A 72,089-nucleotide genomic window follows, 5' to 3' on the forward strand; every position below is an offset into this window, starting at 1 on the left:
ACAAGCAACCACAAGCAATCAAAATCCTCCAAAAGCACTACTCGTCACAAACAACTTTGACAATGGCTGGTACCCTTACTCTGGAGCCTCTCATCATCTCACATTTGACCAGATGAACCTACTCAATAGCTCAGAATACCAAGGACCTGAACAAGTGTTTAGAGGTAATGAAAAAGGTATGATTATTGCTAATATTGGAAGGTCTATCATGCATGCATCTATGTCAAATGAATTTTTCAAACTCCAGAATTTGCTTTATGTACCTACCATTTCAAAGAATTTAGTTAGTGTCTCCAAATTTGCACTAGATAATGGTGTGTTCTTTGAGTTTTGGCCTTATGTATGTGTTGTTAAATGCCAAGAGTCCAAGAGGATTCTGTTCCAAGGCAAATTTAAAAATAGACTGTATAGGTTCACTGACATTCAGATACCAAGTCAAATATGGAAGTCAAATAAAGCACTAGCTTCACAGGCTTTTGATGCTGAACAGAAAAAGAAAATAAATGCAAACACTATCACTATGTACAGAAAAGCACAAAATGAAAATGAAAAAGTAGCAAGCAACAATAATGTGACAAGAAAAAGTGAAAAAGAGAAAGGAACAAAAAGAGAAATACCAAAATACAGCAGCACATACCAAGTTATAAATACAAGTGACTTGTGTAATACAATTAGCAATGTTGATGATACAAATGCTAATGCATATAATTTGTGTAATAAAGTAGAGAATTACGATGTATCTGTACCATTTAATGCAGTGCATTTTGATGCAAATGTACCATTCACTCCCATTTCTTCAAATAAATATGTTGTTGTTGTTGTTTCCTGTCATAGTCCTGCTCACTCTAATATTTCTTTTGCTTGTGTTTCTTCTAACAAATCTATTGCTATTATTGTAACTACAAATTATTATGTCAACCCTGTCACTGACAAACCTACTCTTTCTAATTGTGCCACTAAAAATAAGTTTGCTGCATTTCTCACAAACTCCATTGCTAATGATGTTACCAATAGCCCTCCTCCCAACCTGCTGCATCCTTACACCACAGCTGATTCCATGACCTTAACACACGAACTCCAACCAACACCCTTAGCTCCTTTGACCTATGGTACAAGAGACTTGGTCACCCTTTCCAAAGAATCACTAAAACCATACTAACCAAGCACAACATTCCTTTTTCTCTTACCAACAGCACCCCTGCCTTTTGTGAGTCGTGCACCATCAACAAAATCCACCAACTCCCCTTTCCACAATCCCATTCCTAATACACTAAACACCTAGAGTTGGTTTGGTTTTTTCTGATCTTTGGGACCCTCTCCTCATCTAAGCAAATCCATGTTCAAATACTATGCATAATTTATTGATGCCTTCAGCAGTAGATACACATGCACCTTTCTTCTACAAACTAAAACTCAAACATTCACAGCCTTTCTTCAATACAAAACCCTCATTGAAAATAAAATAGGACACAATATTAAGGCATTCCAAACTAACAATGGAGAAGAATACATGTCAAACACCTTTAGCCAATACCTCAAAAATCAAGGCATACAACACATACTTACCTGCCCTCACACACATCAACAAAGTGGTTGTGTGGAGAGGAAACACAGACACTTGACAGAAATCTCCCTCACCCTCTTGTCACAAGCATCCTTACCTCTCTCCTTTTGGGATGAAGCTGTCTTCACTGCAACCTATCTCATAAATAGATTACCAACCCCCAACCTTAAACCTCAAATTCCCTTTGAAAACTCTGTTTAACACCACACTAGATTACCAATCCCTAAAAGTCTTTGACTGTGCCTGCTACCCCTAGCTTAAACTATACCACAAACACAAATTAGATAATAGGTCCACCAAGTGTATCTTCATAGGTTACAACCCTGACCACAAAGGGTACAAATGCTTATTTCCATCAGGAAGAATCTATATGGCAAGGAACGTTATCTTTAATGAGGTTGAATTTCCCTTTCCATCATTATTCAACTCCCAACACTCCTTCAACAAACCAAAAACACCCAAAAGCATACCATCAAGTACCTACATTTTTCAACCACCCTGCATAGATATTCATGATGCATCTCCCACTAATACCAATACTTTATCTGATTCATTACAAACTATACAAATTTATGTCATTGACTCTGAATCTGAAACTAATCTTGTTGGAAGTGCAGATTCCTTTAAAACTGTCCCTTTGCAGGTGAAAACTGGCCCTCGTGTGCAACCTACAGCTGACACCACTGCACCAGTTCCTCAGCTGAGACCCAACACTCATTCCAACAGTACTTTGCAGAACACACACCACATGCAAGCCAGAAGCAAAAGTGGTATCACTAAGTCAAGAGTGCTCACTGCCACACTCTCAAGCACAGACTCAATCAACAGTCTTTCAAAGTCCATCACTCAGGCCCTTGCCACCCCACATTGGAGAGAAGCCATGGAAGAAGAGTACTTAGCACAAATGAAAAATAGCACATGGAGACTTGTTAATCCACCTCCCCACTCAGTACCCATAAGTTGCAAATGGGTATTTCGAGTAAAAAAGAACCCTGATGGCACAATACAAGGTAAGGCTTGTAGCAAAGGGATTTCACCAAAAGCAAGAAGTTGATTATGACCAAATCTTCAGTCCTGTGGTCAGACCTACAATCGTTCGAGTCATGCTGAACATTGCGCTTGCAAAAGGCTAGAAAATATGCCAATTCGACTTCAACAATGCATTCCTCAATGGTGACCTCAGTAAAGATGTATACATACAACAACCAGAGGGCTTTGCCTCTTCAAACTCGTATCAAGTATGCAAATTGCAACGTTCTTTTTATGGCCTCAAACAGGCTCGAAAGGCCTGGTTCACTAAACTCAGCTCTACCTTCCTCAAATTTGGCTTTGTAAACACCAGATCAGATGTGTCTCTCTTTACCAGATTCACCTCTTCTTCAGCAGTTTACATCCTAGTTTATGTGGATGACATTTCGGTAACTAGCAACTTAGAGTCAAAGATCAACTCCATCATGACTCAGCTACACAACACCTTTTCTCTCAAAGTCCTAGGTGAAATGAACTACTTTCTTGGCATTGAAGTCAAACATAGCAACAACGGGATAGTAACCTTAAAGTAAACAAAGCACATTTAGGATCTCCTAGAAAGAGCTTAAATGAGCAATGCCAAATCTGTGCCCACTCCTATGACCTCTTTTCTTATGCTGTCAGCCTTTAATGATGGCAGTTTTAATAATCCTACACTTTACAGATCGATAGTTGGAGGCTTGCAGTATGCTACAATCACAAGATCGAAAATTTCCTTTTCAGTTAACAAAATTGCACAATTTCTTCACAATCCTCTTGACTCACACTGGAAAACAGTAAAGAGGATCATCCGATATCTCTCAGGTACAACTCAGTATAGTCTGAGGTTCAGCAAGTGCACAAATTTCAGAGTCTATGATTTCTATGATTCAGACTGGGCCAGTGATATCGATGACAGAAAGTCCACCAACGAGTATAGAATCTACCTAGGTCCCAACCTAGTATCTTGGACAAGTAGAAAATAATCTGCAGTCTCAAGAATTAGTACAGAAATAGAGTTCAGAGGTATTGCAGATATAGTAACCGAGATAGTCTAGTTGCAAAACTTGTTTACTGAGATTAGAATGCCATGCTCTGCCAAGCTTGTGGTATACGTGATAATTAAAGTGTTGTTCTTCTGTCTGTCAATCCGATTCTACACAATAAATCAAAGCACTTCGCTCTAAATCAATATTTTGTAAGAGACTTTGTCACAAAAAAGGAGCTTTTTATTCAGCATATCCCAACACAAGACCAACTCACAGACACACTCACCAAGCCCCTCTCAGCAGCAACATTCCTTAAGTTTCAAAACTTGATCAGAGTGTTCGAAGTAGATCTCTAGAAAACCCTTGGTTTGAAGGGGGCATGTTAGTGTACACAGTACAAAACCTTCCACAACCTTCAAACTCAGCCTCAGTTGCAAAATCAGTTATGACAGCTTAGCACAATTCTATTACACTCTGGATTTAGTGCCTAACTAACTTGTAATCACATACCTAATTTCCACTAACAATGTATAAAATTCACTATAAAAAACTGAGACACTTTAATCTTTTACTTCTCTAATACTGAATTCCTGATTTTAATCACCTCTGCTCTCTCATCTCAATTTTTTTGTAAATTTTTTTTCAAAACTTCTGGTACCTTTCAGTTCAATAAATCATTAAACAAATTATTCTATACAGAACTTTTTGACATTATAGGAACTCTTCAATAATATTTAATTCGTATTTGCTTCCAATAATTCTTTAGTGGAAATTAAAAAATTAAAATACCAATGTACTACTATGTATATGCTACTATAATGTATTTTTTAAAGTTGTATATGATAATTATATTATTATAACAAGAAGTAATTAATCAACTTACTTAACAACATACACCAATAAGATGTAAAGTTAATGGATGTCATTATTATTGTAGATAATAGAATCACCTTTACTTCTCTGGGACTTACTTTAGAATTATTGTGGAAATCAATAATATAATGAGACAAAGTTTGTGGACCTTAGCTTATTGAATTAATCCTCACCAGTCTGATCCATTGAGCACAAGTTGGTGTCACCAAAATAGTGGAAGTAACGTTTGGAGTGCAAATTAAGATCAATGAAAATTGAAAAGGAAAAACTTTGGTTTCTGTCTCTGATTGGAAGAGATATTGGTATTCGTGTGGAATGCACACTCCCTCCCATTATTTATTTAAATTATCTAATTTTCTATTCCAAATTTCCAATCATGCAATTGTTTTTTTTTTCTTTTTTCCTCACAATGCTTTTAGTGCTTTCCTCTTCAGCACTCCATATAAATCTTGCTTAGCTATTGGGCGCTTTTCCCCCTTCATTAATTAATTACTTCTATTTTTCAAGTTAGATTAGGTTTTGATGGGCCATTAAAATAATTTAAACAACTTATATCAAGTTTGACGGCACTATAAGAAAATTTCACTTGCTCTTCCTATATAGACTGTAATCATTATGAATATATATGTAGATGTGAAACGAGAAAGATTTTTTTTCTTTTTGTAATTTTAATTTTAAGGTGAAGAATATTTGTTATAAATTTATAAATATTTTAGATATATATTAAAATTAATTATTAATATAAAATATATTTTAAAATATATAGTGACTGATTATATATTATATATATACTAAAAATTATATATTTTTATTAAATATATAGTGACTGATTTAATATTATATATATACTAAAAATTAATTATTAAATTATTTTATATTTATGTATAAATATATAAGCTAATTAATTTATTGTTAATATTTATATTATATTTTAATATATATTTTATACATTCATAATAAGTATTAACAATATCCACTCATAATAAGTATTAATACCAGTATATATTTTAATATAATACCCAGTGACAGATCCAGAAATAGTATCATGGAGGGCCAATAATATATATAATATTAAGAAATTATGCAAAAAAATTATATAATGTAAAATGTATTACAAAAATATATTGATAGAGAATATATTTTAAAGTACAAAAGATATATATGTACTTTTTATTAACGAAGTGGTCGATTTTTCATTTTATAAAATTCATCAATAATAGAATTTGTGTCAAATTTTTTAGCAATTTTCTTTTCAATATAATTAAAAGATAATTAGCAAAAAAATTATCTTTCATTTTGTTTCTGAATTATTCTTCACAATATTCATAGCTAAAAAAGAACTCTCAGTTATAGTAGTTGAAATAGAGAAAATTAATACCAAATGAATCAAAGACACTCACAAGAAGAAAAAAAAATCTATTTTATGGGATTTGAAAAATTTTATTTAATTAAAAAATATTAGTAATAATATCTTTTCATATTTTTTTAATATTGTTACTTATTTTTTAGATATTAGAAATCATTAATATTTAGATTAGACTAGACTTTTATTTATATTAGACTAAATATTAAATAAATTTTTAAAAAATTAAATCGTACTTAATAACTTATTACTATTAATCTTTTTTAAAAAAATCTGGGGGACCGAGGCCTCCACTCACCCCCCGTAAGTCCGGGAAGACCAGGATAATACCACAAAAATAGAGCTAAACCGGGAAGACTTCGGGAAGGAATCAAATGAGAGAACATAAGATGAGAAGACACCACATCAAACTTTAAAACCTTAAGGTGTCAAGTTAATGGGTCTCTCGTCTTATAAACTCCTCACTCTTCCTTGCTTTCTTTGATGTGGAACTAACTTCAACACTCCTCACACTTACAATACTAACATAACTCACCTCAGCCACTTTAACTATTCATGAACTTAGATACTTAGATACTTGCATTTAGGTTTTTTCTCTATATAAAAAAAAAAAAACCCAAAAATCCAACATTAATATCTATATTATTGACGGAATTTTTATAATTTTTAATATCTATTTATGAGACAATATTAGGTGCATATGCACGATTACAATATCTAAAACTAATTCTAACAACAAATATAATCTGATAGATATTATTACACTATCAAATTGGTACAAGTCACAAATCATCATCAGCTCTTAGTAGTGGTTCAAGATATGATTGGGTTGATCACCCTCTCGGTTTTCTTCAAATAAAATATCTTCAACTTGAAACACACTAAGAGTATAAGAGTTGAATAGTAACCAACCATTATCTAATAAAATATCGATTGATCAATATCAAATAATTTTACAGCTAAGTATCGATATATAATTCGAAAAATCATACAGAGATATCAAACTGTAAACTTTACCTACATATATCAATACTATAATGTCTAATAGATTGTCTAAATATTTTTCTTAAAGTCTTTTCCCCTTATCGTAAAAATATAATTATCTTTTCTTGCACTATTTTATGTTCTTTCTATTATTCCTTATCAACCGAAGTAGCTAGATTCCAAGCCTGCTATGGTCAATATTAATGAGTGTAGTGCTACGTGCTACGTATTAATTTATTGCAGATCAAAATTTTATTTAAAAATTTATTATTGATCAATAAAATAAATGCACAAAATTTAAAATTTTAATATTTAATTAAACAAATTAATAAATTAATTACTAGATCAATCTAAATTGATTATTCACTGAGCACATATTAAATGAGTAGTATTGTTATATTTTTTATTATCCCTTATAAATAATCATCATTTAAATAAGAACATTCCGGTAAGATTTTTGTTTGAATATTATTCTCATAAATATTTGAATTAAGTTGTAGACCATAATTTGAAAGCTAATAATAAGGACTCATCATGAAAAGAATATTTATATATCAATTAGCATGTTCCTATAAATAATAAAAATTTTAATAGAAAAAATCATCTTTTCTTATTAAGAGAGTTTAGTATTTCTTAAAAAATAAATAAACATTAAAATTTTAATAAATGGATTATTCCAAAAATTAACTACCGTACTTATCGATGGATACCCCAAAAAGATTTGATAATGGCAAATTAAAGTATGTACTATATTCCACTATGTGTTATCATGATGAAAATATTACATGGTAACTCATCAACAAATGCATATATATATATATATATAATCCAACAATAATATAAGCCCAAGAATCATTTCCAAAATTTCAGCAATATATTATTATGAGTGAATCATTATTCATCGTGACATAAATCGTTATAATAGGATATTACACGTTACATACATACATACCCTTTTATATGCTTAAGATTCGTTGCTTTCAACCGACCCATAAATTATATATATTAGGAACAAAAACAAGCATTACTTTACACCTTAACTAAATAGGAATCACATGATTTTTGCTTTATTTACAAATGCAACACGAAATCCTGTTGTTCTTGCTGTATTGTAACTGAAGAAACAAGGATAATGCACCTTTTTTTTTATTCCCTTGTGTTAAGTTGCATTTGCATATGACATTATATGTATCAATATCATCAATATCTTTGTCCCTTGTGTGGTTCATGCCTTCTTTGTGACTCATCTCATGAACTTTGGGTTTGGTAAAACTTACCTTAATTAATTTTATTTGGAGATAAATTAGATGACGTATATAGTTTGATCTCTATTAATTCTCTTCTCTCTATGGCTACTATTTGTCTCTAGTTGAATTATTATTCTATATACTCTTTTTATTTATTTAGTCCTTCCCAATTGGAATGTATATAAATATAGCATATGTTATGTACTAAAACTATGTTTAATAGTGCTTTGTTTTCTCTTCATCATTCTCTCACTAAATAAAATTATTGAATTGTTTCTGGGATTCAATATACTATTGATTGGTGTGTAAAGTTTTTTATCTGATCAACAGTGCCTCCCATTTATGATTTGTAACTTTAAAAAAGAGGTACTATACTACTCTTCTTTCTTTTTTTTTTTTTAGTGAACAAAAGCATTATTGATATATAGTGATTTTGACCTTTTTTTTTTTTGGTTCCCTGTTATGAATTACATGCCTAAAGTTATTTTAGGGTTTAATTTGCAGTAAACTAAACGCAGTTTCAGTAAATAAATTACCTCATCATCACATTCATATCCATTAATAATAACTATGTTAATACATGAGTAATAAATTTTGCCTTAAATCTTCAGTGTAGCTTTTTCAATTCTTTAGTAAGTGAGGCAACATTTACTATATTATATACCAATTTTAGAATTATAGTTGGATTAGTTGTGTTTGAAAAATATATTTAATTAGTTTGTATTGCTTTTTGATCTATTTTAAAGTGTACTTTTTTTTTTTAAAATAATGCATTTTTATTATATTTGGTTTTTTTTAACGAGATGTGTTCTTTGCACCCTTTTTTAGTACACTTTTTATATCTTCCTTTCTAATTAGACGTAGAAATGAATATAATAGAAAGAATAAAAAAGTAATAAATATATATTATTTTAGAAGAAAAAGTATAAACTTTAATTTGTCTAAAAAAATAGTAAAATTAAGGACAAAAAAGATTTTTTATCTTAAATTTTATATTTTAATATATATAAAGAGTTAATTTTTTTTTACATATAGCATAATTATTTTTTTTTCATTGCATTTATTATTATATTTAAAAATAAATTGCACATAAATATCATTTAACGATCATTTTAGAAAAGACAATATCTAAAGTTATTTTATATAACATAATATTTATAATTTCATATATATAATATTCGTATTTATATATTTATTATATCTAAAATTACATAATTATTTTAATAATAATAAATACTAAATAAAATAATTTTTAACTATTTAAACTGATTTTATTATTATTATTATTATTGATGATTTAAATACCAATTAAGAAATGATGGTATGGAAAATGTTTTTGGCTTTTGATGAGTGGGTTTGTCCCACATTTGGCTGCAACATAGACAAAATTTTCTTCCATAAATACCCTTCTTCATAGCGTGTGTCAACCACACTACTCTCTCCACACAGACACTCTTCATCTTCTTCTTCTTCTTCGTTCATTATTTTCTATATTCATCAAGAGTTTAATTTCTTATTACTCTTTTCCATTTTCATGGCATCAAATCAGGCTTCCCTCAATCACACCAACAAACAAGTCTTTCATAGCAACAACAACAATGACCTTGAGCAACAAGCAACAACAACAACACCACTTGAGATCATTGAAACCAAGAAGGAGGAAGAAGAAGAAGAAGATTTCTTTGACTACTCAAGAAGATCTCAATGGCTACGTGCTGCGGTTCTTGGAGCCAATGATGGGTTGGTCTCAACAGCATCACTAATGATGGGTGTTGGAGCAGTGAAACAAGACATCAAAGCCATGATCCTCACCGGTTTTGCAGGCTTAGTTGCCGGCGCTTGCAGCATGGCCATAGGTGAGTTTGTGTCTGTCTACTCGCAACTCGACGTTGAACTCGCTCAAATGAAGAGGGACAAAGAAAGAGGAAACAATAACAACAACAATTCTGACGAAGAAGAAGAAGAAGAAAGATTGCCAAACCCTTTACAAGCAGCAGCAGCATCAGCTTTGGCATTTTCTATTGGTGCAATGGTGCCATTGCTTTCTGCTTCTTTCATAAGAGAATATAAGGTGAGGCTTGGTGTGGTTGTGGCTGCTGTAACCTTTGCTTTGGTTCTGTTTGGTTGGTTAGGTGCTGTTCTTGGTAAGGTTCCTGTTTTTAGGTCTTCTTTAAGGGTTCTTCTTGGTGGTTGGATGGCCATGGCTATTACTTTTGCTCTTACCAAGTTGATAGGATCAAGTGCTCTTTAATTATTACTTTGTCATATTATGTTAATTATTCTATAAACACCCTTTGTTATTTACTACCTATTTGATATATATGTTATTTTGAAATTTTAAGATATTCTTAAATCAACAATGTATTAAAGGAAGGCACTCATGCATTTCCTTGTCTTTTTACTAGAAATGATTAGATGAGAGCATATAAGTTGAAGAAAATTAAAGTTGTCTTGTTACTTAGCATAAAATGAGGGTAAGGGTTTGTAGTGTTTCAAAGCCTTTTGTAATTGGTAAAGACTCAACTGCAGTCGACTTTACGTGAAGTTGATAGTTGAGAGGTGTTAGATGAAAATTTAATCAAATCAATCAAATCATCTAACAACTCTCAATTATCAACTTCACCTGAATTCGACTGTAACCGAGTTTCCACCTTTGTAATTTGTATACAAGAAGTGCTTCTTTTCATGTATGATAATTATATTGGTAATGAACTAAAGCTTATTATTATTATTATTATTATTATTATTATTATTATTATTATTATTATTATTATTATTTAAAAGGTATGTACTTAGGTGACTACATAAAATTATTTTTAAATAAAATTAATAATTTAATAAAAATATTAAATTATCTAAATATTTGTAATGATCATATTCACGTAAAGACTTTTATGTGAGTTGTTTCCATACACTAATAAATTAAAGCAACATCACAAAAGGGAGAAAGTTCCAATAGGAAGAACATGCCAATATATGCTATGGTCACTGGCCATGTTGAATTGCTTTGCATGTTGATAATGATACAACCTTTTCTGGCATATGCTATTTTCTTGAGAAATTATGTTTGCACACTTTTTTATATATATCTTTTCTGTACATTTTCTTTTCATTGTATACGGAACAAAGTTTATATTTTCTCTCGTTTCTTATCAATCACTTTTAATATCACAATTAAAAAATATAAAAGAGAAATATATACAGACATAATACAAATAATATTTTTCTTTCTTATTATGTTTAGAATACCGAACATGTGGATTCGGACAGGATAGGTGTTGAGTCAACTTTTTTCTCCAATTTTGGTTCAAGATATATATATTTAACTTGAAATATAAAAGGACAACGGATGTAACTTTAGTTGTTAAGGTTTTGACAATAATCTTCTTATGTCATTGGACAATATAAGAGGAATTTTTTTCAAACCCATGATGTAGACGCCATATTCTTGTATCGATATATAAATAATTGAAACTTATGATAAAGAAGTTAAATCTTGGATGCAATATCATCTTACTAGATTTGCAAATAAGATATATTAAATCTCTCATTAAACACGGTTTCCCTTTCAAAGTTGCAATTATTTGTGCTTCATCCCCTAAACTGTCTCAACAGTATTAAAAGGCCACTATTCAAATAAGAGTATTGATTGTACGAAGATGAGAGGAGAGGTGAAAACACTCACAATCCATTACTGTATAGAGGTTCACTAACTACATAATAAGCCATTCTATTTTTGTTTGTTTCGAATTCTGAAGTTTGTACAGCAAGCCAATAAGGGGTATTTGATTTTTGGAATGAATTGGGAATAAAATTTCATCGTTTTCAATGAAATTTCCACCGACTTTTTACCGTTATCTAGATACACCCTAATAGTTGAATGGTGTGGCCTTGAGAGTTCAATTAGCACCAGAGAATGCTACAACAACGAGACCCTGACAAAACAAGCATTGCTTGATATACATATCATATATGCAAGCATTTTTAGTATAATACAAATATGAATATTAATATTCCCCTATTCATAAGCCAATAACGATAAAAATTTATAAAGAAAAAAATTAATATTACAACAACTTCAACGGTAACAAAGAGATACTCAAGTTTATTCAATAACCCCCCAAGAACTAAATTCTTTCTAACTGAGACGGCCAAGTGTGCATTAAAAGGGACTTTACAACTTGGCTTAAACAACAAATATAACACCACTCTTCCTTCTAAACTTTTGAATGACATGACAAAATCTAAGGTTCTTGTCGGATACACTGCTCCACATTGAACAAGGGCCTTGCACATATTGGAGAAAATTTAAGATACCCGAACCAAATTAGGTGCCTTCAAGTGCGACACCAAAGTAAATGATGAAAACCTCAACTCTTTCTTTTCAATCTTGCGGCATAGCAGGTGTTGAACCATGTTTTTCTTACCCTCTTCTGCTTCTACAAAACCACAGGAAAACGGCCCCATATAAACCCCTCAGACTATACTAGGAGGATCCCCTGACCAACTGCATACGGCACGCGGCCAGCGAGTCCTTATGCAATCTACCAAAGGTGCATGCTGAGAAGGCTCGGGTTTTGATACTTCAGTGTCTTTCCCAGAAGATTCAGTTGCTGCGGAAGAAGATGAAACTGGCACATCTGCCATGTATTCCTCAGGCGTCCATCTTGGAGGAACCGAAACTCTCAATTTCGTGAGTCTGGGTCTTTGTAATGGAGTTTCACCCCTAAAGTTTAATTGACCGCCATTTAGATCTGACTTAGCAATCCCATTAAAATGGTAGAGATAAAAAACCTTCTTACCCATCAGTCCCGATGAATCCTTCAAACCTCCCAAACTCTTGTCAAGATCCAAAATTACTTGCCAAAACTCACTCCATACAATGAAGCCTGTACCACAAAGGTGCTCAAGCTTCTCTTGTGGGAGTTTGATATTTGTTTCTCTGAGAACTTGATGGAAACCCTCCACACTAATGAAACCACCACCTCCACTCTGATCTTGGGCATCAAATGCTTTGCGTATCTGTGATTCCCTCTCTTCTAGTTCATTCTCGTTTTGAACACTTGTGTCAAGGGCAAACAGTACTGTGTAGTGGGATTCACTCCCAACAACCCATATAGGCCACTTTGGGCATTTCAAATACTGACCCACCTTGCAGAAATTAAGGGATTCTAGCAGTGTGAGAAATCCAACTTCTACACACTGGGATATACCTTTAAGAAACATTCCTCCACCTAAATCCATCCTGCCATCAAAGACATTAGGGACAGCCTGTCCACACAGCAGTAAATTCACAATTTCCTACAACAAAAAATTGGACCAAAAAGAACAACCTTAAAATATGCTATATCAGAGAATTTCGAAAACACAGTAGTACAAAGGATAGCAGCATTTTTCAATTGCCTGTCTGCAAATACCTGTGACGCATGCCCAAAAGGAGCAGTAACTAGAGGTAGGCTAGGATCATCCCTGTCAGCTTGAACCAAGTCCTACAAGAAAGGAAAATATTGCAAGCGTTAACCCGTACACATTTTAAAAAAAATAACAAATGCAAATTCTCAGTTATTATTCAATGGCATTTAATCACTTGATTGGCCACCATATTCCCCAAATCTGTAAGAAGTGTAAGCTCATCCTTTTTTTCTTTTTTCTGAAACTCTAAAAAATAAGAATTAAAAATTATTTAAGCATGAAGATTTCCTATGCATAGCTTTGAATATTCAAAGCTTTTAATTACAATCCCATTCAACACTACAATTAGCCAAGTCATGGAATTCTTAAGATGCAATTGCAACTAAAAGAACATACCAGTCCCCGGGAAAGTAAAGCAGATATCAGGAAAAGCAGTGCCCCCATACGGCTTTGGAATGATGGAATCATTGCTTCAAGTCTCTTCAATGCAGTTGCTTGCGACGTGTATGTTTCAATTCTAAGAACTTTTTGCAGATCCAAGCCGGATTCTATGGAAAGACCTTCGAGTGCTTTTGCAATTACCTATTCATCAAACAAGACCTGACTTAGCAATAAGAACATCGTAGCAGGAGTATAGAACTGCAAAAGACTATTGCATCATGCTGTTGCACTACCAATATCAACAGAAAATTCAAGCTACCTCATCCCTAGAAAGATTTTCAGAATGTTGAATGTCACTCCCTAGAATGCTCAGAGTTGCAACCACAGCCCTTTCATTATTTCCACACATGAACAATATTTCACTCATGCTTCTTACAAGGGCACTGTTAAAAAAAATATTAAATAATTAATAAAACAATTAATGAAGAAAGCGCATGTTACCATTAAAGGGTATACCTGTCAACATCAAAAACTAAAAAGCAATGAAGCATGTAGAAAGACATTTGATTTTCATAACCAATGCTCAATGAGATTAATAGATGAAACGAAATGGAAGGAAAAACAAAACTTATTTGAGGACACCTTATGGTAATCTTTGTTTGATGCTTATTTAATATGCCAATGTATAAAGGTCAACAAATAAATATTTTTTTTATGAATTATATATAATGGAAGGTATTTTAGGAAATACCAAACCCCCCTCATATCCCCATTAAAACCATTACATATAAAAGATATTGACATAATTTAGTACAAAGGACAAGAACTAGATCTCTAAAATTAATGCATTTACCTAGTTAACAAAAATGACTGATCAGGAATAAGTTAATCACCTTACTTTTAGATCTTCAGTAAGTGAAGAAAAAACATTTGATGGAACAGATTGACTTTTAGAAGACGATCCCCTCAAGACCCGGTTCTGTGGCATGAATAATGCATCTTTCAACTCATTACGGAAGAAAAGAATGTATTTGAGCGCAAATGCCTGCAAAGTTAAAAGGAAAAACATGTTACATCAGCACAAAAGAAAATGCTTCTAGAAATTATGAGTATCAGTAGAAGAAACAAATGAAGAGGAAAGAGAAAAAAAAATAATGCACATTAGCACATCTCAATACATGCTCACACAGACCAAGCAAAATAAAACTGATATTAATTTATTGGTTGGATGATTTGGGTCAAAGATCAAGAAACCGAGAATAAGCAAAGCAGGGCATAATTAAAATCCATTTATTTAAACCTAAAATATATACACAGGGAACACAGAATTCATGAAAAAAGGGCAGCCCAGTACACAAGCATCCCGCATTAACGCAGAATATGGGGAAGGGTCACACCCAAAAGGTGTAATGTATGCAGCCTAACCTTGAGGTCACATGGAGATAACTCAACCGTTACTCCAAGGATCCCATTCTAGTGGTGTACAACAAAATTAAAACAATAACAGGAGTAGTACCCATCATATTCAAGTTACCAAACTTCAAACTTATTATCTGAGAATGTTGAACATTGTGATATTTGGGGTATTACATATTACAATTTCAGAATGACGACACACACACACACACACACACACACACAAATGATGTTTGTAGCACTGGATATTAATAGGACTCGGCTTTCAATAGATGGAAGACTGGATGTCAAAACGATATTGAACAGTTACAAACAGAATTCAACAGCTTCCCAAAAAAAAAAAAAAAAAAAACTAAAAAGCGGGGACCATTACTTGTATAGCTGCCAAAACGCCACATGGCCCACCTTCATGCTGCACTAGTCCCATTGATGTTTCTGGATCAGAGCTAAACCTATAGGAAAGTTTACATGGTAATAGCATCAAGAAGTAGGCAGATAAACGTATTATAATTTAAAAGTACATGAAAGAAAGAATTCAAAACCCTTCTAGAAAAGGATGACATGCATGGTATAATTTTTTTAGACAATTAAAAAAGTAATCTATTAATGAATTATACACCACGGTGAAATTACTTGCATTCATGTCATCATGTGGCGTTTCTCTATCTGCACATTGGTGGCATATATGCAAAGATCCTATTGCAGTCATTAGTTCATGTTGTTTTTCAGTGAATTTAGTTGGAAAATCATGATGAGGCTATTTTAAATTTATATAGTAATGAAGCTTCTCCTTTTTGTTTTTTCTTTTTTTTCCCCAGTATGCTGCATTTGTATTTTGTCTCACAGGGAAAACACAAAAAGGGTGTAAATAACAAGCCGTATAAATGAATTCCCCTTCACTTTTCTTCATTGACAGCTTAAAGAACAGACTAGTTCCCTTACCTTTCTTCCATGAAAATTCACAAACAAAGGGGGCAACATTATCCTTTCCATTTTGTTGAATTCAGTAAAACCACATGCAACAGATGATTTGATACATCAAAACATCCAACATCAAGCTTTCATAAACCAAATAACCATCTCAAAATAACTTTCCTCGCACAATTTTGGACTAAAGTCATATTTTGAACTTTAGATATACACATTGTTCAACATAGAACAAAATTCAAATTAAGCATAAGAATGAGTCTTTCAATTATTCAACCTCACCATTGAACAATAAATAAGAACTTAATTCGTGATATAAGATTGGAATTTAAATCAATTCACATTTTCAGTAACCACAATGCAAATTAACTACAAAATTTCCATATTGGAGGAAAATGTAAATAAATATTATCAACAAAACTTTAAAATAAAGAATTCACCACAGAATTTAGCCATGAGAATACCTTATTCCCTGATTGCACCATTGCGCTAGAATCCCCTTTGAGACCTCACTCCCAAACACAAGAGCAAACAACTCATTCGCTTCTTCTGCAGACAGCTCCTTACTCATCAACCTCTCACTCCCACCTTCCGAACGCACGGCTTTCCCCTTTTCCTCTGTCATCACCACATCACCACCGCCCTTCCCGCCTTTACCCGCTGCCGTTGCCGTCGGCAAATCGCTCTTATTCACCGTCGCCGTCGACGTCGCAGCCATCGCCATCATCCGCTTCTCAGCGGCCGCGGCCATGAGCTCCCGTTGCATCCGTCGGCTCTTTGCCTCCGGCGACTCCTCCGGCAAACCCGATACGGCCCCTGCGACGGCGTCCCTCGGCTTGCTCCGCTTCGGCTCTGGCGGCGAGTGCTGCTGCATGCTCATCCGAATCGCCATTTGCAAATCCTCTTCCTCGCGATCCGCCATTAAATCCTCAAAAGAATTCCCAAATCGAACGAAAAACCCTAATGATCGAAATCGAAGGTTTTTCGCTTTTTCAGGGTTTGTGGAATCGAATTTGAAAGCCCCGGGAAAGGGCAATTATGGAAATCGAATGGTGAGACGGTTCTCGGCGGCGCCGTTGGCCGGTGGCGAGGAGCTAATGCTGGTTGAAACGATGTCGTTGTGGAGAATAATCTGCAGCGTTGGTTTTTTGTAGAGGAACTTGGATGTGAATTGACTATGTAACCCTGAGCTAAAGGGAATAGTGCAGCGGCTGTGAAGTAGGTGAATTAAGGAAGAATGTGAGGGTATTTTGGAGAATTCGCTGTGGCTGGTTTTGATTTTTGCAGATTTTGTATGTTGAGTGCTTCTACCGGGACGGGATATGGATTCTTCCCATTAATGCAGAGAGAAGCGTTTCATGCTTCTGTCCTCCGTTTATAGGAAACAAATTTTGCACATTAATCTAATTAAATTTATAGGTAATTTTTAAAATAATTTATTTGAAAATTTATTTATGTATGTGTATTTGTGAAAAAAATAATAAATTTGACTAAATTAATCATTAAATAATTTAATATATTTGACTAAATTATTATTTAACGACTCTCATTATCAACTTTATATAAAATTAATTTATTTAAATTTTTACCATATATAAATAGATAGTAATTAATTTAGTAATTTATTTTTTATGTATATATAGTATTTTTATATAGAAAAAAATCTTTTAAAATGAAAAGAATTATAAATATAAAGTAAGTAATTAATTAATACTAAATTTATAATTTCTATCATATGTAAATTAAATTATCTTAATTTAAAAATAATTAATTTTTATTTTTTTATTTATCTAATTTTTCCACCTTAGAAGTACTCGATCATTTTGTTTAAATATTATCTTGGTTTGTCATGGCTACTTAATTGACAATATTGTGTCTGATATTGTTTGATAGAATTTAATTAAATCAAACTCGATAGATATCAATTAAATTACATGAATCAACTTTGAAATACGTGGATCATATTGACCGTAATTAAAAGTATAGTAGACATTTAAATTAATTTTTAAAAGTTTAATCTTTTGATAAATATTTTATTGGACAAATTATTTTTTATTATTTTTAATTAAATTTTTAGAGTAAAGTATATTTAAAAGTTAAAGAACATATAAATTCATTCATTTAATTTTTGTTGACCAAAATAAATATTATCTGTAAATAAAAATGAGAATAATAGATTTAACCATTTTTAAATTTTAATTAATAATATCACTTTTTTATTATATTTTTTACATGAATAAAGTAAAAGAAAAAAGATAGGGAAGACAAATAATACACAACATTACACGTGCTTAATTATGAATATATCTAAAAAGTTAGGATTTTAATTTAACTCATACAATTATAAATATTATAATTTTAATTAAATCAACTAGTTATGATTATTTTATAAAATCATACGATTTTACTAATTATCTTATGATTTTATATTTCACGTTTTTAATTACTACTCTAATTTTATATAAAATTTTCATTCCAACTATATAACTTGCTAATAGTGATAAATGGAGGTAGTTGCTTTTGGGGGCACTTGTCAAATTGGGCAAGCAATGTCGTAGGTTTCTTGATCCATCTTACACGACAGCAGATCATGGTAATGCATCCTCTTTTTTTAACCATGGATGGAGTAAAATATAATTTTTTATATTAAATTTTATAAATAAGACAAAAATAAATATGAAAAAAATATAAAGAGTTAAAAATTATATTTTAAATTTTTAATTTTTTTAATAATTGAGAGAATCTATTCCCAGGCATATATATATAGGCAATTTTTTTTTTATAAGCATAGTTGCCATAACCAAATTAGTGATCGAACCAATCAAACTATTAGTTTACTGATTTATTGGTTTAATCGATAAATTACTGGTTAAATCGGTAAAATCAGTCTCATATAAATAAAAAATATAAAATAATTAAAAACTTAAAACTAAAATTTAAAACACATATCTTCACTAATATTTTATAAAAAAATCAAGTCTCAATTGCTAAAAATAATTAATATAAAAAACCCATAAAATTTATCAATAATACTACAAGAGTATCTTAATTTGACACAATAAAAATAACAATTAATTCAAAAGGCCTATCATCTAATTATAATATTAGTAAATTTTAACACTAATATCAAAATAAATAATTTTAATTACAATACTAGCATTGAAATAGATCAAGCAGATTAATAAATATTTAGTAAAATTTATATTTATATTAATAATAATATATAATTAAAATATAATTAATTTAAAAAATAAAGAATACAAAATTAAATTAAATTATATATTTATAAAATTATGTAATTAAATGTATACTATATAATTAATATTTGTCACATACAATGTTAAGAAACATAATGGTTGAGTGACAAGTGAAAACTGAAAACTGGTGGAGACATTTTAAAATTTTTTTTCAAACAGATTATTTCGGTTAGACCGATTTATATCGATTTTCGTCGATTTTTATTGGTTTATTCTGATTTTTATCGGTTTATGTTGGTTCTTTTTTTTATACGGTTTAAAAAATAAACCGAAATAACTTAAGATTCAGTTCATTTATTTTTCAGTCGAATCGATCAGTCTGGTTTGATTTTTATAACTATGCTTATGAATTTGGTGTTAAATTTGTCGAACTTATTTTTTATAATAAATTTTAAATATTTAAAAATTATTATTTTTTATATTTTTTTAAATTAAGTTTTTTTTTTTTCTTTGGTAAGTCAGGCAACTATGTATAGACATCATAGCAAACCCCATCTATGTATAGCTAGTTTTGGGAACATAGAAGGGCACTGAGTTGATAGATACCTATCTTGCTTGCACCACTCATGAATAATGAAAGCTACAAAATTAGTATTTTTAATTTGTAGCAACCATCACATTAGCACTTCATAGTATTAGAAGTTTAGAACTCATTTTAAGATTATTATAATGGCGAGCATCCATTGATAGCTAGGTTTAATGGATATTATATGTTTGAATTATAGAGGTTAAATTAGAGATATTTTAATAAATTATTATATATTTTATATTATACATAAAGACTATATGTTATAAAAAAATAGAAATGAAACAGGAAAAAATTTATGAAATAAATTTTAAAATGTAATTATTAACTGATGAGATTAAAATTAATAAATAAGTATACTATTAATATTTAAATAAAAATATAAAATAATTTGAAATCATGACTCATTAGCACATATACATGTGAGGTAATTTAAAGAATACATCATTTTGAATTGAGTAATATTAATTGTAAAAACACATTAATTATGAAAATTATATATATGAAATTATGAATGTTATGAGTATGAAATTATAAATGTTTATGTGTGTAGAATTAAATGTTAAGTTAAAGATATTTTTACAAATTTTACTGTGCAACTTATATTTTTATAAACTGACTTTTATAAATATAAAATAGAATATAAAATATAGAAAATATGAATCAATTTTTAAATAAGATGGTCAAATTCAAATGCTATAATATAGAAAAAATTAATAGGATGGTTGATACTTGACAAAGATTGTGATAAACGGAAAAAAATTTAAAAATATAAAATAATAAATAAAAAACTAAGGCAATGCTTATAAAAAAGTCTTATACAGTGAATAAGGATTGAACATTTACAAAATTGAGATGAGTGAAAATTTTTCCATTAAAAAAAAATGCTTTGTGCTCTTTGGGAGTTTTAATGTTAAAAATTATTTTGGAGAAAACATGAAGAGTGAGCAAATTATATACTATAAAATAAAATCAACATATACAATAAGTCAATAAATATGGATATGATTTTATTACTGTTAATGTAAATTATTTACCCAATATAGAAATAAATGTATGATAGTTCTTAAAGAAAAATAAAATATTATTAATACTAATTAAATGATATTGATCCAGTAGTTTTCAAGGCAATTATGATATTGATATTCATCCAATTAATGAAATTAAGGTTGTATATGCGTGTAAGGTATATGTATATTATATTATTATATATAATAATGTTAATGTACGCCAGGTGTAAAGTTTTTTTTTATGCAATAAAAAATATATCTTTGAAAAAAAAAAGTGATATAAATAAAGTAGTTTTAGGCTAAAAATTCGTGTCTCCTAAACATTTTCGTATTTTTTATACGTTAGATAGTAACTTAGTAAGCGTGTTATTTACTTCCTAAAAAGCATAATCAATAAGTTGACTAAATTAATGATATTTATAAAATATGTTTTGATTTGAATTGAATCGGACGAGACTAAATAAAGTTAGAAAAGTATATGTAGAATTCTATTTAAATTTAATTCATCCTAATACTTGTTGTTGCTATTGAAATCTTTCACGTTAGTAATGAACTTTTGCAAGGATTTAACCTAATTAGCATGGAAAAATTAGTGTGCGACTTTTTTTTTTTTTTTTTTTACAAATTCTAGTGATGGATAAAATGTTTTATTAAAAATTTCATCACTGTATCCTCCTCGTACCAATAAGCGAGAACTTTAATGATCGAAAATTTAATGGCGGATTTTATAGAAGTTGCTAATTGGCTGAAACTAAATGTTGCATTCCACTGATAATTAATTGTCAACGAATTTTAGATATATTTACTGACGGTTAGAATACCACTTCTATCGTCGGATATTATTCGACCCAAAAAATTTATGTTAGGGAACAAAAATAATATACATTACATTTAAAAAAATATTAATTTAAATTTTAAAAAATAAAAGTATACATTAATTATTTGAATACAAGAAAAACCAAAAATTACATATAATAAAATAAGACGAAACATATTTTTTAAAATATTTTTCATATTATTTCTAAAAATAAAAAAGTATATATTCTAAATTAGTAAATTGATCAATTGATTTTAGAATTTTATATGCAACATAATTACATATAATAAAATAGAACAAAAGATAAACAAATAAATAATAAGGATCAGTAAATTAAGAATAAAATAAAATATATAAATTTATGAAGAGAATAAAAAATTAGATTAATACCTAAATTATAATTGCTTGAATTAAAATTTACAATTGAAAATATCAAAAAGAAAAATAATAAAATTAAAAGATACATAGAGTCATAAAAAATTATATAAAAAATATATAAAATTTATTTTTTGATGAAAAAAATGACTATTAAAAAATGAATAGAAAAAAAAGGTTGAAAAGTAAGAAAAAGGTTTAACATAATAAAGGAGTAGTGACGGCTGAAATTTGAAAATAAAAGAAGATTAAATTTGATTAGATTATTTAATAGTCAAGATAAATAAATTTAAAAATTTAAATAATTGGATTTAATTTATTTATAATAGAATTATTTAAAATTTAAAATAAAAATATTATATATATATATATATATATATATATATATATATATATTTTAACAGAAATTGAAATCGGAGTGGGGGCAAGTGCCCTCCTGTCATAGCACGTAGGTCCGTGCCTGTTCGTCGCTAATAATAGTATATATTAATTTGGTATAATTAAGTGTTTTTTAAATATTATTTTTTATTAAATTTAAAAAAAGAAATAATATTTTTAATGTTTTGAACAATTAAGATATAAAAGTGGATATTAAAATTAATTAAATAATAATAACTCTTAAAAAAAAAGACCAAAAATTAAAATTTAAAAAATGCGTAGTATTTTTCATATTAGTAACCTATTTCGTCGAAAAAATTTGTCGCTAATAATGTGAAAGATAGTTAAATTAGAGAAAAAATTTGATTGAATTATTTTAGATTTAATATCTCTGTTCAGGTACTATAATATATTTGTGTGTAAGAGGAGGAAAATATTTGAAGGGATCATGTCTGGATTTGTATACAAAAAGTGCCATTGAAAATACCAACACGTTTACCTCTATATCTTTCAATTCTTTCTTTAATATCTTTTATTACATCAAATAGTGTGAGTTTTGTTTTTCCTCTTAATATGTTTGGTTGAATTGGCCAATTTTCAAGAAGGAACCTAGCATTAGCAGAGAATTATACTCAGAATAAAAGAATGCACACCATCTTATTATAATAGAAACTTAATAGTATAGATACGCACACAAATAAATAATATTTAATTAAAATAATTAAATATATTTCACCATTATATATCAAACTTGTATGCTAATAATAAAGATAAGGCAAACATGCCTAGATCCAAAAGTACAAATAAAAAGTCCAGAAAAAAAAAAAAGATTAAGCTAGGGTAATATCCAAATAGGAGAACAAAAAAAATTAAGAGCTGATAATATTCTTTTACAGCTACCATCTTCCAAATTGAATATGCCAATGTCATGATGCCAAACACCATCCGAATTCGATGGATTTAATCCATTATCATTAAAATAGATTTTATTTCCTTTGCAATTGCTTGCCAATATCTGAATCGAAGAATTGAGTCCAACTATTAATACGTAATTCTCTAAGTTATATATTTTTGACCATACTTTTGCATTTTTATTCAATTTATAAATATCGAATCCGATAGTCTCCATATTCAGACGCAATGTTCGCTTCCTAGAAACAATATGTCGTACGAGCATCAATAATCTTCCATCATCACAACCAATCAAATATTTATAATGGAAAATTAAGGGCTCATAGCCATGACGAGGTGTCCCTTCATAAATTCTTCTCACTGGCTCTAATTTTTCCTTTATATCAAATTCATATATCTGGAAGTCATAGCCCACTGCATATATCTTCTCTTGAAAAAACATGACATCTACAATACACCTATGATTTGTTGGAAACTTGATCCATCTCGGATTATTGGGCTTGTAAAAGGCCAATTTTATACCACATCCGTATATGATCACGGCCATAAAATCATTGTAACGATCATTGTTAGGTGCTGAATTCGTAATAACCTTCCAAACATTCATTTTATGCATTGAAATCGTATCTAGAGTGCCAACCCTATTCTCAAAATTAAAAGTGCATTTGTCACCATGAATATCAATTACATTGGGAAGAGTTGAAATTGGAGGAAGATCGAAGCTAACCTTTGTAAATGGATTTAACATTTGTATGGTGCCTTCGTATATTAATACGATTATTATCCATCCATGACAAGATCCACAAATTTTGTTGTATTGCAGCTCTGGCATTGTAAGATAGTAAATCTCCTCCTCTTCAAAGATACGGGTTCGTCTCTCAGTTAATTTTGAAATGGTACCTTCGTATATCTTAGGTTTTTTGGAAGATCTCTTAGCAGCAGCAGTAGCAATAGGCAATAGCAGCCACGGAACTTTGTTGCCACTGGGGTTCTGTGGAAGATTGAAGTTCCATTGCTTGCAGATGAATCGAAATTGAAGGTATTCATCGTATGAATAGAACCGCTTTGTAATTTGGTTCAACAAATCTTGATGTATGCTTGCCCATTGATCAACTCCACCCATATCTCAGCAATGCTAAATTCAGAATCTGGTTGTGTATACGGGAATGGGACTGGAATGACACTCTAGCCTCCAAATCAGAGTTTTTAGACTTTTAGTAGGGTTAAATGAGTGTGTTACTCTCCTTTTTATAAAAAATATCAGGATCGTGCAGGGATTTAGATTTAAATTCGAAATGTCGTTACAACCGTTTTTTGTTTTTAAATTAAATTCAAATTTCTAACTTTAATATTATATAATTGACTAAATCTCTATAGTGTCCCCAATTCAGCTCGTGCATCAATTTAGTCCTTGAAATTCTAATTGCCTATTTATGTCCTCCGCGTTTCATGTTACATAACGGTTCTTCACTGGAATTCTGACGTGATTCAGCCACGGCCTTGCTTGTGTGGCATAGCCACTGCTACGTAGGACCTCTGAAACGACGTCGTTTCATGGTGAAACGTTTGAAAGCATAAACGTCGTCGTTTTGATTCCAGTGAATGTAATGGTTGCTTGGGTAAAGAGTTTGATATTCGTTACGTCTTTTTCATAATTTCTCATCTCTCTCAACGTTTGGTCTCCTCCTCCATAACCAGAGACAATGGCGATAGCCTAAGGCATTGCTGCTTGCTCACTGCTTTCTTACCATTGTTGCACTGAACTTGGCGGAAGGTCTGTGGAAAGCAATTGAAGCAAAGATTGAGGAACCCTTTAATCTAGCTTCAAGGTCAGTTTTTTTTTTTTACAATTTTTTGGATCATTTTTCATTCTTCGGACAAGCAATTGTTTAAGTTACTCTTACATGATGCATTCAGAATTTGTTGAAATTCATATGTTATTAGGGTTTTACTTGTTGATATGTTTCAACAAGGTCGCTGCAGCTGCAAAGGCTGCTAAAGACACTAAGAACGCTACTGCCCAGGTCACTGCAACCGCTATTTCGTCCACACCTGCTGCTATTACTACTGCCCAGGTCACTGTAACTGCTATTGTTACTGGTACAGCTACTGCTACTGTTACAAACAATATTCTGATTGCAACCAATTCTATTCCTATTGATCAAGCTTCAAAGATTGAACTGTCACAGTCAAGTTGTTTTGAACCAGACGATTCTCAAAAAGTTTAACATTAATTCTTTAATATATTTTTTTATTAATTCTTCACTAATAACTCTGAAAAAAGTTTAGTAGATGATAAGTTTGGATTTTCATTTGTTGTTTGTGTTTTGTGTAGTTCACTGAACTAAATGCTGAACCAGCCACAAGACCTACAAAATTACCTGCTAGAAGAAGATCACCATCGCCAACTTTCTCTACAACACTGGACCCAATGAAGGGTGCAAGTTCAGCCATTGCCTTACGATTCACAATTTTTTTTAAAATTTGTATCGACTTCTGGATTTAAGCACCCACGGAAGAAGTGAAACTTAACACTAGCACATTGCCATGTTCTCAACCCTTTAATAGCACCATTGCTATAAAAACGACAACTACCAACAACCCAAACTCAAGAACTTGAGTAATGAATTTTAGATTTCTAATGTCTGCTTCAATCTTGCCCACCCGCCATGCAAAGTTCATTTTTTTTCACCAACATCATCTTCTGGAACAGCTTTTTCAAGCAGCTCCTCTTGCACATAATCTGTCCAGACGAATAAATCATACCATTTTTTTCCACTTATCTGCAAATATCCCTCCACATATTAATGTCACACAAAAAAATCAAGGCATTGGATTACAAATTAGTTACCTTCACTTACATTATAGTTGGGGCAACCAAAGAAGGGCTTGTTAGAGTGTGTCTCCGTCGCTGACCACCTAAGCACCAAGCGACAACCACAGCTGCACCAATCCGAAATCCGCCCATGCCTGCATTGCGTTGTGCTTCTTGTCCAGTTTTTCGTCAACGATGACCGATTCGAGCTTTCTGCAACGTGGCTTCCAGTTTCTCTCATTGGGGACGACTATTGGTGTAGACAAGAGATAAAAAAGGAGACGTTGATGGAGAGAATCAGATTGAGGGGACGCAGACGAAATTTTAAGATTTAAAAAGAGGACATGAACTAAATTGAAAAATTTCAAAAAACTATCCACGTCATCCGTCCACAATGAGATCCTACGTGGCAGTAATTGTGCCACATAAACAAGGCCGTCGCTGAGTCACACTGGAATTTCAGTAAAGGATCGTTATGTAGTTCGGAACACAATCTAAAAGATATAAATAGTGCAATTAAAATTCTAGGAACTAAATTAGTGCATGAACCGAATCCGGAAGACCACTATAAAGATTTAGTCTTATATAATCTTATAAGAATAAAATAAGAATATTTTAATATTTCGAATTTTAAATTTAAATTTATAAGGACAAATGACATAAACAAAACAAACTAGCTCTAATATTACTCAATTTCCCTAAATTAAATGAGATTTAGTTACATTTTTTAATATTTTAATATTGTTAAGCTTTCATAATTTTAATACAAATAGTAATAATAATGTATATTGGTAATTTCTCTCTATATATATATATATATATATATATAAAAGACATCTAAATTTAAAATATTATATATAATACATGTTATTATTATTATTATTATTATTATTGCATAAGGGCTTTTTTTAATGTAAAAGATCATTTTAAAATTTAACTTTAAAAAAATTTAAGAAGTCAGTATTTTTATTAAAATTTTGTTAGTATTTAATCATAAAAAATGAGTAATTCTATATTATTAAATAAAATTTTATATTATTAAAAATATTAATAATGATTAACTAATAACTATAAATCACAAGCTAATGAATTATAATTCAAATGACATAATTTTTTCATATTTAATTCAGAAATTACGAATTCAAATCTTCTATTTTTAATAAAAAAAAAATTATAAATCACAAAACTTACTGGCTTAACACTCTTCTCTAAATTCTCTTCCCTTATTCGTTAATTTTAGAAAACGTGACATCGTATACGTACTTCACTTAATTAATTCCTCTTATTTAATTTTTTTTTTCCCCAAAAATCTGAGTAGGAAGGAAGGGACATGATGATAACGAAGGAATGCAAGGATGAGAGAGTGCTGACAGTGGCACACACATCGAAAAGAGTATAATGGAAGTTAGCGCGTGTTGCCACGTGTCAAAAGTGGGATCAGATAGATAAACCCCCTCCTTTTCTTCGTTGAATTTCCGTCACTTGAATTACTGAAAACTCAAAAAAACCCAACCGCAGCATCAAAATCTGAGTCACTAAGCTTGAAGAGAATGGACCACAGCGCAGATGCACACCGTACGGACCTGATGACCATAACACGATTCGTGCTCAACGAACAGTCAAAGCACCCTGAATCGCGCGGTGACTTCACCATCTTACTCAGTCACATTGTTCTTGCTTGCAAGTTCGTCTGCTCTTCTGTTAACAAGGTACCTTAATTAAATTCATTTCCTAATTCACTTTCATTTCATTTCATGTAATTTCACTTCATTTCATGCATCGCAGGCTGGTCTCGCCAAACTCATTGGACTTGCTGGAGAGACTAACGTTCAGGTAATATATATAAATTTGGCTGGATTTGCATTTCGTTTTCATTTCGATTTGAATTTCATTTCATTTCATTTATGTTCGTTTGGTGCTTTGAATTGAACATGAAAGGGTGAAGAGCAGAAGAAACTGGATGTGCTTTCCAATGAAGTCTTCATCAAGGCCTTGATTAGCAGTGGCCGAACTGTAAGATCCGTTCGTTCGTTCATTCACTCATTCATTCATGTGATTTGATTTGATTTATTTGCCTCTCTGTTCATCATCGATTGTTCTTTTTTCTTCTTTAACAGAGCATATTGGTTTCGGAAGAAGACGAGGAAGCAACCTTCGTGGAGCCTTCTTTGCGTGGAAAGTACTGCGTCGTTTTTGATCCTTTGGATGGTTCCTCTAACATTGATTGTGGCGTTTCAATTGGCACCGTACCTATCATCTTCCTTTCTTACCTGCAATTCCACATATATAGATAGTGTTAATAACATTTGTCTAATAATTGATGAGTTTAATTTTTGATGCATTTGCACGTAGATTCATGTATTTAAATTATTTTTTAAGTAATATATTTTTATATTAATTATTTTTATTAATATGGTAATACATAATTGGTTGTCTTCGACATAAAAATTAAAGTTATAATTGGTTAATATTGGTTAATATACTAAATTTTCTATATTTTATCAATTTTATACGTATGAATTTAGTATACTTTGCATCCACACGGAATGTGTATGCTAATTGACAGAGGATATGCACACATGAATTATTATATTTTTTATTGTCTGGATGGTTTAGGCTTGTTACCATTTAATAAGGTGTCAAATAATTCAGATCTTATATAATTATATTCTTATCTTATAGATAGGAAACAAATATATCTTCATGTCTAAAGTCAACGTCTCAAATAAACCAGATAAGTTGGATGATTATTCCAATAAAGAATACATATTTTATGTTACTTATAAGGTGGTGGTCAAGTTTGTGTTTTCTTGATGTAGATATTTGGGATTTATATGGTGAACGATGTGAATGAACCAACACTAGAAGATGTTTTGCAACCTGGCAAGAACATGTTGGCTGCTGGTTATTGTATGTATGGAAGCTCTTGCACGGTATCATCATCATACACTTAATTCATCACTAATTAAACAACTCTTTGATTATTCTAAAATTTGAGATATGATGATGATTTTGATTTTTGCAGTTTGTGTTAACCACTGGTAGTGGTGTTAATGGTTTCACGCTTGACCCATCACTTGGTGAGTTCATACTAACTCACCCTGACATCAAGGTAGTACTACTATTTCTGCTCATTCATCGATGACAAATATGTTCACTTTTATCTGTTGGTTACTTTTTTATAAATTCGTTAGTCAATGTATTTGGATACAAATTTCAATCTGTTCAAACTTCAAACACGTTATGCAATGCAAGCTAAGCTACTACTATTACTCTGCAGATCCCAAAGAAAGGCAAGATTTATTCAGTGAATGAAGGAAATGCTAAGAACTGGGATGGTCCTACTGCCTTGTACGTTTGAATTCTGAAATGTTTATAGTAAAAATGTTTTCCCCTTTCGGAAACTATGCTGCAACTTTTGACAATATTGCAAATCATGTTTTTCCTTAAGTTATGTGGAGAGATGCAAGTTCCCCAAAGATGGTTCATCACCAAAGTCTCTAAGATATATTGGAAGGTATCATGGTTTCTCAACATGTGTTATTCATTGCCACTCATCTTCTCTTCTAACATAGTTTTATATACATTAACAGTATGGTAGCTGATGTTCATCGAACATTGCTATATGGAGGTATCTTTTTGTACCCTGCTGATAAAAAGAGTCCTAATGGAAAACTACGGTATGTCAAGCCCTGCATTACTAATTTTTTTTATTGCCCCTGCATTATTAATAATTTAATATTCTTACTTTTGTTCTATATATGGAGCCAAACGAAGAAGAAGACGACCAAGATGAAGAAAGAACCTTAATTTAGCTTGTTTTGTGTGTAGTGTACTATACGAGGTATTTCCAATGTCATTTTTGATGGAACAAGCAGGGGGACAAGCATTCACTGGCAAACAACGGGTAATTTACTGGTTTTTAAGAACTTTTTTTTAAAAAAATATTTTTTTCTTCTCGCTCCCTCCATTTTTGGAGCATGGTTTTGTGAAGGAGTTAATTTGCAAAGAAGTAACATATTGGCTATGTATGTTAACAGGCACTTGATTTGATTCCTAAGAAGTTACATGAGAGATCTCCCATATTCCTTGGAAGCTACGATGATGTTGAGGAAATCAAAGCTCTTTATGCTGCTGAGGCCAAGTAGGAATCACCCTAAAGAGTGTCCTTTCGCCATGCACTCAATCCATGCATCTTAGAACAAATTGTGAATAAAGAATAAATTGATTGAGATAACATGGATATTAATGAAAGAAGGATAACTGCATCCTTTTCTTTCAACTGGTTGTAATAGTTTCAATCTTATAGCATTATAAGGCATACTAGTTTCTCTCATAATGGTATCAACTCTTTCAAGAAGTGAGACTTATCAAGAATCATATCTATAGAGCAGCTTAGAAGTAAAGACAATGCTGCACTGCCACCAAGAGTCTAGTCATGTACATGCTGTGATTCTCATGCTCAATAAAACTAAAATCTGTCTCAAACAGAAATGAACCACTAGCAAACACGGCAATTAAGGGACTAATCTAATCATAACCACTATCTTAACAAGCTAATACATTTTCAGCAAGATTGATAATCTTCATTAAAATGAATACAAAGATTCCCTCCATGTCAATTGTCATGCAGTCCTCAGCGGCGGGGAAACCAATATCACTCCATCTCCCCTAACAAACAAGAAAGGAACAGTACGCCTTGTCGTCTGAAATCACAAGCAAAAACAACTCATTCAGAGGAAAGCATCTTCCTCTTAATAATAATAATAATAATAATAAATAAAACATGCATTAGTTTGCTTATGTTGAAATGAAATTGTGCATTCCCTATATATATGAACAAAATCCAAAATAGCAAAACAAATCGGCTTTAGACAAATTGATGACATTTCTACATTCCAATAATGGTCCCAAAGTTAAACTTCATTCAACGAAGTTTCTGATGATATCTTAAATCTGTATAATATATAGTATAATGTTTTCTTACTAAGCAGTAGTATGTAATCAATCAAATTTTCCAGTAATGATGCACAGTTCTATGTTTTGTTTTGTGCTGATATAGACGACAACCTTGCTCATTACAACTTCTTACTTACCCTCACAATTTCTTCGTATGTTTCATCATCAATTTCAACAGTAGTAACAATTTCTTCAACATCACCAAGGATCATATTAAGATGCTGATCGTAAGCCTGAAAATTCATGTTTGCAAACCCAAAATGGACTAATTAGGGAACGTGAACAATATCCAAAACGAGATATTTGAAATTTTAAATCACTAATTTAAAAGCCCTAAAAAGTTCCCCCTTCTTGTTGTGACTCTCATTGTGAAGCTATTACTCAAGTAAAAGAATGAACGCAGTGAAAGCAAACAGAAAGCTACGAGCTTAAAATCGTAAAGAAGGCAAATTTGAAGTGAAGTAGGGCACGCAAAGAAGAAGCTAAGAAAAGAGGTGCGGAGAGTAATGGAATAGAAAACGAAGATACATGAAGTTTGCCGCGAAGTTCACGGTCGGAACGGAGCTTGACATAGATGCGCTCGTCGAGGCTCAGCCTTATCAGATCCAAAGGCTCCTTCACAGCGCTTTCTTCTTCTGCAGCAGCCATTGCTCTCTCTCTCTCTCTCTCTCTTCGAAGACAGAGAGACTCCCACACACACAGTCAATGGAGCGAGCGAGGGAGGACAATTACTATTGTGAATTCTAATGGGCCTATGTTATAACAGCCCATTTTCCATGGCCCAATCCACAAATAAATCATACAATGTTGGCCTTGTGCTTTTTTAAGCTGCAGTTGATCTTTTTTATGTTAGTAATTAATCCATGACAATTATGAGTATTGAGAATTTGTTTAGTTGATTTTGATGTGTAAAGATTTTAACAGTCTTCTAATGAGATTCATATGTTTAGATTACTTTTTTTAAGTAGTAAATATAAAATTTAAAAATATTATCCGTATACAAAATATTAATTATTGGATACTTATGTATAAATATGTATTGTTTACTTTATTTTCGATATATATTTTATATTTTAATATGTGTTTAATATTTTGTGTACATATGTTGGTGATAATTGTGCCATACCTGATAGATGCTGCTAATTTTCTTTACTCTTACTTTACTCTTCTTTAAGCTCTTAGTCTTTCAGTCACAGTTGGTGATAAATGGGAATACCCAATTCTTTTGTACTTTCTTATGAAAACACTTTTATTTTATATTAATAAAATAACATTTATCTTTGAAAAAAAAAATATTTTGTATACATATAATATAATTGATAAAAATTAATTATTTTTACTAAAATGATAATACACAATTAGTTCTCTATAAAACTCTTATAATTCTTTGTTTTCAAGAAAAAAGAAGAAATCAAATGTTTGATCCAACATTCATTAATTTATTGATATACTTCAAAAATACAATAAAACAAATTTCACACAATTCCTAACATTTGAAAATCACATTATGTTTTAAGCAAGTTTTAAATTTACATATGAACATTATCAGATGAAGCAACTAAATTTTAATCAACTGTAAATATAAGAGGATGAGTTAAAGAACAGAACTCATGGTAAAAATGCATGTATAGTAAATATAGAGTTACCTAGTTTCCAATAATCCCATTACAAGCCTCAACAGAACATAAAATCTAAGGTTTTGGGTCCCTTCCATGCTGCATGGCACCATTTTCGCCAATATGCACTTTCTTTACATCCAAAGGGAAGAGCTACCCATCCCTACTCAAAGTAAAAAATTTGGGAGCCAAAAAAACAAATAAAAGCCTCAAAACAACGACTCAACAAAGCTTCCATCAGCCGTCTTCTCCAAGTCTTCTTGAGACAACAGTGTCTTCCTGCCGGTACTGCCACCGGTCTTGTCGTAAGGTTGTGCCATTTTCCTAAGAAACTGCATACGGCGGATCAGAAGTTGTCAATGCGCAATCATATTATCGGATATTTATATCACTGGTGAGTATGATAACTCTAATTGTGAATCATGCTAAGATATACAAAGAACTTTTGTAAACTTTGGTGCAAAATCAGCTTGACTGCACAATTAAAAATACAAATTGACCATGACAAGGAAGGCATACCTCGCGTGCCGTATGCAAAGCCATGTCTGTGCTCAAGTTTAGGTGGGCATCATGTAGATGAGAGAGTATCCAACTAGGTAACTTGGAGCGTTTGTCGTGACGACTATATCTGCAGACAATTATAACCAACAAGCATTTACTCGCGAAACTCTATCAAAGAGAAAATCAAAAGGAAGCCAAAACCATGTAAGTGATGCATTCATCACAGGTACTATGTTTAATCTGCAGAATAACCTACATGAACCCTCTCATTTTCTGCAAATGATCTCATGTGTTGATGAAAGGATACTAACCTTTTGTCTGCAAAAATCATCATTCCATAATCAGCCTTTGAACGGATTACCCGACCCACACACTGAGCAGCTTGTCTCTATTCATGCACAAACAATGTTACCAAGGATCAGTTTTTCAATACGTTCAGTAAGCATCAACAATTATGAACGAGAGAGATAATATACCAAGGCATCAAAAGTAAGAAAATCTCCTTCCTTAATTTGAAAAGTATCGCGCAGGTATTCCAGGCGTGCAAGCAAAATCCTGAAAGTTTAGTGCTCTAGTAAGTGAAACAAGCAATCTAAGCTCCATAATTTCCACAAGCAAAAAGAAAGGGAAAATCCGAGTGTTGTAATCTACTCTTATTCAGAACCTTAAATAAACAGGACAGGACTCACTTGCTTAATGTATACTGAAAAGGAACACCAAACATGATTACTAGTCTCCCATAATGACGATCAAAATCTATACCTTCAGCAACTTTTCCCCTGAAACAAGCACTTACAGTCATAAGCACAGATGAACCAGATTTCGGAGTATGTTTTCAACAACTTACCTAGCAACGGAAAAAAATATAGCGCCTCTTCCACAATCACAGGCCTTGCGATAGTTGTCAAGAGCTAATGTGGTTTCGACTACATCTTGGGTTTCTATGAAGACAAGCTTATGCTGCATTATTTCCTGCCAACGAGATGCTTTTTAGAACGACGATTCGACGAAACAATTAAATGGACATTAATAGCAAGAGGACGGAGGAAATCAGGTAAATAAAGTAATCATGTACCTTCAGGATTCCAGTTTCATTCCAGGTATTGACTATCCCATCCATATATGAGTAGCTGACAAAGAAGCATACGATCCCATCTGGAACAACTGAAGCCATCTCCAACAGGAGCCTTCCATAATTCCTTACTACACCCAGATCACTTCTCATATCAAATTTGGTACTGACTGGAAGCTGATCACTGAAACAACAACCAGATTAACAATTAAGAAGATAACAAAACAGGTGAAGGAACAAATGCATCAAGCTCCTCTTTAAATAGCGAAACTAGAATAACAGGAATACCTGCCACGGGTAAGAACCATGGGGCATATACAATCTCTTGTTAAGGACATTGTAAAACTTCGACTAACAACAGGGTTGAAATTCAGAAGCCGGGGATACAGATCTATAGGGCTAAGTGTGCCTGATGTAATCACAACTGACTGAAACCTCTCAAACACTGGCCTTATGGCAAGAGAAGCATCATGGCAACAGAGCTGAAACATCATAGATAAACAAAAGTATGAAAATGTGATTGATCCACATAAGAGCCAAATAAATCTCGCGAACCATAGTACTAATTTTAATAGGTTTAAAACAGTAATTGGGTGGAAATATATCAGAACATCGCTAACCTGCAATACAGGATCCGGAATATGCGGCATTCTTTCATCAAATGGTTCAATTATGATGGAAAAACCACGAGCATATGTGCCCACAAGTGTGGCAAAATCACATATAGTTTGGATGTGTAGGAACTCATCAGTATCTGTAATTTCCAACGTCATCATCAATGAATGCAGCCGGTCATAACAGAATTTCAGTGTTTTCTGGTCAATTCCAGCATGGTTAAGAATGGAGGTAACAAAGCCTACAGGGCCTTCCTTCTCCACATTCTCAGTTTCCAAGCGTCCTTCAAGATATTGAACTAATCTACGTAAAACTTGCATAAAATGTTCAGCACGGCGTATATTTCCAGGTACAGCTTCCTTTAGTATATCATCAGGCAGTGCCGGATTTGCAAGCCAAGCATCCGTGGCTATGCCAAGAAAAGAAGTTTCGTTTAGTGATGACTGGTGGCGACATTAAGACAGTAAAAATAAAAAGCCTCACATTCCTACATACCTGGAAGGTCTCCTCTTAGTGCTAATCCCTCAACAAGCCTGTTGTATTCAGCACGGAGTCTACCGGCGTCAGTGGCCTTGAACCTTCCTACCAGTTCAAATAGTTAAGTGAATCCATATCAAATGCCAGCTATGGTTAGATAAGGCAACTAAAGCAACAATAGCACAATAATTGAAGGCAAGGGGTAGGGATTTCAAGCACCCATAGCAAAATTTAATGCATACAAAATACTTCACTTTTATGAATCAAGCCAGCAAATGAAAAGCAGAAAAATATTTTGGACACTATACTATTATTCAGAAGTTGAACAATCACCAAACAAAACCCTTCATCTTGTCATGTAAAAAAACAATGGAGCCATATAACAAGACAGCAGGAGAAACGTAGAAATTAGAAGCAGTACATACTTGTCAATTTCCTGGCTCATTCTATGGAGATTTCTTCTAGCACCTTCAATAGTCTGCCTCCTCACACTCACACTAAGTGCTTCAATACACACATTATCAATATTATGAGCCTCGTCAAATACAACAACTGACTCTTTCTGCATTTCCTTAGATATTATGCCAGCCACCTTAGGATCAAGCAAATACTGATAGCTATACACCACTACATTGGCAAACTGCACCATATGTCGTGCCAAAAAATAAGGACACCACCCCTTTTCCTTCCCAAATATTCTCAGATCCTACAACCGCACGAAAAAAAATCCACAATTAATCACATCAGAAAGTCAAGTAAGTAAAAAAAGCACAATATTGCAGAACAGCTGAAAATGCAAAAGATTGAAATCTTCACTCAACTCAGCCACCACTTAGATTCTGAACATTAATAAGAATAGGCAACACTAAAAATCAAATTCTTTTTAGCCAACGGATCAGTAAGCATCAAAACATGATCAAAGTTGAACTTTACAATCAAAATCACCTAGCACCCGAACATTTTAGAATCATTGAACACTCCATACCGATCAAAATCCAACTTTTCAGGCAACATAAAAAACTCACACCAGGTAATATCCAAAACCAATCAAAAATTGAAATTTTATCAGTTTACAAAAGGTTATATAATAAAAATTTCAAAGAGGAAACAGCATCCTAAAACTGCTCAAAATCAATCATGTCACCCCACCAAACTTAAATTTCTCTAAGTACATTTCACAGTCATTTAACACCTAACACTTCAAAACACAAAACATCACAAACAAGCCAATCCAAAATCCAAAAATCAAACCTTTAAGGGAGAAAGAGAAAAGAACCTGCAATGTATAAACACCAGGCGGAAGCACCGCAGCAGAGCCAGCCCTCTCGTACTGCTCGAAGAACTCGCAGGTAGGCACGGAGGTGTTCTCGGCGGCAAGCGCCCTAACCCAGCTGGCGGTCAATTTCCGGCAGCCAGCATCAACGGAATCCCTATTCTCCGCCGCAAGAACCCTCTGATTGACACAGAGGTTCTTCCTGGAGGACAATCCAAGCGCAAGAATCTTAGCGGCGGGACCAAGGTGGCGAATCTGGTAGTCATGGAGAAGCTTGAGTTCAGCTAGAGTCTTCTCCATCTCATGAACGGTGCGCGTGCAATAGAGAAGCTTGAGAGGCGTGTGGGGCTTGGAGAGGACGTAGCTGGTGATGAGTGATAAGAGTGCGATGGTCTTGCCGGTGCCGGTGGGCATCTCGAGGAGGCAGTGTCCTTTTGCGTCGAGCGCTCTCTTGAGCTCAAGCATGTATGCGTATTGCTCCGGGTAGATGTTGTCGTAGGGGAAGTACACTGTTACGTCCTCTATTTGGAACTTCATCCTTCAAAGTTTCCGATTTTGTGTCAATGTGAAGAAGAAGAAGAGGAAGAAGAAATTGAAGAAATGAGAATGACGATGGGTTTTGAGGTTTTGAGCTTGTAGAATCGCTGTTTTCTCATCTCCGGTGCAGTGCTGCAGGGTTCCTGCACGGTGCAGGAATATGTTTTTATTTGGGTTACGGCCTTTTACGGTTGGGTTCATCAAAATGGGCCTATGCCCAAAAATCCACCATATTTTTATCTTTTATTTTTTTATAAATAAAAGAGTGATTAATGTACAAAAAAAAAAAGTGATTATTATTATAAAATTAATAATTATATAATTTTTAAATATTTTTTTATTCTTCTTTTAGTTATTAATTTTATTTATTTTATTTTATAATTCTGTATATTTGTTCGAATTATTTTTTTAAAATAAAGATAATTTTGTTGACAAATATTATTTTGAACAATTTTATTAAAGTTAAAAATTAAAAAAAATAATAAAAAATTATATTATAATTTGACTATTTTTTATTTGTATTTAATTTTTTAATTATTATTTTTTAGTTAATTTTAATGAATTTTATTTTTCAAAAAAAAGAGTAAAGCGGGCTAGCCCACCAACCCGCTAATCCGCCATAAAGTGAGGCGAGCTAGTATTTTGAACCTATTTTAGTTGGCAGGATGGGCCTAGGCGACGCGGGGCAGATTGGAACGGGTCGACCCCCTTTACTATCCCTAACTATCAGTATAAAACTGTTTTATAGGTACATCTAATTACATAATATTATATTAATAAAAATAATTATTTTTTATTTTAATTATATAAATAATTATTAAAAAACGTTTATAATTATATGACAGTGTAAAATATTTTACGATGAAAATTAAACTCTTTGACTTATTATGAAAGTAATACTAAGGTAGCGTTTGGTGGAGAGACAGAGACGGAAAGACTGATACTGAGAGACAGAGATTAAGAGACAGGGATTGAAATAAATCCCAATATTGTGTTTGGTGTAAAATGGGAGACAGTAATTGAAACAAAAATGAAATTCTAATTTAATTTGTACAAAGGGTAAAATTGGAATTAATTAATTGAAATGAAAGTATTTTAGGTATAAAATGTTATTAAAGTTTTAGTCTCCATCTCTAAAAATTTCAGTCCCCTGTGTCCCTACTTTTTGGAGGCACTGAAATACTGAAATTTTAGAGACAGAAATTTTAGTACCAATCTCTAAACTAACAAACATAATACTAAATCTCAGTCTCTCAATTTCTGTATCAGTACCTCAAAACAAACACTACCTAAAAGTTCTTGTACGCAGATGACACCTCTGCGAGCAGTATGGTTTCTCCTATTGGAGAGTGGTGGCTACAACTTCTTGATAGCAATGAATAATGTTATCTGTATTATTTATGTAAATATTTTTTTAATATTAAAATTATTGATGTATCAATAAAAAATAAGAAGAAATTTATCCATTATATTATAAAAATATATATATACTTAATATATACTTAATGATTACCAAACAATTATGAAAAAATAATTTTTTTTTAATTATAATAATGAACATCATAATAGGCTACATTTATTGGACTTCTGAAAAATGACTTAATTTTTTGAAAAAGATAAGTGTTGTGCTCTACATGATGTTTATGTAGCTAATTCAGTAATTCTCTTTGTAGAAATTCATGTCATTTACTTCTTCATCTTAGCTTCTTTTTTTTTTTTTCAATTTCAGAATAAAGTTAAGCTCTTCCTTCTTATAGTATTTTACCTTTTTCGGTAATTGAGTATAAATTAAACTCTTTTAAAATGAGAGTGTTAATAAAATAAAAAATAATTTTAATTACTATTAAATTAAGTTAACAAAACTCATAGTTTCATACATAAAAAAATTATAAAACTATTCATAAATTAATCCTTTTTTATGTACTTTACTAGTTTTTCAGTCCACTTACATAGTTATATTCATGTATAAATTAAGAAAATTTTTAAATATATCGATATATTTTATAATTAAAATTAACAATTAAAAATTACTGAAATAAGAGTATCACACTATTTGAAAATTTTTCTATAGATTAATAGATAGATAGTTCCAAGTTCCAAGTTACAAAGTTACAAGGCATAGAACAGAACAGTTACCTAGGGAACTTGCTTGCTTACCACAAAACCCGTCTTTGTCTTGGGCTGCTTCTCTCTTGTCTCATATGCGTTTTCTAAACCCTTTTTCACTCACGTGCCTTCATTTTCACTTAAAAAGCTTCTGTCTTTGCTTCTGGGCTTCTCAGATTCTCACCTGATTTTCCATTCCGTAACTAGCTACCTCGACTTCCACAGTCACATTCACTCTTCATCTCCTCAAAGGTTTTTGCACTATTTTTTTCCTTTTATTTTAATTTATTTGCTCTTGCTGTTATTATTATTATTTTGTTCAGCCTTTTCTTCTAGTTTTTGTTTCTGGGTGTTTGTGGAACTGGTGTTGGCTTGTGAAATTTAAGTTCTTGTTGGCTGCAAATACTGGTATATGAAATGGTGTTTTGGAAAAGGGTTCCTTTTTTTATGGGGGGTGGATTTTTAGCTGAAATTCTAGAAGATTGTAGGTGGGATTGAAAAGGGTTTGCTTGGACATTGGTGGATTTCATTGAAATTGGATTGTTGATTTTAATCTGTAGGTTTGATGAACAGCATTTATAGGATTTAAGGTGGAATGAGTTCATTGGTTTGATTCTGGTGGGTGGTTTCTTTGTGAAGCAATGGAAGGGAATTTGCCACAGGGTGGTACTGTTCAAGGTGGAGCTTCTTTTGGTGGTTTTGATTTGCCTGCTTCAATGCGGCTTCATCATCAATCACAGCATGCGCCGCATACCATGACCCAGCATCAAAATCATCCTTGCCACGGGTCTTCGGGGAAGTCCTCGAATTTTCCACTCACAATGGGAACCATGTGTGATCAGACTATGTCAATGGCTGAGTTTGTTAAGGGAGATAGAAACAAAAACTCATTAAGTGATGAAGAAGAGCCGAGTTTGACTGAAGATGGTGGTGAGGGTCATCATGAAGCAGGCAGAACGAAGAAGGGGTCGCCTTGGCAACGGATCAAGTGGACCGATAAGATGGTGAAGCTTATGATAACAGCTGTTTCATATATAGGCGAGGATTCGTCTTCTGATGGTGCCGGAAGAAGAAAATTCATGGTCCTTCAAAAAAAGGGCAAATGGAAGACTATTTCCAAGGCCATGGCTGAAAGAGGTTATCATGTTTCCCCTCAGCAATGTGAGGATAAATTCAATGATCTCAATAAACGCTATAAAAGGCTTAACGAAATGCTTGGCAGGGGTACTTCTTGTCAGGTTGTTGAAAATCCAACGCTGTTGGATGTAATTGACTATCTTTCTGAGAAAGAAAAGGATGATGTTCGGAAAATACTAAACTCAAAACAGCTTTTTTATGAGGAGATGTGTTCTTACCATAATAATAATAGATTGCATTTACCCCATGACATTGCATTGCAACGATCGCTGCAGCTAGCTCTCCGAAGTAGAGATGGTCATGACGAAGATGATCAAGACATGGAAACTGATGATCATGATGAATTTGAAGAGAATCATGCTTCCCATGGGGATTGCAGAGGAATCCACGGGGCATTAGTCGGACCTATGAAGAAATTAAAACAAGGACAAGGACAAGGCCAAGAAGATTCTTCTGCTTTTGGGAATTCTCTAAATTGTCAAGAATATAACAAAAGTTTGCACACTCATGGACAGATGGTCCAATCAGATGTAAATCAAGCTTTACCTGAAAACTTGAGAGCAGCATGGTTACAGAAGCAATGGGTTGAGTCTCGCGCAATTCAGTTAGAAGAACAGAAATTACAGATACAGATTGAGATGTTGGAAGTAGAGAAGCAGAGATTCAAGTGGCAGAAGTTCAGTAAGAAGAAAGATCGGGAGTTGGAGAAGTTGAAGCTGGAAAATGAAAGGATGAAGCTTGAGAACGAACGTCTTGCTTTAGAGCTGAAGCGAAAGGAATTGGTTTCTGGTTTGAACTAGGTTAGCAAATTTTACTTGCAAGCTTTTTGGCAATTACTTTACATGCAAGGTCCTTCCTTTAGAGTTTTTAGTTTAGTTATCTTTGGTTCATTTTAGACAAAAGTATACATATTTGGTGGGGAAACTTAGGAAACAATTAATCATTCTCAGCCATTGGAATTAGATTTGGGAACTTCACAATTCGAGTCGGTGATGCACGATGATCTCTGTGGAGGCTTTGCCGACGATGGTCCTATATTTAAACATTGGTGGATCTAAGATCTCTTCTATTTTGGAATATTAATGAGTTAACTTAGCAGCTATATGTTTCCATATTCATGCCATTTCATTTTTAATTTCTTGAAATCATTGTTGTTCCGAACTGTCTTACCTGCCATATCTTTAACAGCACAAGACTAAAAGAAGTTCAATAATTTTACCTAGTTTGAAGTTGCCAATCCCTCAGAATATCACTTGGGATGAAAAATGTTCCAAATCAAGCATCTTGGGTTGATTTGATCAATGTCACTTATATGATTGGATGTACTTAACATAATTAGTTGTAATTCTTGTTCAGAATCAATCTTTCCCTTAGAGGATAGTATTGTTTAAACTATTACTGAACATTATGATCCTCATGAAGCTAAGCTTTTGAGATGGATTGTTAATGGAGATGCTATGCTGGTTAATTATGAGAGAGATAGAAACAAATACTTAAAATTATGGGAAAGTGGTTCCTATGTTGTTGATTCTATAATTCATGATCTGAGTAAGAATACTTCCACTAACTTGTAAAATAATCCTATCACTCTGCATGTTTTCATGTTAAACAACTGAAATTTGTTACTCTTCTTCTGAATTATTCAGATTGTGCACATAGATTTGCTTAGTAGAGTGGTGTATTGTGGCTATAGTATAAATTCACTAGTTTACTTTCAAAGCGCTATATTTTTTCAGGCAAATACCAATTCGGTAATAGAAAGATAAAATGGTACCTAAAAGATGTTATCTACAAAAAAGTTCTTAAAAAAATTAATTTTGATAAAATTGGCCATCCGTCAATTGAGTTAGTTGAAGTTATGGTTAAATGTTGAAGTGTCAGTTAACAATTATCATAATTATAAAAATTATATATATTTTTTATTTTTATAATTTTAAAAACACTCTAGTTTTAATTTTATAAAAACTCTAATTCCTTTCTAAAATTCTCATCTCTTTCTCTTTTTCATGTTCATCCACCAATATTTTATCGGGACTTACCTCGTTTTTCTTTTTCTTTTTTTGGGACTTTGTGGGCCCTAAGGCCATAGTTCTATTGTTTTTTATTGTATGGTTATGGTTTAACAATGTATCAAACATGGGCTTTTATCTGTTTTAAAACTCAAAGTCCAATTGATTTTCTTTGCAAAAGGTTGTACTTCAACTATTTAAGTCCAAAGAAGCCCAAAAAACATATTCAAGTCCAACAAAAAAAAGAGGAGAATTATTTGTATGTTTAGTTTTATATCATATTTAATGTGTTTTAAAAATATTTATAATGTTAAAAATAGATAAGTAAAATTAAAATTGCATATTTTATTTTATTGGAAATGAAGTTTACCATCTTTTAATTCTTTCATAATAATATTTACCTCTTTGATAATTGGAACACCATAAATTTTTTTCCAAATTTTAGGGACTAATATTTTTAATGAAATAAAAAAAGGTGGTTAGTATCTACTTAAATATAAGACTAATATAAAAGAAATCCTAATAAAAAATCATTATAAAAATATTTTTAGAGCAAAATATTTTCCTAAGTTGACACCAAAACAAATATTTTGTCTTTTCTTAGGGGGTAGGGTTGGTATACATTATGAGAAAGTGGTTTTTACCAAATTGGGTGCCAAGAAAATGCTGCCATTTTAATTTTAAAAGTTTGGTTTATCACAGTCACTCGTTTTTGTTCTTATCTTTGGTTATTAGGTCTAAGGTGGGTGAAAATGTTGTTAAATTGTGGCAGGGAAAAAAAAAAACATAATTCAATTCAATCAATGATGCTTGAAAGTTGAAATCATTATTAATCATGTTCCTACTTGTAGGATGAGACTCACGGTTTTAGCTTTTCAATTCACACCTTTTTTTTTAAATTTATTTTGGTATTTGATAATTTTAATTTTTGCCTGCTTTATACTTTCTTAGGCATTTTACTGGTTAATAATGAAGTTATTTTCTAAATATATAATTAAAAGAAGAAAGGTATCAAAACAAGTTCTAAGTATGAACTCGGATTCAATCAAGGTTGACTAATTTACTTAAAATTTGATTCAATAATTTTATATATTATTACACCAATCATTGATACATTGTTAGGTGTTGTTTTTCTTTAGCAACAAAACTGAAACTGTTTCAAACTAAGTACACTTGATTTCAAAAAAAATAAATAAATAAATAAAAAAGGAAAACAAAACATGTGAATGTTCTTTCTCATTGAAAAGTAAATTAGTGGCTAGTCATAGGAACAAAACTTAGGCCACTTAGAAAAGGTACTTAGGAAGTTTTAGCATTATCCTAGAACAACTAACCTAACTTGTTTAAGTTATCTTTCACGGAAGTTTATAGTAATTTAAATATCTAAAGTAGGGATATAATGAACAGTTGATCTGAAATTAAAGTTTTTACCAAAAGATGCTCGTTAGCTTTAGCACATAACCTATATGATTATGCTGATGCTTAAAAGTAATTATTTATCAATTTATATTTGTATTATGATTAAAAATAATGCATGCATGTATATATACTTGAATTTGGGCGATGATGATATCCAACTTAAATTATAGTTCTGAATAATAAATTAATTCTATTTAAATAAAAAATCAGTTGTAACGAATTGGTCAAAAAATTAAAAAATTTGTTAATTAGTCAAATTAGTATGATTTTTTAGTAGTTAATTAATTTAAAATAATAAATCACAAAAATATATATTTTATATATAAATATATTATTTATTATATTCAATTAAATTTTGATTGAATATTTAAATCTTTGAATTTTTAATTCTACTGATTAAAATTTTTAAATCTTGATCCAAATTATTTATTGAATCTATAATATTTACAAATTGATAACAGCTGAAAAACAATATTGTTTATGTAAATATAATAGATAAAATATAAATAAATATTATATTAAACAATTTAATCAAAATGTATTAAATTAGTTAGTAATTCTTTAACTATAATTTTTACATAAAAATATTTTTTACGTGAGTATTTACTTTACGATTTCGCATAACATGTTCATATTAATAATTTGCCTTTCTCTAAATTGATCAATAATCTATTAATTTTCTTCATTGCTTTCTCATCAATTTATATTTAACAATTCAATCGGAACCACTAATAAAATTCTTCTTCCATTCAAAATCAATGCAAAGTGAAAGATATATATACACATAAAAATATATTTAAAAAAAACGCATTCATAATTTTAATTTTACACCTCTAATTATTAATGGATATACTTATTTTGGGCTTCATTTTCTTGAGAAGCTGAAATTGCCACATATAGTGTGCACCGAATTGTTCTGTTTTTGTCCAAAAATGGAATTGAAACTTTCTCTGCCATGCATGCATGTTGATGTATTAATGTCACTGACGCCAGGTAATCGGAATCAATGAAGCCCCCATAACAAGACAATTTCCACCCTGTGAAAATGCACCATCTTCTTTCTCTTTTTTACTTATCAAAATCTCTGAAAAATGAACAAAGTAGACCCCAAATATTAAATACAATTTAATTTTTATATACGGTGTATTAATATAAAATTATTTGCATACTAAGGAACTATAATTGAGATGGCATAATCTCTTTACCGTTAATTAAATGTTTGAATTTGAGTCTTACTCTTAATTCCAAAAAAAAAAAAACATAAAACTAATTGCATGCATTGACAAAAATGACAAATTTTTAAACTTATTATTTAGAATTTTATTTAAATCTATAAATTTAATTAATTAAATATGTAATTTTTTTCAGATCATCAATATATTAAAATTAAATTTATATTCATAACTAAATAAATCAGTTATTTATACGAAAATTAATTTTTAAATAACTCTTTAGTTGATGTAATTCACCAAAATAATTAGTTAAAACGACATACAGGATTAACAGGAATATAAATTGGTCTAATTTTTGCAATTTATTAAAAAAAGCATATTATTTTCGTAATTTACAAAAAAATTAGACACATTTTCCCAAAATTAACTTATATAACCCATTTTGAAAGAATTCACATTTTTGAAAATCATATATAAAATTTTTCAACCTTATTTATACTCTCTTTTGTTTTATATATTAAAAAAATTATTTTTTATGTTTAAATAATGCATATATATCATTCATGATTCATGAATAAAAGAGTGTATACAAAGTATTAAATTACCATAAATGAAAAAGATAGAGCTATGACGGCACTAAAGTAATACGTGGCATAATAAGAGTTACATCTTTTGCTGCTTTTTAGTTATCTTTTATTTCAACTTTAATAAATTTTGCCAAGGCCCTTTTTACATTTTACCCTCTGATCTAATCAATACTTTAATTAAAACTATTCATCTTTATCTATCTGTTGTTGGTGCTGAGATTGATGGTCTATTTTTGCCTTTGTGGTCCTCTCTTCAACATGATAATTAAATAAGATAGAAAATGAGTTATGAAACACTAACTTACTACAGTCCATTGATATTTGGCAATGCCACCAATAAGCTTATCCAATTATCCCTTTGAGTTTACATCACCGAAATAGATATAAGTGAAAATATAAATTAAAAGAAAAAGGTAGTGGGGGACTGGTGGCAACTCAAAATAATTTAATTTATTATTGAAACTAATAATAATAATAATAATAATAATAATAATAATAATAATAAAATAACAAATAAATTTCTAAAGGTTTATATTTCGATATTTTTTAGAAAAAAAATTATCAATAAAGTTTTCTAGAATAACTGATATAAATACACTACCTTTAAATTAATTCCTATGATTAGGATAAAAAGTCTTAATTTAAATTAATTTATCCACGTTTGTCATATTAAAAACTTTTATTGGTATTTTATTTTTTTAAGGACTAATTTATTCGAAATATAAATTTTTAAGAATTTATTTGTTATTTATTCTAATAATAATAATAATAATAATAATAATAATAAAACTAAGAAGTAGACATGAGAGGAATGTGTGTGCTATTGTTTTGCATCTTCTCTCAAGTCTCAATTGAAAATTTTTCTTTATGAGTAACATGGGCTCCCCACCATCCCTTGCTAGATATGGGCTTTTTAAGTGTATTCTTTTCTTAGGGCCCACATTGGGGCCCATTTATTGTGCCCATCTCTAAATAAATGTGGTTCTAATTGAATCTTGAAAAATTAGGGTTGGCAAAAATCAAAATGGCATGTGGGATTTGATAAGTACATATATATAGCTTTGGTAATTGTGGTTGTTATAGTTTAGCATATGTTAAATCACCTATAAATGATAATAATGATAAACACTATAGCCTTGGGATTGCTAAGAATTATTATTATTATTATCATCATTATTATTTATTTACCTTGTGGTGTTTGCACATGCTTTCATGTTCCAATGAATCTATGGTACATACATAACTTGAAAGGAATATTTTTATCTTTTTTATTTTTTATTTTTTTATTATGGTAACTTATAAGTGAGGGATGTAATAATAAGCATATAAGCAGATTATTATTAAAGATCAAATCTTTTGCACATGGTTGTGATTGCTTCCAATTTACACTCCACTACCTCTTTTTTTTAATGTTGTTTAATTACTCTATATATATACTACCATATATTATATGCAAATCAATAAGCTTTCTTAAAGTTATAACATAATGAACCAAAGGGGAATCATAGAAAGGAAGATGGTTGAACATTCCACTAAGGAACCTTCCATACAAAACAATCATAGTAGCTTATGAAATGTATTTTCTCAAGAAAAATAAATTATATTGATCAATCAAATGAAAGATAAGAGCGCCCCCATTCACCCAAAATAAATAAATAAATAAAAATAAGTGTCTTAATATTAAACTTGTAGGATTAATTATGAATTATAAAGCTTATTATGATGATAAAAAGAAAAAGAGGCAAGGCAAGTGTCAAGCTTTTGAAGAAAAGTTAGGCATAATTGTAGCATAATTATATATTCATCGTGCCAAGCTAGCTGCTCCAACTTGCATTTAAATTGATCACAAAAATGTTTGTTTATATTTAATTTACTATCATCTTTAAAATTTGATATATGATTAATATTTCAGTTCATATAGCATTTACAATAAGTAATATTAATTGTTATAAAAAAAAGTTAATAAAACTATTGCAATAAACGTTTGCAACAAAATTAAAATGACAAGGTATATAATATTTTATATAATAATCTAATTTGATTTTTATGTTTTTATCACCTTTTTAAATAATAAATTAAAAAATTGATTTTTTTTCTAGTATAGCAGTATATAATTAATCTTCATTAAGTTTTACATTATCTAAAATTAAAAATTTGATAATTGTTCTTTATAAATATAGACAATTCTTATTTTTTGAACTGGCTTTTAAAATAAACTAGACTTAATTAATTTCTTATAAGAAAAAGTATATGAAACCAAGAGGTTACCAGCAAAAAACTAAACAAAATCACATTAGTTTATATTTTATTTTTAATTAATTTAATTTTTTTAATTTACAATATTTGTTATTAATTGCTGTTTAACTAAAATCAACTTTTGAATATTATCTTTCTAAGATTACGGTGCACAGAATCAAACCCGTTTCTTCACACCTTACACTCGAAGTTCTTTGAGTGTTACGTTAATACAAAAAAATTTAAAAACTATATAAAAAATATTCATTTAGTATAAAAAAAATATTCTAATACTTAATAAAAAAATATCCTAATACTTAATATAAATATCATCTACATAAAAATTTTAGATTTATTCACAGATATTTGACTAATTCTTAGCTTGTACCTTTTGTTCCTAACATTGTTGTTGTTATAATTGTGAATGTAAAAATGAAGTTAATTTGGAGATAATAATGAGAGTGATAGAGGGGGTAAGATATGGAAGATAAATGGAGGAGGGGGGGACAAAAAAAGAATCAACTTGGTGGATTGCTTAGCTGGTGACAGAAAAATCTAAGGGTTAATCCACATGGTAGACAGAAAATGTAAGTGTACATTCACATCACATGCACAACCACACCCCATGTGAAGTTAACCTTTTGTCTACATGTCAAAATAATATTATTAATATTTTCTTATCATATGGCTACTCTAGTAATTCTTAACTCATACCCACATCCACATATTCTGTTACGTATCTAATGTCTACATATACGTATACGGTATATCTATACGTTTTCTATCTTTCTTAATTATTATCATATTCTTTTTTTTTTTTTAATTTTAGTCACATAACAACAAGGAGAGGAATACGATGACAACCGCTTCCTACATTTCCCCCCTATTTTCAGGAACTTCTTTTTCATTGGGTCGGTTTGCATTGCCCTTTTTTTTTTAATTTTAAGAGAAAAAATAGTTTTTTTCTTAATTAGCTAGAAAAAAAATTAAAAAAATAAAAAGTGGTGTATGAGGTATGTTCCTTCTGAATTATTCTCTTCATCACATACGTCACACCTTCGAAGCGTGTAATTTAATTAATTACCTTTGCGGTGTAGAACGCATTTTTCCTCTTCAATTCCGGAAAAAAAGACAAGTGAATTGACACTAATTAATAACGACTATCATATCTATATATTAAAATTAGCCATTAAAATTAATTATTAATATAAAATATATATTAAAAATAAATTAAATTATATATTTATATATTAATAATTAATTTTAATATATAAATTATATTTTTAAATTAATAATAATCAAGTGATGAAACATATTACTATTATTATTATTATTATTATTATTATTAATAAGCTCCACTACTATAATAGTAGTACACTCTCTATTCTTAATTAGCTTATTTATATTTATTCCGTTTCAAAGTTTTCATCATCTATATCTCATCCTGTTATGTAAAGTTGCAATTCGCAAGTTGCAGCCCCCATTATTTGTGTAACCGCCGTTTTAATAAAAAGTTTTTTTTTTTTTTGTGTTTATAATGAGTGATATGACGACATACACTATTACAAATGTTTTATATTTACATACTTATCTATTAGTTATTGATTAGATCATATCATTCGGTTAAATCAGAGATATCATTTTTTAATATGGAAGTATAAGATAAAATCTTTTTACATTGTAAGCGACTAACCTAGTTGCTCACATACTTATATATATGTGAGTTTAATCTCTCCCACTAGTAAAATTTACATCACTAATAACTAACTAGAATGTTAATTATATATATAACATAAACTATCATATTATATAAATCTTGCTATGTACTCATCATCTGAAAAGCTGGGTATGTACTATTAACAACCCTAATTAGTTTATTTTATACAATTATTACATTCGTTGTATGTATAAGCTTTTTTCTTAATAGAGTATTTCTTAATTAATGGGATCGGCGCGATGTGTATATTAAGTATAGCACCTATATTTATCTCACTTTTGTAGAAAAAAAAAAAACCTTCTATTTTGTTTCGTTAGTTGGTTGAATATAATGGCTAAATAAATTAGAAAATAAAAAGAATTAATACTAGCTAGCTAGCTATCAGCACAAACTGAAAGATGTGATAAGTACATCATAATGGCCAACCTTTAAAAGATTATTCGTGATTCTTAGTTAGGTATATATTGTGTTGAGTATATAGAGATAAATAAAGTGTATTTTTATTTATAGTGTTTAAACTCCAGAAAAAATAAATAATAATAGCACTAGGTAATGTGTATTGGCATAGTTGAATATTACCGATATAATTATTCATATTATTTTTTTATTGACTTAAACTTTTAGAATGGATAATATTATAATGATATTAAAATTCGTGAAAAAAATAACATAAATTAAATAAAAAGAGAATGAAAAAATTAATAAAAAATATTAATTAAGTCTTTTATAATAATAAATAATAGCTAGACATATATGTCTTTTTTTTAATAGATAATGTAAAATGAAATAGAGATGTTCATTTATTTTATTATTTATTGTGGTGTATATTCTGTTGTTACCACATGAATATTATTTACTGTGGTGCATATTCTATATGATTTTTATCAACTATTTTTTATTTATCACAAATCCTACTCAAATAGGTAAAGTTTTACGCTAAAAATTATTAAAAATATGATGATCTTTCATAAATAAATACGTCACAGTACTTAGCGGTATATATAAATATTATTAAATTTTATATAATAACTTAATAAAAAAATATAATATATCCATCGTTTATCATATTAACAAATTATTTTTTTAAAAACTAATTAATTCGAATTTAAAATTTTCAGATAAAAAAAAAGAAGGCGGATACAAAAATGATGGCATTGGGTAACATATATATCCGAGGGCTTTTAATTTGTCGGTGCTTCTCCTGAAATAATTTTACTGGCAAACAAATGGTTTAAGTATTGGGCTTCATTTTCAATATAATGGGATTGATGATGATGAATGTGCTTTAATATAAAATGTAAATGTGTAATAACTAGTCAACCTTTACCATGACACAACTTCGACAAAATAAAATTACAGAATAATTAAGCTGCAAATTGGCATTTCATTATGTATGTGACATCACATATAATCTAATTATATATTATTACACAGCATGCCGCATAGCAGATTATGCATACCTAATTCTTCACCCAATATAATATTTTGGTTTAAATTGCATGTTTCTTTTTATCAAAATTATATTATTTGAAGATTAAAAATTTTGAAGAAAAATATAATTTTTTTTCAAATTTATGATTTTTCATATTTAAAATTTGTGAATTTGAGACTACAACTTTTAAGCTGATTGAAAGCAACATCTTTATAAATTTGAAACAAATTCCACTACTTCTGAAATAAATTTATTAAATTTTAATATAATATCCAATAAAAATAAAATACTACTACATAATCAGCAAATATTATTATTTTGTATTAGTATTTGATCAATAATAATTTACACTTATATTTATAAAATTTTACATTCAAAAAATATATAATTTGCACCTTTATTTATCATAATTTAAATATATAAATTAATATAATTTACATTATACTCATATTTTTTGAGTTAGCACATATAAATTAATAAAATTTATTTATTAAAAATAATTTAATATTTATATTGTTCAAATAATAACAAAAAATATTAAAAATTACTGACTCTCAAAATTTTTTTATAAAAATAATAGTGTATATAACATTTTTATTTTTCTATTTAACTAAAGTGCTAGCACTCAATTATTATATGTATTTATATATGTTCATGTGAGGGGACAAAGAGAGGTTGGAGAAAGATAATAATTACAGTTGTGGTATGGTATCTGTTAGGCTGTAAAATACCAAAATAGTGGGCATGCATAGTGGGTAGGGCATCTTCTTCTTCTCCTTCTTCTACATTACAAGGCATATGTCCTATCCAGCTAGACAAGAAGCTCTGCCAGCTAAGCAAATAGTACATTATATTCAACTAAATATACTTGTAAAAACCTAATTACATGTTTTGTAAGACAAGTAATGTGTCTTACCAATAAGTTATTGTTGAGAAAAAGAAAAATGGTGAAAACTCAACTGCAGTCGACTTAATGTAAAGTTGATAATTGAAAACCGTTAGATAATTTGACTGATTTGACTAAATTTTCATCTAACGACTCTCAGATATCAACTTCACGTGAAGTCGACTTCACCTGAGTTTTCACCAAGAAAAATAGTGCCAAAGGGAAAAGATAAATAAAAGGCATGCATGGCATGGCAAATGTTATGATCATGATGGCATGCCCACTTTTTTTTTTCTGAAAATATTTTTTTCTGTTTTAACCATCATTAATATTGGTCAATCACATATTTATTCATTCCTTTTGCATATATTCAACATTATAAATTAATTTTTACATATTGTTAATTTATAATGTTTTTCAATTATATATGGATAGTAGAGGTAGTAATTATAAGAGTCAAATTAAACATTTATCACAAAAATTATAAGAGTCAAACATTTATATTAATTACATGATGATAACAGATAACTCAGTAATATCATCCATGTCATTTTCATTAATTAAAAATTGGTAGCAAAAATTTAATTAATTGTTACTATGTAAATTGAAAATAATATTATTGTCTTATAAATAACAATAACCATGAAAATAGCAAATCAATATGTAGCCACAATAATAGATGTAGTCACGCCAGAAAATAGTTTTGACCAAACAACACTTTGGTGGTGGTCCTTTGTAGTTGTAGTGATCTCCATATATATTTCAGGTAATTAAGTGTTTTCATCAGAATACTTTTATTCTTCATTTTCTTTTTTCTTTCCCATGTGTTCACAAATAATAGAAATTTAATATCTCTAAATAGTTAATTTTAATTATACCAAAAAATTCCAAAATTCATATTCAAAGGCTAGAGAGAATATTAGTAGTGTTTAAATAATTTAATTTTAAAATATTATATACATATATGAATCTTAATACACTACAACAAAACAATAACATAATAATAATTACTGTATATCTTATTTAATTTATATTTTTGTGATAATTATGTATTTATTGTTATTATTATTATTTATAATGACAATTATATATTTTTATAGTCATTAAAAAAGTCTTTATTGTCAATTGTATAATTTTCATTAAAAATTTTTAACGATAAAATATAAGACAGCTAATGTTCAATTGCCAGTAATAAATATATTAACAACTTTTTTTATTATTGTTAGAAATAAAATAAATAACTAATAAAAGTGAATTTTTGGTAGCAATAATTTTTTAAATTTGGTTACCAAAACTTATTATTTTATATATGCATTTCTCTAAATAAAATTTAATATAATAATAATGTGCATATTTTATTTTAACAAGAGAAAAAATAAAAAGAAGAGCATGCATGCCTGCCTATTCCTATTTCTTATTGATGTTAACCTAACTGCTCCACCTCTCAGAATCAATTTAGCATTGTATTCATACAATTACTGACTGTCTTGTTTACCCCCATATTCTTCTTGGACCAAAATACCCTTCGTACATTGTTGTCATTAAATTTGTAAACATATGATTTGTATGCACATAACGGTGGTAGATGTCTCTAAATAAACAGCTAATTATATATTCAATTATTGATGATTTTTTTTGCATTAAATGTATGCTTACATTTCCACAATCTCTTCTTATTGTTTTTGACTCATCAATTTTTTACTTAGTATCTTTTAAATATATTCCAGTATGAAAGGAGGAAAATATTATGAATAATGAGATGGAAATTTAAAAATAAGATGTTATATAATATTTAAGAAATGACATTATCAATGCAAAAAATAATTTATTACAGATAAATTTATCGACGAATTTTATGTCACCAACATAATTTACTTATCGATAATAGATTTGCATTGTTGATAAATTTTTTTGCAATGAATTTTTTGTCGATAATAAAATTTTTCGATGGATTTTTGAGTCCGTTGGTAAAATTTATGAAAATTTCACTCTTTTATTTATGACGAAAAAAATCCGTCGCAAATTTCAACAATAAAATCCGTTTATAATTTCATATTTTCTAGTAGTATGATATTTATTTATATTATTTTTTTGTATATATATTTTTTATTAAATAAAAGATATAAATATTTTATATTCCCTCGTTTCTTATCAATTATTTTTTTTTATGTTAAAAAAATACATACAGAACAGAAGTGATGATGTATATCACATTACTCAAATTATTTCTCCATAGTTGAAAATCTGTTTCATACGTTCATTTTTTCACTATCCCATTATTATTATTTTTTCCTTAATCAAAGGCTGTTTCGCATCTCATTGACCATGGGAGTCTTCATATCAATCTTTCATGTTAAGTTCTTCTCTCTTTGTTTTTTTTTTTGTTTTGTTTTTTTTTTTTTTCATTAAGAATGCCTATGACTTTGTATATAGTAGTTTAACTGAAATCTATAATTGACGAAAAGTTTGACATACATTAATAAGCCTACTTTTCGTAAATACCAATCCAAAAGGTCTACAACCCTTAAAAGAGTCAATTACCCGAAATGCATATGTTTATTCCCATAACTATTATTTACGGTAATTTTTAATCAACCATCTCATAAATAAGAGTTTACTTAATCTATATTACTTATTGTATAATGGTTATTGAAAAAATTAAACTGTATTATCATAGTTAACATTAACTATATATTTTACCCTAGTTTTAATAACCAAATAAGTTAATCATAGTAAATTTTTTTCTATACATTATAAAAACTTAAAAAAGTCTCATTTTGCAATTTTTTTTACTTTTTTTTTACATTTTTTTTCTTTTTTTTTAACTGGAACATATTTTTTTAAAAAATGGGTCATTTGAAAAATTGAACTTACTTTTTAAAAAATCATGGTTGATTTATTTAGTTATTAAAACTATGGTTAAAGATATAATTAATATTAACCATAATGACAACTCAATTCTTTCGATAACTATTAAACAAGTTATAGAGGATAATTAATTCTTTAATTATGAGAGGATATGTTAAAAAATTACTATTATTTATTACGGTAGTAATTATTCTAAATATTGTTTATCGTGGAGAAAACTTATACTATCTCATGTAATAACACCGGCTTCAAAATAGGATCCTAAAATAAAATAAATTAAAAACTCACACAAAAATATTGGAAAACAAAAGTAGTAATATATATATATATATATATATATATATATATATATATATATATATATATATATATATATATAATATTGGAAAGGAAAAAACTTGAACCTTCAAGATTGAATAATAATCTTATCACAATAGAAAGTCACTTTCAATAGCATCAAGTGCCACAATCCTTAGGAGAAAGAGGGGTTTGGAATTTAAAATTTGAAAGAGAAACGTAACGTTTGCATTGCATTGCGTAGCATATAGAGATGGTGCCATAATTGTATATGGGTAGGAGCTATATCTTTGAAAAATATATACCATAATCATACCAATAATATTATTAATAATATAATATGTATATGGGTCCATCCATAAGCTTAACTTCATATATATGATTTAAGTATCAGGAGATCCTTTTGGTCCCGCTAGATTTTTATTTTATTCTCCGCAAATTGTACTCTCAAACTTTTTATATACACAAAAAAATAAAGTAGATAAAAAAAACCATCCATTGAATCACACCACTACCAACGGCTTTATATTGTCCAATTTTAGTTTCTTTATATGTAAGTTTAAGTTAAACAATTTATTTGAATGAAATTATATATTTTCATTAAGGTTTAATTATTCTATTAGTTCCTATAATTTTACGAAATTTTTAATTAGGTCTTTATACTTTTTCTCTTTTTTAATTGAGTCGTTGCATCAATTTTTTTTAGTTAGGTACCTACACTTTTTTTTTATTTAGGTCGCTATACTAATTTTTTTTTAGTTGGGTCCTTATAAAATTAAGCCAATTACTACTAAGAGGAACTTAATTGAAAAAAAATTTAGTGCAGAAATCCAATTAAAAAAAAAGTACAAGGACTTAATTAAAAATTTTACGAAACTATAAGGTCTAATAGAATAATTATATCTTTATTAATACAAAATTAAGCTTCTTTTACTCAACTAATTAGTTGGTCGAGTGATTATTAATTTACTCGTCCACATAAATAAATTTCGAGAGTTCAAATTTCATGGTATATATTAGATAACAATAAATTTTTAAACAGAGTTTAAGTTTGCAACAAATTAATTATTGGACGGTTGAATAAAAGATATAGTCAGAAATACAAAAAAAAATCTAAAATATGTTTTTTAAAATCTTTGCAATAGGTATAATTAGAAATTAGTAACACTACTCTTGAATTATTTATCATTTTTATTTTTCTTTCTCTCTATTTTTTTTCACAGTCCAATAATTATTCTCCTATTCATCCATGGTGGACACAGTCTTGGCCATCAAAATTTTGATGCCATTTATAACGGTAGGTATCACAAATCCAACAGAGTTGGCCACCATTTACTTCTGTTCATAAATAGCTTGGCCTAATAACATGGACCTGTTTTTAGTTATATACTTTATTTAACACTACTTTCTTTAAGTATATACACAAATAAATAAATAAATGATTAGGTGATTTTGTTTCAAACCATTTACATTCATACAATTGGTCACGAAACAATAATAATTTGTGTGAATATCATTATTTCAACTTTATTCTATAGGTATCATTGTTTTTCTTCTTTTATATATATAACAAGAGATATTTTTTTAAGTCCCTCTTTTTGTCAATTAACTATTAAGAGTGACGAATTGTCAAAATTGCAACGGTCACCATCAAAGTAGGACCCTTAAGGCCACATGTTGAGTAGTACCACAAAAATAGGGTTCCTTTTCTTATTCAAATTAAACATGCATTACTACAAAATTAGGGACATTTTGGGAATCACATAGGTTATAACATTGTGAAAGTAAAATATGAAAGATTAGACCCCTCTTATTAAATACAATGCAAGAAGCACTGAAAGCACACATCACTAACCCGCTGAAATCTAAATAAAACCACACCATAGATTAAGCTCAATCATTAAAGGTCAATGCATATATAGATCCATTTCTAGGGGCATTTTCGTCATTTCTAGGCAAATGATAATCTTCATCTTATTTCATCCTTAGAAAAAAAATATATAATTTTTATTAAAAGAAAATAAAATTAAAAAGTAAAAAAAAAAAAAGCTGACCTAGATGGGCCGGCCTTTAACTAAATTTAGCTGCACAGACAAAAACCAACTTCATATCTATATCGTCTCCTTGTGCAGCTGTTCAAAACACTCTGAAATTGGTTAATATAATATAATTTAATAAGAAATAACTAATTAATTATTATATTTTTCTCTGTACAAAATTAAATAAATAATTAATATTTCTGTATATATCTTTCTGTGCCACTTTATTATTATATGTAAGAGAGGGAAATCCCAGGTTCATGAATTTACATCTCACCCCCCCAGATGATACCTCTGGAAAAAACATTTTAATAAAATTTAGTAAACGATTCAAGATTCCCACCTTAAATTTTTTTTCTAAAAAGTAATAATGTAAAAATAAAAAAAGAAAAAACAACCTTACCGTAATTGGTATCATTTAATAAGTATCTAAAAAATAAATGAATAAAATTAAATAAAATATAAAAAATGCAAATTATTATTACTACTTATTGAGATTGGCAATGCAAGCAGATCCCACCGAAATAATATATAATATAACAATATAAATAAAAATAAAAATAAATAAATAAATTTCACCAAACACGCACACGTTCTCTCATACATAAACTACACAACACACATGATTATATATCATATGACAGTATAAGAGTATAACCCTATTTTCAAAAGAATTCACCACCCATTTTTTTTTCTTCTTTTCTTTTTCTTTTCCGTTCTCACTTTTTTTCTTTTTAATTTTGCACCATGTATAAATTTTAATTTAATTTTAATTTTTGCTCCCCTCTGTAATTGCTTTGGTTCTGTGCTGTTTTCCGCAAAGGAGAGAGAAAGAAAGAGAGAGACTACAGAAGGAAACAACAAAGAGAAGAGTCCTATGCTGGGGGACTCAGCTGTTTTGGGAACAGGAGGAGGCAGCTCTGGAGGAGCAGATGCAGTAGTCGCAACAGCCGCGACTTCTTCTGCTGCGGCTGCTGTAGCTACTGCATCAGCACCACTACCACCACCACAGTCAGTATCAGCAGTACCGCATCATCATCATGACGGTACTGCTGAAATGGTTGGTGGTGGTGGAGGGGGAGGTGGAGGATCAACCTCCGGGGACGACGAGAAAGGAGAGAGGAGCTTCGGCGGGAACAGGTGGCCGAGACAAGAGACTTTGGCTTTGCTCAAAATACGGTCGGATATGGACGTGGCGTTTCGTGATGCCAGTGTTAAGGGTCCTTTGTGGGAAGAGGTTTCAAGGTATGTAACAAATAATAACTCATTCGATTCTGATTTTATCTTCTTCTTCTTCTTTGCTCCTTGTCTTCATGTTTTATTAGCTTCTTCTCTGAGATCTGAAAATTCTTGTGATTTCATCTCCTTGTAATGTGTTTCACTTTTCAATTCGCTCTTCTCTCTCTTCCTTATCACCTATTAATTGCAGTGTTTTGTAATTTTCTTTCAATTCTTTTTTAAATTAAGCCTCTCTTATTTCTTTTCTCCCTAGGTGTTTAATTTTATTCAAGCATAGGTAATAGGTGTGTTTATTAAAAATAAGAATAATAATAATTTAGATGCGTATGTTAGTTTGTGCAGCATAGCATCTGTCTATATATGACTTATTGGATGCGGGGAGTGATTTTTGTTTTCTTTACTGACATTGATTTTATGGGATATGCTGTATTCTATTTTTCCCAATTAGTTACCAGCGTGAATTGAGTCTCCGAAAAGCAAGATTTTCTTAGTTGGGAAATTGAAAGTAATTAAGCTAATTAGATGGATTGCAAAATGTTCCAACTTGGATTCATGTGTATTCCGTGGCAAACATACATATATCATGTCTTGTGATTCAGTTACTCTCTAATCTCTAATGTTGTGTATGGTTATTCATTATCTTATGCTTCCATCCCATCTATCCTAGCCTAATTAGTGAATTTGGGGGGTTAATTTAATTAATGAATGAATTAATCAGGAAGCTAGCAGAGCTTGGATACAAGAGAAACGCGAAGAAATGCAAAGAGAAATTTGAGAATGTGTACAAGTACCACAAGAGAACGAAAGATGGTAGAAGTGGAAAATCTGAAGGAAAAACATATAGGTTCTTTGATCAATTAGAGGCACTTGAAAACAACCCAATTATTCATTCCCCAGCATTACCTCAAAAATCAGCATTGCAAGCAACACCAGTTTCAATGGTAAAAACAACCGCATCATTGCCATCCCCTCCAATAATTACAACAATGCCACAACAACAACAGGTAGTAGTAGCAAGTAGTGGCACCAACACAACATCAGCACCACCTATTAGTATTGCTACTGTTCCATCAATAGCTCCTACTACTATTTCAATGCCTCAAATTCAACCCAATAATAGTAATAATAATAATAGTAGTAATAATAATAATAATAATCCTGTATATTTTCCTCCACCACCACCACCACCGCCACCTGCTTCATCTTTTCCGAGTATTCCGGCGGAGCTACTCTCGAATTCGAGTTCTTCTTCGACTTCGTCGGAGGAGACGATCGAAGGAGGGAGTAGGCGGAACAAGAGGAAGAGAAGGTGGAAGGAGTTCTTTGAGAAGCTAATGAAGGAGGTGATAGAGAAGCAGGAGGATCTGCAGAAGAGGTTCCTTGAAGCAATAGAGAAGAGGGAGAAAGAGAGATCCGCTAGAGAAGAAGCATGGAGAGTTCAGGAATTACAAAGAATCAATAAAGAGAGAGAGATTCTCGCTCAAGAGAGGTCCATCGCCGCCGCCAAAGACCAAGCCGTCATGACCTTCTTGCACAAAATTGCCGACCAACAAAACCTTCCTACACCACCATTCAACAATGTTTCTCAACCATCACCACCGCCACCACCGCCTCCTCCACCACCACCGCCACCACAACAAACACAACCTACCCCGCCGGTGGTGGTGCCGCCATTACCCACACCACCACGGCCGCCACCAAGCATGGAGATGGTGAAAGTTGTTGATAACAACAACAACAATGGAGAGAATAACAATAACAACAATAATAATAATTCGTCACCGCTGGCGGCGAGTTCTTCTCGGTGGCCGAAAGCTGAAGTTGAGGCGCTGATAAACCTGAGAACAAGCCTTGATGCGAAGTACCAAGAGAATGGACCAAAAGGACCATTGTGGGAAGAGATTTCAGCGTTGATGAAGAAGCATGGTTATAACAGGAACGCTAAGAGGTGCAAGGAGAAGTGGGAGAACATCAACAAGTACTTCAAGAAAGTCAAAGAGAGTAACAAGAAGAGGCCTCAAGATTCAAAGACTTGTCCCTATTTTCACCAGCTTGATGCTCTTTACAGGGAGAGGAATAGCGGCAAGCATGACGCTGCTCCCGCCATTGTCACTACAACGCCGTTAATGGTAAGGCCGGAGCAGCAGTGGCCTCCTCAGACGGACCAGCCCTCCTCGCAGCCGCGGGAAGTAACCATGGAAGACGCTCGGAAGGGAGGCAATGATGAGGACGAGGACGAGGAGAAGGATAATATTGGTGATGAAGATGACGACGAGGACGATGACGACGACGAAGGTGGTAGTAACTTTGAGATTGTGGCAAGCAAGCCAGTTTCTGCTGAGTGAGAAGGACCAAAAGAAGAAAAGTTGGACCAATGAGATTAAAGTTTTGTGGGGCAGGGGTTGTCGGGAATTAAAGGTGAGTGGTGGTGGTGGCGGTGGTGGCGGCGGTGGTGGTGGTTGAGGAGAATTTGAATATGGAAATGCATGTGTAAGACACATGGGTATAGAATGTGGATTGGTGGGGGTTCTTGCTACCATAGCATATAGTCACTAAAAGATTATATGTTCTTTTTTCTTTAATTTTATTTATAGCAAGAGAATTATTTATTTTTTTGAGCTAAATAAATAAGGTAGACAGAAAAGAGAGATGATTATTCAGGCTTATTAAGAAGCTTAAGGCTCCACAATAATAATATGAATAATGAGACCTTGATGAATGTTTGTTTGCTGTTGTACTAGCTGTTTTTTCTTCTTAGCTTCTTTTTCTTTTTTTTACTTCTATTATTCCTTCTTGTTTCATGTATCATGGTGATGTAAATGGGATAGGAGGATGGGGATCTGCCTGTTTTTTTTCTTTTCAAATTTTGTTATTACAATTACAATGTTGATTGTCAGTGATTTATATTCTCTTCTGATCTCTTGTTTTGATTAACTAACTAATTGTTCTTTTTCTGTTTCTATATCAATAATTTGCATGCACAAATTAAACACATTATTAGAAAAATGATGAGGAGATAAAAAACAAAAGGGAATGAGAAAGTGAGAATGAGAGCTTAAAATTGTAGGGACATAGAGTAAGGGAAAGGGCAGTGTATATATTGTAAGAATGCAAAGGGCCCTTAGAGTAGCAGAAAATGCCAGCATCACACATGGAGTCATAAAATCCTTGAAAGGAAGGAGGGTCCCATTAGGAATCTTGTGAGTTGTTGATAGATGCTGATGATCATGATATGTATAAGAACCAACAACCTAGCTACTTAACACTTATACTACCATTGCATATATACCATTTTGTAAATAAGGGTTTTGCTAAGTACACTTAATTAATTAAACTCTTATATGTGCTTCTCTTGACGTAAAAATTCAAGTTAATTTCATGTGAGATGGATAGTTAAAAATTATTAAATAATTTAATAAATTTAATTAAATTATTATCTAATAATTTTTAATTATTAATTTTAGATAAAATTAACCACACTTAAATTTTCACCTGTGTTGTGATAATCAATACTCATGAATATTAAGAAAAAAGATGTATTAGGGTTAATCATCCCTCATCAGTCATCACCCTCATAATCCATTAACCCAACATGTTGCTGACATTTTTTTATCTTTTAATTTGTCAAGCTTCCAATGTCATCAGTCTCATCAGCTCCACTTATTATAATTAATTATTATGTGTTTTTTTCCATGAAAGTGATAAATTAACTCATTTTATTAAGATAATTAAGGGTGACTCATAAGATAAATAATGACTAAAAATTACACTTCATCTTATAATCATGGAGTTTGAAATTAGCTAAAATTTATAATACAAAATACAAATTAAACAATAATGGAGGAATTTTCATATGGAATATAATACATACCTAATTTTAACACCTCTATAATCTGGTATTTGAAAGTATTGGAATATAATTGCGGAGATTATTTTGTTATGTTTTTGGTATATTTTATATGTAAATATGAGAAATGCAATAATTGAGGAATTTTCATATGGAATACTACAGCTCAGTATATTTTCCTTTAAGCTTACAGGCATAATGATTTGATGGGTTATGGCTGGGTATCCTATTCGGCGCTGTTTCCATTTTCTAATTCTCTAATATATATTTTTCAACTTTTTTCTTTCTTGGGATTTAATTTAATAATGTGACCAATAAAGTAAATTATAATACATAACCTTCAATCGCATATGCTTAAGTGTTCCCATAATAAAAAAATATCCTGGGTTTTATTTATAATTTAATATTTTGTGAAAATGTTGAATACTTATTATGAATGCAAGACTTTTTTTTTTTACTTTTATAACATTTAATATTTTCCTAATTAAATTGCTGACAATGTCAGTACTAGATACTTATCTCTTTTATATTTTTTTTAATCACTCTTCACTTTTCTCTTTAAAATATTTTTACTTTTCCTAAATCATCAGATACTTAAATTAAAAAAAAACTACATCTATACAAGTAGCTAGTGCTTTTATATATATATATATATATATATATATATATATATATATATATATATATATATACTTTGACAATCTACTAATTTAAATAATAAGTAGTTATATTTTTTCATTAATAAGATTTAATTACTTTGGTTCATATTTTACTTGTTTGCAAATTGTTCAAATTAAAATATGCAGGTCATCACTTTTGAATTTGTGATATATAAATATAATATTTGTTGCTACCACCCAAATCTCCCTCTATTAGTTTTATTAATTAGTTTTGGCAGTAATAATGCAAAAAGATCCCGTTTTAAGAATAATTTACGTTTATTCTTACAAATATATAATACTTATTTTAATTATATAATTATATCTATTATCACAAATATAATTACACTGTCATTTTTATATAAAAAATTGCATAAAACATGTTTATTCATGTGTCTTTCTATCTTTTGAGGGGAAATAACATAACATAAGAAAAAAATGAATTTAGAAATAACCAAAAAAGCCATAGATAAAAGAAAATGTGTTTGTTATTATCTTGTTATATATACTTAGCTTTAATTAAATTAAAGAATAAAGTTTACTTTAATAATCAAATTGATAAGTTACAGTTCTAGTGGAACACTCAACCGTACCGTATTTATTTAAAGGTTATCAATTATTAGTTTATGGGCATATATATATATATATATATATATATATATATTTGAATTATTAGTACTTTTCGTAGACAGCACTTGAACTTATTCTTTCTTTCTTCTAGTATACTACCATTGAACCTAAACTTGTATTAATCTCATGCGTTAATCACTAATTAAATAGATTCCTTAGCTTCTGGTTATGATCTCAAAACCGAAATTCCTTCACGCTGCTTCTTCTGATTTTTTTATTTTATGTGCTAATTAATTTTTTTTTAATTGATGAGTAAAAATTAAAGATAAGATAAAATATGTTAAGAAAAAGAGACTCATTAGTCATTAATTAATTATTTTTATTTAAAAAATTGTACTAAAACCCAGACAAAAAAAAAAAACTCCTTTATTCAATTAATTAGGAAAAACCCATAATGCATAAAAAGAGTGAAAAAGATAAAAAGAAAACAAAATAATTGCATACATGCTGTTTTGTTACCCACAAAAAAAAAATATATATATTCGATATATATCAATCATTCTACAAAATCTAGTGTATATTTTGATGATGTATATGAGTTTATATATACATAAAAATTATTCTGAAAAATTGGAGATGCCATGGAGATGGCAATAACTTTGACTTGGGAGGAGTATGTCCTACAATGGTGGGTATTTGCATGTTGGTGGACCCCACTTAAAATAATAATAATTGAATGTCATTGCATGCATTTACCGCACCTACGGATTGGAATAAATATTCTGTTACATAGCAACAGTTTCAGACATAAAACGCAGCAGTTCCAGTTGCAGTTGCATTTGCAGTTTCAAAAAGAAAGTAAGAGAGAGATGGTACTACTCTTTGAGTCTTAACTGTTAATCCATCAATCACTGTTCACTTACATTCTCCATTCTTTCAATTCCATCCAACACAATTTCAAATTTAGTTATCTATCTATGCACTCAAAACTAGAGAATTTAACTTGAACAAAATAAAAAGATTTATTGCATTGGGTTAATGTTTTTAGAGACCACTCACCTGAAAATTTTTGGCTTAAAAAAATCTAGAAGTCAATTATATTATAAGTCTAAATTAAGATCATATTCTACGTAATGGAAAAAAAAATTAATTAATGATTTTTTATGAAATTTAACTGTAAAAAATGATAAATACTGAGGATAAGAATTCTATAAAGATATTTTTTTAATTTTAATTCTTATATTTCTTGAATTTTAGATTAACTTGATTGGTCGAATTCTCGAAAGTACATTATTTTTATTTGACTTTAAAATAATAATTGACTGGTGACTTTCCGTTTATCTTGTTATAGTTTTTTATTAATAATTTTTATATAAAATTAATAATTAAGATATAAATATGTATTATATTAAGCAATTTAGTGAAATACGATAAATTATATAACAAATTTTAAATATTATTTTCACATACATTTTTATATGATGAGTAGCTACACAATTTTTTTTCTATAATGTAAATATGATTCAAATTTGTTGGTCTTTTTAAGTTTATTTAAGAACTAATTTCATCCATCTTATTTGTTATCTCAAACTATTTTAGTTTATTAAAGTTTATAAAAACTAAATGACTCACATATGTATATATAAAGAGGAAGATTAATTCAAAATTGTTACTTTACATAAAGGTGTAAAATAAACGAGTCACATTATTTGTTGTTGGATTTTATTTTCATATAGTGTCTTTAACTAATTACACATGGAATGTTTTGTGCTCATTTTTAGATTTGTTGTCAGCAATAGATGTGTTGATTTTCTCTCTCTTTCTCTCTCTCTCTCTCTGGTTTTTCTGTTCTATCTACATATTTATTAGTTTATTATTACTATGCAAATTTCTCATGATGATTTCAATTATCTTTTGCTATATTTTTTTTCTTTTATTCTATGTTTTTTTATGGCTAATGTTATTTTTTTAATCCAATTTAAGATAACTTTCTTTTATAATCCTTTTTTATGTTATTTACAATTAACTTTGATCTTCACCAATCAAATAAATAATAAATATTAGCAAAAATGGTATTGTACATTAGTTACTCTGAAGGAACAGAGAAGACATTTATTTGAAGTCAGAAGGGACTGAACCCAAATTTTCAATAAAACTTTCAAATCACCAAACAAATAATAAAGACACCTTTGTTCAATTGGAATCTTGTTACTATTACTATTATTATTATTCAATATATGTAATGTAACAAACATCATTGGAAACAGTGCTGATAAAATAGTAAATTTAGAAATTAAATCAGGGTCCTTACTTATTAATTATTATAGACCCATGCAATGTTGTTATAAATATAATGTAGCTACCTAGCTATAGACTATAGTCCTTGTTGCACATATTGTCCACTATATATATACACACTCATATATCAAATCCATCACAAACCTGTTTTTATTTCCGACAAAAAGAATAAGTATTATTATTCACAATTTAATTATCAAAGTGTTTTGTTTTCATTATTTTAAAATTAATGTGAGTGTAATCATTGCTTTTGGAGAGTGTATACATATTGTATGGACCAAATATAAGAAAGTGCATCATCTGAAAAAGGTGGATGCCATTGAAGCAGGTGTTGTCCATGATGGTCCATGGGGATGCTCAATTTCATCACCTTTATATTCCATTTAGAGGGTACTCTATTCTTGGTGCTTTAATTTTATATATTTAATTTATGATAATTCACGTTAATAAATTAAATAGATCTCAAATTTATGTATATTTATCAAAGTAAAAAACGTAACGTGAATTTTCTTATGCATAAATATGTATAAATCGAATTAGTGTAATTTAATTTAGCATGAACAGTAAATTAAATAAGATTGAGTCAATTTATTATGAATTTTGGTGGTTCGAATTGGTTTAAATCGATTTAGTTAAGGAGTGTACGAATTCAATTTATCAGAGCAGGATGTATTATATGTAATCGAATTAGACATGAAATTAGAAAATTAAATATTGAATGCTCATAATAAATCGAATAAGCATAATTCGATTTATTCAAAATGGTGGTTATGATAAATCGAATCAGTTTAGGCCGATTTACGATGGATTGAGTTATATATATATATATATATATAAATGGAAGTTGAGTAATTTAATTTAGTGTGAAACTAATTTATTATATAAATATTATCTGTAATTGAATTTTTTTATGATAGTGAAACACAATGTCTAGTGATGAGAATAGTTTAATTCGATTTATATAGAAATATGGTTTGGGATCAAACATAAAATTTGTTATAAATTTATTTTAAATTTATTTTTTTATAAATAATATTTGTTATTTATTTATAACAATCATTTTTGAATTTTTTACTAATTTAATATGTATAGAGAACTATTTTAAAATGTATTTTTTTAATTTATATAATTATTTAAATATTAAAAAATTATTACTTAATAAAAAATGATTGTAATGGTTATAAAATCGTTCTTTAAAATAGTCAAAGAGAACAATTTTATTTTATTGCTATAACTTAATGAAAAATTAAACTTTAATAGCAATATTATAAAAATTGTTGTCTAAAATCATCTAACATAACGGTTTTAAAGTATAGCAACTTTGGCAACGATTTTTAAGTGTATCTTTTGTATAATAATTATTTAAACAACATTAAAAAATCGTTGTTTAAAAATAAAAATTCTAGTAACGATTATAAAACCGTTTTTTAAAATAGTCAAAGATAACGATTTTATTTTGTTACTATAAAATAATGAAAACTAAAATTCAATAGTAACACTGTAAGAAATCACTGTCTAAAAATCTAAAATCTAAAATCATCTAAGAGAACTGAGTGGCTCATGGACACTCACCTCGCAAAAAAGTATAACATGATGGCCAATTTGAGCAAAACTCCTCCAAAAAATTAAGAAAATTAATACAAAATTCTTTTTAAAATTGAAGTGTTCTCCAATTCGAACTACCGTTAACAGCAGATATGACATCCGGCAACTCCGACAACAGTTTGGCAAGCAGTGTAGTATCTACTAACAGAATAATTATAAAAACTTCTCAAATAGTATTAACTTACAAGAATAAAATCTGATAAATCAGTATCTTAACATATATTGGGTAAGCACTAAGAAAAAAAATTCAACAATATTAGCTAGATTATTTTTTTTATCAATAGTAGATGTAAGTTTATTTGTTGTAATTTTTTTAGTGGGAGTACATAAAGAATACATAGTATATAAAGCAAAAACTCACCTGCAGTCTACTGCAGGTGAAGTTGCTTCTGGATGGCTGACACGTGTTGCTATATGGTTTAAAAAAAATCGGTTTATTTTATATAAATAATTTATTTAAAAAAATCGGTTTGAATTGGACCAAGCAGTTACTTTTATTCCCTTCTTCTTCGTTTCGCACTTAAAATTCGTTCTCTTTCAATCCCTTTTTCAGAATTAATATGAAACTTTCAATTAGGTATGTTCCTTTTATTTATATTTCTTAATCAAATTTATTATTTCAAATGTATTTCTTAATTTATGTTTTTATTCATTCCTCTGTGAATGATGAAAATTATTTAATAAATACGTACATATTTATGTCATCACACCATTTTGATGTTCAGATCATAAATACCAAGATAATTCATGCCAATTTCATGTGATGGAAGATAAAAATATAATTATGGTATAACGTAGACGAGTTGATAGCATGAGCATTGTTGAAATTTTGGCATGATCTCTTTCATATTTGTTATATGTCTCTCTAGTTGGTGATGTTATAGTTTATTGTGATGATATGATGGTAGTTTAATGGTATGAGTTAGGTCCTTTTTATTTGGTTGAATTTTTTCTATGGCTATCCTATTCTTGATGGCAATGTCAAAATAAATATTTTCATTAGTTGTTCTTTTTTTTCTCTATTTTTGAATCAATTTCATTTTGAAAAAATTTATTAAAAATTTTTGTTGTTGACAAAATTAATAATATTATGTTCAATTATTTAAGGAGACCAAATTAATATTTTGATTAGATACTTTTGTTTTATTGAAAATAAATTCTAATTTCATTAAAAAATAAATTCTAGTTGATAAGTAAAAACACAAAAACGTGCATGACAGTGAAATCATAATTTCTAGACAAAATAAATTATAGTCTTATTATCTTAAAAAAATAATTTATTTATAGAATAATATTGAAAAATCAACAATAATTTGCATGAAAATAGTTTATTAGTAAAATAAAAGTTAATTAATTGATTACCATAAAATTTAATTTAACGATAAATTTGCAATTAAACATATTTTTACAGCTTAATTTAAAATATGTTTACAGCTTAATTTAAAAGCAACCGAAAATGTAAGTTATGGGAAATAAAACAAAACTCATCAAGAAAATAGAAACAGAGACAAAAAAAGGACAGATGATATTATTTATGCCATTCCTATAAAAAAACCGTGAATTTTGTTTCTTTTTCAGAATACTAAATTTTACTTTTTCAAACAATTTGTATACATATATTTGACAAAAATTAAATAAAAAAAAGTTTCAGATAAATTTAAAGAAAAATTGGTCAATATGAATGAAGAAAAAGAACATATCAAATTCATCTGTTAGGAATTTAGGAATAACACGTAGAAAGAATTTAAATTATTTTAAAAGTAGTTATTTGATCTATTCAAACTGGTTTTTTTAAATAAACCATTTGTATAAAATAAATCGATTTTTTTAAACCATACAGTAACACGTGTCAACGATCCAGAAGCAATTTCACCTGCAGTATATAAAATGATGGAAAAAGCTCTGCATACAAGCCATTACTTTACAAGTTCATTAAACAATAAAATCAAATTATGCGCTGCTCCACGTACGACGCGCTACATCCCTTCTTCTTTTCCTTCTTTTTCGATCGTTCGTTTCTCCTCCTTTTTCACTGGTTTGTTCTTCGTCGTTGACGTTAGTTCCTCCACATACTGTTACGGCACGTTTTCATTGCACCTTCTTCTTCTTCTTGCTGGACGTTCTTCTTCCTCTTCCTCTTCTTCTTCTTCTTTTCTTTTGTTTCTTGCCTTCTCTTTCTCCTTCTTCATTTACGTGCTTTTCTCTCTGTTTTCTTTCTTCGTTATTCTCGATTTCTATTGTTTTTTGACATCAAGCTCTGAAATCGTTTTTGAAGAAGAAGAAGTAGCAGAAGACGAGGAGGAGAAAGAGAAAGAGTTCTGAATTATGCATGATTTTGGGTGTATTTCTTTAAATCCTTTGGGTGTATTTTCTGTAATCTTTTGGGTGTATTTCTATAATCATTTGGGTGAATTCCTGTAACCGTTTGGGTGTATTTCTGTAATCTCTTGGGTGTATTTTATGTAATCGTTTGGGTGTATTTCTGTAATGCTTGCCATTTTTTCTGAAATGAAAAATACACCCATAGATATCAGTAAGATACACCCATAGATATGAGTCAGATACACCCATAGATATCAGTCAGATATCACTCAAATACACCCAAAGAGTTACAGAAAATACACCCAAAGGATTTAAGAAAATACACCCAAAATTTGTTGAAATACATCTTATGCATAATTCAGAACTCTTTCTTTTTCTCCTCCTCATCTTCTGCTGCTGCTTCTTCTTCAAAAACGATTTTACCAAGAAAAATCGAAAAAAAACGAGAAAACAGAGAGAAAAGACGTAAATGAAGAAGAAGAAAAAGAAGAGAAAAACGTTTGAGTGGGGCGCGTGTAGTTACGCTCCATTCAAAATGAGTTAATGCGCGTGTTAATGAAGTTTGGGCTGATAACTTGTAAAACTTGTACGGCCTTTTTACTTGTATGTGTAGCAGGCCCCTAAAATGATTTTTTATATAAAATGTAATAAATCAACAGATTTTTTTTAAGGAGATTTTTCATTTTCTTCAACAATAAGAAGAACTTATTTTTCTCTCTGTTAATTTTTTTGACAGCGCGGTAACCTAGAGAAAGAGGCGTGTGGCGCGAGACGCAAAAAAGACAAAGAAAAAGAAAGGTGCGGCTTGGGCCGCAATTCTGGTCGTGATAGAAAGGAGGAACAAGGCCTTTCGTTAGGAGAAGACGCGAGCGGCAGTGACGCAGAAGACGTGCGGCACAGTGACTCAGAAGAAGACAACGTTAGGAAGAAGACACGTGTAGCGCAGTGACACAGAAGAGAGAAAAGAAAAAAGAGGAGAGTGACGGCGGAGCTGAGGCCGCCGCCGATAGTGAACAGAGGAAGAAGAAAGAGAAGGAGACGCTACGCTTGGGGAGAGAGCAAGCGGTGATCTTCAGAGAGAAGATAATATTATATGGAGGAGAACAAAATAAAAAGATAATATTATATATAAATTTGTTGTATCGAAATTGTTACATGATATAAGAGTCATGCTATTTATAAAGATATTTTTAATTAATCTTATAAATATTTATCTACTAACCACTAGCCATTACTAATTTAACTCTAAATTATTAACAACTCTAATAATATTTTAATATTCTCTCTTAATCCCTCCGGTGTTACCTAAATTAATTTTTTTATAATTTATTACTGTAATTTTTTGTGGGAGTACATAAAAATTACATAGTATATAAAGTGTAATAACTCAATAGATATATTTTAAAAAGATTTTTCATTCTCTTTAATAATGAGAATAACTTATTTTTCTCTCTTTTACCCCATTTTAATTTTATCAAACTAAAACATTACAGTTTGAACAGGACATGAAATTTTTTTTAAACAATAAGAGTATATAGATCCAAATAATACTCACAAGAACAGTGATAGGTATAACCAAAAGTTTAAAAAATTATCATTTATAAAAAAATATTTTTTTTATTATTTTTATCATATTTTAAAAATTTTTAAATATATTTTATTATTTTGATATATTTTTATTTGTGTCTAAAATCTAAATCTTGTGAGTGATTTATAGAATTATGGTAGTCTACTATTCTATTCTATTAAAAAATATAGTCTAAACTGAGTAGCCCATGTACACCTTTCTCTTCTATCGGAACTCCCCACAAAATTGAAAAAATTTACATTAATTTTTTTAAAAATCGAAGTGTTCTCGAATTCAAACTGCTGTGTTTATAGCAGATATGAGATTATAAAAAAAAATAAGGTAAGAATAAAAAAATATGTATAACTAAGAGTTTATGATTAAATAGAAGAAAAAAAAAACAAGAATCAAAAGCACCATCAACTTTTAAGCCACATCTAAAATTGACAACAAAAATTGGTGTTATTGTTAAAAAGGAGAAAGAAAAAGCATTCCCAAAATTAGGAATTAAGAGTCATACTAGACATAATATCAACATATGTCTTTCTTTGTCTTATAGATTTTAACACATAATCTCTCAATTAAGAATTGATAATTTTCCGCCCATTTCTCTTTTTCTTCACCTATGTCATGGGTGAAATGATTTCAATAATCTTTGGTAACTCCCTTCTTTAAAACAATCTTATCTTGCCAATAAACTTTAGCTTAAATGGTATTTTTTTCCATTTCTACCTTAAAGGTCTAGGGTTCAAATCTTAGAAATTGCAATTGAAG

At 30.0% G+C, this 72,089-nt stretch overlaps 8 protein-coding genes across 8 annotated transcripts; 4 read left to right on the plus strand and 4 right to left on the minus strand.

Moving 5' to 3' along the window:
• The first annotated feature begins 8,237 nt into the window (after positions 1-8,237).
• On the plus strand, positions 8,238-10,762 carry LOC112802975 (vacuolar iron transporter homolog 4). Its single transcript, XM_025846414.3, has 2 exons — positions 8,238-8,394; positions 9,578-10,762. The coding sequence occupies exons 1-2, from the start codon at positions 8,371-8,373 to the stop codon at positions 10,277-10,279; spliced, it is 726 nt and encodes a 241-aa protein (XP_025702199.1). The 5' UTR covers positions 8,238-8,370; the 3' UTR covers positions 10,280-10,762.
• Positions 10,763-11,964: 1,202 nt separating this feature from the next.
• On the minus strand, positions 11,965-17,550 carry LOC112802976 (uncharacterized). The gene is made up of 7 exons (XM_025846415.3): positions 16,629-17,550; positions 15,611-15,689; positions 14,715-14,866; positions 14,141-14,264; positions 13,837-14,022; positions 13,446-13,517; positions 11,965-13,329 (listed from the first exon to the last, which is right to left on the minus strand). Exons 1-7 carry the CDS (start codon positions 17,084-17,086, stop codon positions 12,505-12,507), a joined length of 1,896 nt encoding a protein of 631 aa, XP_025702200.1. The 5' UTR covers positions 17,087-17,550; the 3' UTR covers positions 11,965-12,504.
• A 5,574-nt stretch (positions 17,551-23,124) lies between these two features.
• LOC112804049 (putative F-box protein At4g22660) lies at positions 23,125-24,562 on the minus strand. The gene is made up of 2 exons (XM_025847482.1): positions 23,801-24,562; positions 23,125-23,136 (listed from the first exon to the last, which is right to left on the minus strand). The coding sequence occupies exons 1-2, from the start codon at positions 24,560-24,562 to the stop codon at positions 23,125-23,127; spliced, it is 774 nt and encodes a 257-aa protein (XP_025703267.1).
• A 2,930-nt stretch (positions 24,563-27,492) lies between these two features.
• LOC112802977 (fructose-1,6-bisphosphatase, cytosolic) lies at positions 27,493-30,590 on the plus strand. Its single transcript, XM_025846416.3, has 11 exons — positions 27,493-27,963; positions 28,040-28,087; positions 28,193-28,267; positions 28,372-28,500; positions 29,074-29,187; positions 29,280-29,366; positions 29,535-29,605; positions 29,706-29,771; positions 29,848-29,934; positions 30,086-30,161; positions 30,295-30,590. The coding sequence occupies exons 1-11, from the start codon at positions 27,805-27,807 to the stop codon at positions 30,400-30,402; spliced, it is 1,020 nt and encodes a 339-aa protein (XP_025702201.1). The 5' UTR covers positions 27,493-27,804; the 3' UTR covers positions 30,403-30,590.
• A 31-nt stretch (positions 30,591-30,621) lies between these two features.
• Positions 30,622-31,941, minus strand: LOC112802979 (sm-like protein LSM3A). The gene is made up of 3 exons (XM_025846417.3): positions 31,742-31,941; positions 31,351-31,446; positions 30,622-30,960 (listed from the first exon to the last, which is right to left on the minus strand). The coding sequence occupies exons 1-3, from the start codon at positions 31,859-31,861 to the stop codon at positions 30,880-30,882; spliced, it is 297 nt and encodes a 98-aa protein (XP_025702202.1). The 5' UTR covers positions 31,862-31,941; the 3' UTR covers positions 30,622-30,879.
• An 866-nt stretch (positions 31,942-32,807) lies between these two features.
• LOC112802980 (general transcription and DNA repair factor IIH helicase subunit XPD) lies at positions 32,808-37,464 on the minus strand. The gene is made up of 12 exons (XM_025846418.3): positions 36,771-37,464; positions 35,920-36,200; positions 35,513-35,595; positions 35,023-35,426; positions 34,691-34,884; positions 34,406-34,586; positions 34,178-34,302; positions 34,020-34,109; positions 33,807-33,885; positions 33,642-33,718; positions 33,349-33,457; positions 32,808-33,161 (listed from the first exon to the last, which is right to left on the minus strand). The coding sequence occupies exons 1-12, from the start codon at positions 37,302-37,304 to the stop codon at positions 33,039-33,041; spliced, it is 2,280 nt and encodes a 759-aa protein (XP_025702203.1). The 5' UTR covers positions 37,305-37,464; the 3' UTR covers positions 32,808-33,038.
• Positions 37,465-39,404: 1,940 nt separating this feature from the next.
• On the plus strand, positions 39,405-41,649 carry LOC112802981 (uncharacterized). The gene is made up of 2 exons (XM_025846419.2): positions 39,405-39,662; positions 39,971-41,649. The coding sequence occupies exon 2, from the start codon at positions 40,052-40,054 to the stop codon at positions 41,345-41,347; it is 1,296 nt and encodes a 431-aa protein (XP_025702204.1). The 5' UTR covers positions 39,405-39,662; positions 39,971-40,051; the 3' UTR covers positions 41,348-41,649.
• Positions 41,650-57,726: 16,077 nt separating this feature from the next.
• Positions 57,727-61,166, plus strand: LOC112802982 (trihelix transcription factor DF1). The gene is made up of 2 exons (XM_025846420.3): positions 57,727-58,453; positions 59,166-61,166. Exons 1-2 carry the CDS (start codon positions 58,086-58,088, stop codon positions 60,790-60,792), a joined length of 1,995 nt encoding a protein of 664 aa, XP_025702205.1. The 5' UTR covers positions 57,727-58,085; the 3' UTR covers positions 60,793-61,166.
• Positions 61,167-72,089: the final 10,923 nt, after the last annotated feature.

This window comes from Arachis hypogaea, chromosome 5 (assembly GCF_003086295.3).
Source record: "Arachis hypogaea cultivar Tifrunner chromosome 5, arahy.Tifrunner.gnm2.J5K5, whole genome shotgun sequence".
Taxonomy (NCBI): Eukaryota; Viridiplantae; Streptophyta; class Magnoliopsida; order Fabales; family Fabaceae; genus Arachis; species Arachis hypogaea.

What these genes read in the sequence shown, in the direction of transcription:
- LOC112802977 (XM_025846416.3), top strand. Translation starts at nt 27,805, where the DNA reads ATGGACCACAGCGCAGATGCACACCGTACGGACCTGATGACCATAACA. An exon ending in GTGGCGTTTCAATTGGCACC is followed by an intron (nt 28,501 to 29,073) that starts GTACCTATCATC and finishes TTCTTGATGTAG; the next exon opens with ATATTTGGGATTTATATGGT. An exon ending in CATTCACTGGCAAACAACGG is followed by an intron (nt 30,162 to 30,294) that starts GTAATTTACTGG and finishes GTATGTTAACAG; the next exon opens with GCACTTGATTTGATTCCTAA.
- LOC112802975 (XM_025846414.3), top strand. Translation starts at nt 8,371, where the DNA reads ATGATTTGTAACTTTAAAAAAGAG. An exon ending in TTTGTAACTTTAAAAAAGAG is followed by an intron (nt 8,395 to 9,577) that starts GTACTATACTAC and finishes GCATCAAATCAG; the next exon opens with GCTTCCCTCAATCACACCAA.
- LOC112802981 (XM_025846419.2), top strand. Translation starts at nt 40,052, where the DNA reads ATGGAAGGGAATTTGCCACAGGGTGGTACTGTTCAAGGTGGAGCTTCT.
- LOC112802976 (XM_025846415.3), bottom strand. Translation starts at nt 17,086, where the DNA reads ATGGCGGATCGCGAGGAAGAGGATTTGCAAATGGCGATTCGGATGAGC. An exon ending in TGGTGCAATCAGGGAATAAG is followed by an intron (nt 15,690 to 16,628) that starts GTATTCTCATGG and finishes ACTTTCCTATAG; the next exon opens with GTTTAGCTCTGATCCAGAAA. An exon ending in CTTTACTTTCCCGGGGACTG is followed by an intron (nt 13,518 to 13,836) that starts GTATGTTCTTTT and finishes CCTTTCTTGTAG; the next exon opens with GACTTGGTTCAAGCTGACAG.
- LOC112802979 (XM_025846417.3), bottom strand. Translation starts at nt 31,861, where the DNA reads ATGGCTGCTGCAGAAGAAGAAAGCGCTGTGAAGGAGCCTTTGGATCTG. An exon ending in AACTTCGCGGCAAACTTCAT is followed by an intron (nt 31,447 to 31,741) that starts GTATCTTCGTTT and finishes ATGAATTTTCAG; the next exon opens with GCTTACGATCAGCATCTTAA. An exon ending in CATACGAAGAAATTGTGAGG is followed by an intron (nt 30,961 to 31,350) that starts GTAAGTAAGAAG and finishes TTGTGATTTCAG; the next exon opens with ACGACAAGGCGTACTGTTCC.
- LOC112802982 (XM_025846420.3), top strand. Translation starts at nt 58,086, where the DNA reads ATGCTGGGGGACTCAGCTGTTTTGGGAACAGGAGGAGGCAGCTCTGGA. An exon ending in TTGTGGGAAGAGGTTTCAAG is followed by an intron (nt 58,454 to 59,165) that starts GTATGTAACAAA and finishes TGAATTAATCAG; the next exon opens with GAAGCTAGCAGAGCTTGGAT.
- LOC112804049 (XM_025847482.1), bottom strand. Translation starts at nt 24,562, where the DNA reads ATGGGTGGAGTTGATCAATGGGCAAGCATACATCAAGATTTGTTGAAC.
- LOC112802980 (XM_025846418.3), bottom strand. Translation starts at nt 37,304, where the DNA reads ATGAAGTTCCAAATAGAGGACGTAACAGTGTACTTCCCCTACGACAAC. An exon ending in CTGGTGTTTATACATTGCAG is followed by an intron (nt 36,201 to 36,770) that starts GTTCTTTTCTCT and finishes GTGCGGTTGTAG; the next exon opens with GATCTGAGAATATTTGGGAA. An exon ending in ATATTTTTTTCCGTTGCTAG is followed by an intron (nt 34,110 to 34,177) that starts GTAAGTTGTTGA and finishes TGCTTGTTTCAG; the next exon opens with GGGAAAAGTTGCTGAAGGTA.